Below are 70127 nucleotides of genomic sequence, written 5' to 3' on the forward strand. Positions count from 1 at the left end.
TTATTTCTTGGAAGAACAAAAACAAACTATCATTTCTCAATCTTCCACAGAAGCTGAGTATCATATTATGGCATTTACCACCAGTAAGATAGTTTGGTGATGTTGGTTACTTGTTGATATGGGTGTTTCTCTTTCTTGTCTTATTCCTATGTATTGTAACTACAAAAGTGCTATTCAAATTGCTCAAACTTGAAATGTGCACAATTTCAGCATGTAAAAATTTTAATTTTTAATAAAATTAAGAGAAATTAGTATAAATGATTAAATACAACTTTTTATGAAAAATATATTTTATTTTATATTAATTAAAACTTAAAAATTTTAATAAAGTAAAATGTTAGAACAACAATCAAGTTTTTATCTTATATAATTAGAAATATTAAATAATTTAACCAAAAGAAAAGTTAAAACTATGATCAATTTAGATCCATGAGCAAAAAACTAAAACTATTGTCATTGACTCTGATTTGCATATAAAAATTTAAAATTTTTTAAAATATAAATAATATAACAATGTAATAAAATTTATAAAATAAATAAATATTTTATTTAGACAAATATGGAAAATCTTATGTTGTTAACTTTTAAATTTGTTCATTATGTATTTATTTTTATATTAAATTTGTTCTCATTAATTATTCATTATGCATTATTATTTTGTCTTTAAAATATTCATAAATAATTAAAATCAATAAATATTGAAAGATGAAATAGTGAAAAAAATTTAAAATTAAAAAGATTTTATAAAATCAACACATTAAAAAACAAAAAACAAAAAGGTGGAGGTATTACTAAAGGAATAAAAAAATAAAAAAAAAATAAAAATCATATGACATGGTTGATTATCACATATCAATAGTTGATTATCAAAGAGTTATGTGTAAATGAGAAAAGGAAAACATTTGAGGAGGAGAGGAGCTTTAGATAGTAATTTTGAGTGCACGTTGCTAGGTTGCTAGGATTATTTCTTTCAAAATATATGTACATTAAAAGTCAAAATTTAAGCTTCAAAGGAAAATAAAAATAAAAATAGTGGCGCATGATTATATAATCCCCACGTAATTTCATTGCTAGTTTGCTTCTTTTTTTTTTTTTTTTTTTTTTTTTTTTTTTTTTTTTTTTTTTTTATCTTTCCTTTTCTTTTCACGTTTATATTTTGTTACATTAGTGGAAGCTTTGATGATCTTTAATTAACAACATAAAGATAAAAAAATCATGAATGAGAGATAATCATTTCAATATACAATAAAATAACATTACAAATGACAAAATAAAAACATTATAGAGGATAAAATCAGATACAATTATTGGGTTTTCGAAACATCTTATGTTTTTCCACTCTTTGTATCCCTACTCTACCATAAGTCATCTCGTTCCATCGAATACCTCTCGTATAATCTTTATAAGCTCATATTTTATCTCATAACTTTTTTCTTTCATAACCTAGAATATTTTCAACAATTTTTTTTATTTTATAAGGAAGTCTAACATTATAATAATATATCAACATAAAAATATTCTATATAATATTTTTCATAAAAAAAAAATAATTTATACTAATTAGGAATTTGGGATATTTCCTAACATATACGGTGATTTTCTTTTTGAGAAAATGATGGTTTTGTGAGAATTTGTGTTAGAAGTTTATCCAAAAAATAATCCTTAAAAAAAAAAAAAGAATATTTCACATCTAAATTGTTTTTCAAAATATTTATTAAAACAATCTTTCAACTTTATTTCATTATTTTTTTTATAATAAAACCATAATCGGTAAACATCGTTTCAATGTTGGAGCTACAATCGAAATCATCAATTATGATTTTGTTATAAAAAAAAATAATAATAATACGTAGATGTTGATACAAAAGAACGCAAGATTAGGTGTTTTTTTTTTTTTCCAAAAAAGCTTAGTTTGCCATCAAACTCTGTGTGAGGACCGAAACCTTTTTGTCCGTATCGAGGAAGTTAAAAGCGAAAGTATTCATGAGACGGATGAGTAGGATGTCGGATACAAACGGATGAAAAAGAGTGAAAGAAAAGGTGGGATTGAAACCGATGTTTGATGATTTCATATGGTCTACTTTTGGACTTTCCAACTTTTTGAAACTTTTATGATTGAAAATTGAAATCGGAACATCAAAGTGTCGTTGTTTCCTATTTTTATAGCAAAGATGGGCGCCCCTCTGTCCTCTTGCATGTTCGTTCCAATAAAACCGCTCTATTCGTCGGTGTCAGATTGGTATATAGTTTCTAAGAGAAAAATCCAAAATCCTAAGAACAAGTCTATGTGATTGAAGTATGTCCTTTGGTGTCAGTTTATCTCGTCGATCTGACCTGAGACCAAAGACTTTATTTCAAAAGTTCTGTAGCTGTATGTTCACGTCAGTTTATCTCCTCGATCTGACTTGAGAACACAATTCCTATTAAAAATTCCCTCTTGTGGTGGTCCACAAAAGACATTATTTTAAAAGTTCTGTAGCTGTATGTTGACGTCAGTTTATCTCCTCTATCTGACCCAAGTCCATGCTCTTAAAGGGTTATGCTAGGGTACCGAAAAGTGCTTTTCGGTACCATACCCACTTTTTTGGGCTAATAAGATTAAGAAACATGGCATGTAAAAATAATAAAAAATTATACACAACCAATTCTTCAGGTCACCCAACCGGTTGCCATGGGAATTAATCCCATGCAACACACATTTTTACATCCATTACAATAACCAATTATAAATTCCTGTTTAATGTAATTATTTTGTTTGGGGAATTTTTTTTTATGAAACAGAAAAATAAAGAGAAATTTGAAAAAATAAATAGCAGTTTTTTTTTTTTTTTTTTTTTTGTAATATAAAGTGATTAAACCCAAGATAAAAATTAAATTTTAAATGAACAAAAAAAATTTCAAACTAATTTGGTGATATAATTTATAAATTAAGGAAAAGTAAATATAATTTATTTTAACATCAAATAATTTGTTGACAAAATTTGAGGAATATTTGAAGTGTGAAAAGCAATATAATTTGTTTACGAAGTGAAAAAAAAAAAAGAAAAAATATAACTAAATTAGATAAAATATAAATATTAAATTTATATTAAATTAGTTGTGTACTAATTATTAATTGATAATATATGACTAAATTATTTCTTAGCGTTTAAATTGAATTACAAAAAAAAATTAGTTGAAATATTGAAAATACGAAAAATGTATAATTACTAACCATATGGAAATCCAAACCCCTCACAATATTTTTTCATAAATTTCCATTTTGAATTTTGAAGAATCCATTTCACACCCTCATACAAGCGGAGAATGGTGCGGGTTTCTCACAGTCTTCGTACCCTGTCTAATTTTTTAATATTTTTGGATTTTGATTTTTCTGGGACTCAATCAAACACCGCCTAAGTGGAATCAACCTATTTAAACAATATCCAAACTATATGAAGTCCAAATTTTTTTTTAAACCTCAAAGAAGTAGAGATTTGGGAGGGTACGAAGAATGTGATGATTCCTCACATTCTTCGTACCTTGTCTAATTTTTTAGTATTTTTGCATTTGGATTTTTCCGGTACTCATTCGAACACCTCCTAAGTGCAATCAACCAATTTAAACAATATCCAAGCCATATGAAGTCCATAAAAATTTTTAAAACTTCAAAGAAGTGGAGATTTGGGAGGGTACGAAGAATGTGATGATTCCTCACATTCTTCATACCTTTTCTAATTTTGTAGTATTTTTGGCTTTTAATTTTTCCGGGACTTATTCGAACACCGCCTAAGTGGAATCAACCTATTTAAATAATATCCAAGCCATATGAAGTCCAAAGAAAATTTTAAAACTTCAAAGAAGTGGAGATTTGGGACAGTACGAAGAATGTGAGAATTCCTCACATTCTTCGTACCTTGTCTAATTTTTTAGTATTTTTGGCTTTTAATTTTTTCGAGACACATTCGAACACCACCTAAGTGGAATCAACCTATTTAGACAATATCCAAGGCATATGAAGTCCAAAAAAATTTTTACAACTTCAAAGAAGTGGAGATTTGGGAGGGTACGAAGAATGTGAGGATTCCTCACATTCTTCGTACCTTTTCTAATTTTTTAGTATTTTTGGCTTTTAATTTTTCCGGGACTCATTCGAACACCGCCTAAGTGGAATCAACCTATTTAAACAATATCCAAGCCATATGAAGTCCAAAAGTTTTTTTAAAACTTCTAAGCAGTGGAGATTTGGGAGGGTACGAAGAATGTGAGGATTCCTCACATTCTTCGTACCTTTTCTAATTTTTTTAGTATTTTTGGCTTTTAATTTTTTTGGGACTCATTCGAACACCGCCTAAGTGGAATCAACCTATTTACACAATAATCCAAGGCATATGAAGTCCAAAAAATTTTTTAAAACTTCAAAGAAGTGGAGATTTGCGAGGGTACGAAGAATGTGAGGATTCCTCACATTCTTCGTACCTTGTCTAATTTTTTAGTATTTTTGGCTTTTAATTTTTCCGGGACTCATTTGAACACTGCCTAAGTGGAATCAACCTATTTACACAATATCCAAGCCATATGAAGTCCAAAAGTTTTTTTTAAACTTCTAAGAAGTGGAGGTTTGGGAGGGTACGAAGAATGTGAGGATTCCTCACATTCTTCGTACCTTTTTTAATTTTTTAGTATTTTTGGCTTTTAATTTTTTCGGGACTCATTCGAACACCGCCTAAGTGGAATCAACCTATTTAGACTATAATCCAAGGCATATGAAGTCCAAAAAAATTTTTAAAACTTCAAAGAAGTGGAGATTTGCGAGGGTACGAAGAATGTGAGGATTCCTCACATTCTTCGTACCTTGTCTAATTTTTTAGTATTTTTGGCTTTTAATTTTTTCGGAACTTATTCGAACACCGCCTAAGTGGAATCAACCTATTTAAACAATATCCAAGCCATATGAAGTCCAAAACAATTTTTAAAACTTCAAAGAAGTGGAGATTTGGGAGGGTAAGAAGAATGTGAGGATTCCTCACATTCTTTGTACCTTGTCTAATTTTTTTGTATTTTTGGCTTTTAATTTTTCCGGGACTCATTCAAACACCGCTTAAGTGGAATCAACCTATTTAAACAATATCCAAGCCATATGAAATCCAAAAAAATTTTACAACTTCAAAGAAGTGGAGATTTGGGAGGGTACGAAGAATGTGAGGATTCCTCACATTCTTCGTACCTTGTCTAATTTTTTAGTATTTTTGGCTTTTAATTTTTCCGGGACTCATTCGAACACCGCCTAAGTGGAATCTACGTATTTAAACAATATCCAAGCCATATGAAGTCCAAAAGTTTTTTAAAAACTTCTAAGAAGTGGAGATTTGGGAAGGTACGAAGAATGTGAGGATTCCTCACATTCTTCGTATATTTTCTAATTTTTTAGTATTTTTGGCTTTTAATTTTTCCGGGACTCATTCGAACCCCACCTAAGTGGAATCAACCTATTTACACAATATCCAAGCCATATGAAGTCCAAAAGTTTTTTAAAAACTTCTAAGTGGAGATTTGGGAGGGTACGAAGAATGTGAGGATTCCTCACGTTCTTCGTACTTTTTCTAATTTTTTAGTATTTTTGGCTTTTAATTTTTTTGGGACTCATTCGAACACCACCTAAGTGGAATCAACCTATTTAGACAATAATCCAAGGCATATGAAGTCCAAAAAATTTTTTAAAACTTCAAAGAAGTGGAGATTTGCGAGGGTACGAAGAATGTGAGGATTCCTCACATTGTTCGTACCTTGTCTAATTTTTTAGTATTTTTGGCTTTTAATTTTTTCGGGACTCATTCGAACACCGCCTAAGTGGAATCAACCTATTTACACAATATTCAAGCCATATGAAGTCCAAAAAAATTTTTAGAACTTCAAAGAAGTGGAGATTTGCGAGGGTACGAAGAATGTGAGGATTCCTCACATTCTTCGTACCTTGTCTGATTTTTTAGTATTTTTGGATTTTAATTTTTTCGGGACTCATTCGAACACCACCTAAGTGGAATCAACCTATTTAGACAATATCCAAGGCATATGAAGTCCAAAAAAATTTTGAATTCTTCAAAGAAGTGGAGATTTGGGAGGGTACGAAGAATGTGAGGATTCCTCACATTCTTCGTACCTTTTCTAATTTTTTAGTATTTTTGGCTTTTAATTTTTCCGAAACTTATTCGAACACCGCCTAAGTGGAATCAACATATTTAAACAATATCCAAGCCATATGAAGTCCAAATTTTTTTTTAAAACTTCAAAGAAGTGGAGATTTGGGAGGGTACGAAGAATGTGAGGATTCCTCACATTCTTCGTACCTTGTCTAATTTTTTAGTATTTTTGGCTTTTAATTTTTTCGGGACTCATTCGAACACCGCTTAGGTGGAATCAACCTATTTAAACAATATCCAAGCAATATGAAGTCCAAATGTTTTGTTAAAACTTCTAAGTGGAGATTTGGGAGGGTACGAAGAGTGTGGGGATTCCTCACATTCTTCGTACCTTGTCTAATTTTTTAGTTTTTTTGGCTTTTAATTTTTTCGGGACTCATTCGAACACCGCCTAAGTTGAATCAACCTATTTAGACAATATCCAAGGCATATGAAGTCCAAAATTTTTTTTAAAACTCCAAAGAAGTGGAGAATTGGGAGGGTGCGAAGAATGTGAGAATTCCTCACATTCTTCATACCCTTATGAAATTTTTAGTATTTTTGGATTTGGATTTTTTCGTATATCATTTGACCACCTCCCAAGTGTAACAAACCTATTTAAACAACATCCAAGTCATATGATGTCCCAAAAAATTTTAAAAAGTTCAGAACAATCTATGCATGAATCCAACATTTTACCACCATACTTCATTAACTAATAAGAGGTCGACCGTTACAGTGCTACCGATTTCCTATAGTCTCAGCCGGTAGCCACTGCCAATTCTTATGTTGAAGCACCAAAAGGGGCAATGTGTACTGTTTTTGAACTTCCGTGTTAGGAGGACACAAATTCAACCTTAAGGCCTTCAATTCGACCTTTATTATTAACGCACCTTCTCATAAAATATATAACCGCTTGCACGCAACTAAAGGTTGGTTTATATGGATGTTTGTTTACCACAATGATGTCCCTTCAAAGAAAGAGCAATTACATGTAGCAAAATACCAAATGGCCTATCAATACACGAATCTATGGAGGAATCCAAACAAATTACAACTTATACAAGGAAATATGAACCGGTCGACCGGTTATCTTCTACCGGTTGCCTACTTCTCTCAACCGGTAGCCACTGCCCCTTTGACAATGCAGCAACCAAAAGGGGCAGTGGCTATTGGTTGAGATAAGTATGCAACCGGTATAAGATAACCGGTCGACCGGTTCATATACTTCATTTTGTTTTCATTTAGGTATGTGATATGGCGATGAGATCAAGACAAATGACTTCTCTTTGTTACTATTCCCAACATAGATCAAAACATAGACTTACCCACAGACAAGGTCACATCAAACACCAAATGGATCTTGTGATCCTTAAAAAACCCAACCTTATCATGTATAGATCTCAAAAGAGTTGCATAATCACGAACCAAGGCCTTAACAACCAAGGTCTCCACGTTAACTTTTGCTTATGCCTCGCACCCTAATATGACTCTTCATACTAAACTAGCTTCGGCAAGCTCAACATCTATAGAAAACTACTTCACTATAGATAATTCATAAAAAACAAACAACTTAACCTTTGAAGTTTGGTCCTTCAAATAGAGGACCAAGACAAGAAACAAACACTCAAATAATCATCATTTCTAGTTACCCTTCTCCTTAAAAATAACATCCACTCTTCAAACTCTTTATCTAATAATAAGCGAAGGTTAAAGGGCAATGAAGTGGACACAAACAGACTATCCCAAAGTACTACCCTCCAACCATCCAACCTTGAGCCCTTCCCAAATAAAAAGGTAGTATTGTTCACCCACTATGACTAAACTACCTAATCCCTAAGGAACTAGTCACAAGTCTACTTTCCCTTTTGAAGGCCTATAAAAAGGGTAAAATCCTTAGACGATTATGAAGACTAATTAAACCTAATGTCACACAACTTGCCCACAAATATTTTGGAAAACATTGTAACTTTGATTGAAACCAACTTACATAAAGAGTGATGCTTGAGAAAATAAAATGCCCAAGATATTGTTCAATTAGGAATTTGGGAAAATAATAAAATGAAGTACCTCTTCTAATTCAATGTTCATGTGTTGCTAAGGTTACCATATTCATTTAGAATCATAAATGATAAAGTTAGAGATGACAACTCACAAATGCAGAACCTCTCAAATACATATATGAACACTCCTTTAGAAGCATCAAAGAGAGATAGTTAAAATAGGGCAAATCATAACTAGAGTACCTCTGAAATACACACACATTGAGGAAAGGAGGCAAAAAGTGCATATTCTACATAGAGCAGCCAATATAGGGTTACTGACATCAAGATAACATTATGTATATTCTGCCATGGAGAATCAGGGTACAAAGGGATTACAAACTGTTCGTAGAAGTATACTCCTTGGAGATATATTAGAAAGAAGGGAAATGAAATGCATTTGATGCAATTTTTAGTTAAATAACACATTTCAACATGGACATAAAGAACATGAATAAAAGAATAAATGACCATTCGCATAGATCATAATAATTGCACCATCGTAAAAAGAAATTGCTTATCTTTACAGTAATGACAAGAGAAAACCAGATAAATTGAACAGCCTGATGTTATACTCTACAAGCTTTTGATATAAACAAGTAAACTACTCTCTCATTTTAAAATTCAACCCACTGAAAGGGATACTATGCAAAGCTCTACTTACATCAGCTAACTGCTCCTATAGGTGTTTAACCATATTCCATTCCTTCTACGAATACTCTTATTCCCCTTTTTGTCAGCATAGTCAATAAGAAAACTCATGGCCTCTGAGTGAAATATACTTCTTGACCCATAATTTCAACCGCTTCATATGGTGGTCGACCGGTACGCGAATATCTTTCACATTTCATTTATGTTATTGAATTGGTCATTCATACACTCAAATTGTATTACCCAATAATGACATAGATTGGCCAATTATTCGTAAGGAATGAAGCTGCGAGTTTTGAATATAAGAAGAAACAAAATTAAAGAAAAAAAATACATTTTTCTTACCACCAATGCGTTGGCTTTTCATATGTCCTAGCATAACCTTATTCATCAGTCATGAGATGATATCAACCCACCTTATAATGTATAACACACTATTACTTTCACCCATGCGCATTACTTAGCCTAGCGGATATAGGGCAATTGGAAAAAATAATGACACATAGGGGTGACGACGAGACCAAAGATTAAGCGGGTTTTTCGAACTTTATAGGGCAATATATTTTATATATTTTATCATTACAAATAAAAAATCACAAAAAAAAATTATTACAAAACACCTTTCAAATATATTAGTGTGACTACAAACATGTATGATGAAGCATCGATGGGTCTGAACCATTGTGTTTCAAGCAATTTAATACTCATCTTGTACGATCTCATCTTCTCATAATAATTAGCACAACTATAATATGCAATATGAATGTTTTCATTAAAATATTTTTGTGTACATATTCTCTTGCATCGATTTAACATACCCTATTGGAATGAATCAATCACCTTCTAGGTAAACACCATGTAGTTGCTTTGAAATTATTTATAACGGTCTATTTTATATAGATATTATCTATATTATATCCAAAATAGATAACATTTAAATTGTATCATGGTGGTCAAGCAATTTGACCAAAAGTGAGGCAAAAAATATTGAATGGTGATGTCGGTGACTTTAAGATGTGATGAGCATTGGAAGTAACTAATGAATTATATAACCTTATGCTACCACCATATGCATCAGTTTTTGTACCTTTGTTGGTTTTCGTTAGTTTCTTTCAATCCCACAAAGTCGTTCCAAAATTGACTTGTTTAAAAAATGTTGAACTTATGTTGAATCCTCATTTAAGGGGTTATTGAAATTTGATCTTTTTTCTTCAATAGGCCATCAAGTATTTTTTGGATAATCGGAATTAGGAAGTGCAATTTAGGCAAGTTGTCATGACTTAAGCCAACCTTAATTTGGATAAGGTTCGACAATTATTTATAATCTTTGGGAACAATTTTTTTTTTTCCAAACTTAATTAAGGTGAAATACAAATAAAAATTCGAACAACCCAAGCCTAATCCAACTCCAATTTAATATTTTTATAATATTTATAGTTTAAATTATTTTATTTAATAAATTTATTTAATTTAATTTTGTAGATGTTACAATAATAATATCAAATTATAATTTTTTTCCCTTTTTTACAAAGATAATACCGTTGACCAGGCGGTCGACCGGTCGATCGGTTCGTCGGGGCTGAGAATTTAAAACGGCCCCCGCGCGCTTCATTTCTCCCATTTTCGTCTCCAAAGCTTGCCACCCCTTCATATCCTTGCTTCCCGAAGAGTTTTTGGCTAGATTTCGGACGGTTTGCAGGCTGAGGACTTGATTTTGGGACGGATTTGGGCTAGGGTTTTGGTTTGAAACCCAGGGTTTCACCTCTTGAGGGCGTTTCCTCTGTGCACCGCGCGTGTGAGGGCTGTTCAACTTCATCTCTAGGCGTCTAGCATTTCGGGTTTGTGGTTGCATCTTCCTCTCTGCTTTCACTCCCTGTTTGGACTCCTTCTTCACCTCTTTCACTTCATTGATGGCACCACGGAGAGAGACGATCACTTCTAGGGCTTAGAGCAAGCGCCCTGTTGAGCCATCTCAGCCCGAGCAGACGGAGGCTCGCCGAAAGGCGAGGTTTGACATGGCACTCTTCAGTTTGAATGAGGACTATCAGCGCTACAAGCAAAAATTTGCTCAGAGGAAAGTCGTCCTAAGGAAAAGTGTCAATTTCTCCCAACTTCAGCACTTTGGCTTTGAAGGGTTGTTCGGACGGATGGGATGGCTGCCCGTAGTGACGATCTCTAAGCCCGTCTTCCCGACTCTGGTGCAGGCTTTCTATTCTCGGGCGACCTACGAGGTTAGAGGACCCGTATTATCCACTATGAGAGGCGTTGAGATCCGTTTGAGTCCCGAGAGCATCTGCCGCATTCTCGACATCCCTTCGGTTGGACTCCGTGTTTATGAGGCCAAGGCGTGGCCCACTGTGCCAGGATTTGAGCCTAGAGAGGTTGTTCAGAGGTTGTGCGGACTTGCCAATCCTCAGGGGATGGGCAAACCATCGGCTCATAGCTTGACAATGACTAGCCGAGTCCTTCACCATATGATTTGTTCGATTCTCTTGCCACGTGGAGGATATCGAGACGAGGTCTCCTACCTTGAGGCTTTCATTGTTGACTCGATCCTCACCGGGAGACGGATTCATGTTGGCTACCTTATGATGATGCACATGATCTCCTGTGTTGAGAGCTCGACACGTGTACTCCCCTACGGCCACTTCCTTACTCGTGCTTTCAAGGATGCCGGGGTCGACTTGAGTAGAGAGACAGATTTTGAGGCCCCCACCACTTATGACACATATGATGAGCAGCCTCTAGGGCGCATGAAGTTCGAGAAGGCACCCGATGGCTCCTGGGTTAGGAAAGCCGAGCGACAGGCCTGGGGACATGATTAGATGCACCCCGGAACAGAGGAGGAGGCCGAGATCAGAGAGATGGAGGATGGGTTGGACCCTCAGAGGGACTTTGAGCAGAGAGGGCCCGAGGTTGACATTCCACCTCCACATCAGTCAGAGGGCATTCATGTTGAGGCTACCTTCTCCGAGCCTATGATGACTGAGTCGTCCTTCACAGCAGGCCCTTCATCTCAGCCATCATTCATTGAGTTACCATCTCAGGCACCTCATGTTCCTGATCATGCGCCTTGGATGGATCTCTCCGTGCAGATCAGCTCTCTTGGGACTCGTATGGAGGAGCTTGCCCTAGTCCATGACTCCCGCTTCTACTCTATAGAGGAGCATCTCGATCAGTATCAAGCCGGCTTCACATCTCAGTTTGAGAATCTCGTACAGAGGATTGAGCGTCTTGAGAGCCGCCAGGAGAGTCAGCACGAGGAGATGATGGCTTACCTCCGTTCTATGTTTCCCCCACCACCTCCTCAGCCTTGAGTTTGTTTGGGATCCCCTTTCGTTTCTTTTTTATGTTGCCAAAGGGGGAGATATGTTAGGATAGGGACCTTAGGAGACTTTTTCATTTTCATGCATATCATACTTATGCTTTCATGTATTCTTGCTCTTGCTTGTATATGATATGACACTCTTATTGATTTACATTGTCTTCTCGCCTTAAATTTCCTAAATTTTGTGTTGATTATCCCATGGTTGGTTTGAAGGGGAGATTTCTCTGTCTCCTAGATGACCAAGGTTTGTCATCATAAAAAAGGGGGAGATTGTTAGCCCAAGGGTTCTCCTAATCGGGTTTTGATGATAACAAACCATGGTTAAGTAACTAATTGGTTTAATGTTTAAGAATCTCATGTATTAACTCCAAAATTCATCAAAGGACTAAATGGATACAAGATCGAGACGCTTGGAAGACTTGAGATCATAGGAAATGAATGTAAGATGATAGCATGAGTGCACTTAGGATGTTCATACCTTTTCATGCATCTTAGAAAACTCGGTTTATTCTTTAAAACCCGAGTTTTATCAAATATACCTTAGGCAAATTGATTCAAAATTGGCATATTAACTCACATAAAGATCTTGCCTAAGTATTGGAAAAGAAAGAAATAAAAAATGATAGGTTTTCGGGGCCAAAAGGCTCAACTGGTCGAGGCTAAGGCCAACCGGTCAACCGGTTGAGGAACCGGTCGACTGGATGATGTTGTCCGGTCGAGGACCGGTCGAGGAAGGTTAAAAACCTTCTCTCTCTCCCAGTAGCCTTTTCTTCCCGATCGATGTGATTCCTTAATCGGTCGAGGTCCAGTCGAGTACTGATCGAGGTCCGGTCGAGGCAACAGTAACCTGTCATGCATTAAATGCTCTTACAGCTAGTGAACCGGTCGACCCCTAGCTCGACCAGACGAGGTTGCATTTTCCTGGTTTTGACTCCCGAGCTTAGAAACCTATAAATTGAGAGCTCCTCTTCATTTATGACTAAGAGAACAATTGCATTCAAAGCCTACCTACCTGTTCTTGATCAAAAAGCTCTCATTTCTTTCTTAGTACATCAAACCATCACTTGCATATTCTTAGTGCACTCTTGTAATTCATCCTAGCTTTCTCTTGTACTTGAGCCATCCTTAAGGTAGGTTGAGAGTTTCATCTTTGTGTAAATTGAGTGTGAAAGCCTTCAAGTGGTTCAAATCTTGAAGAGATTGTGTAAAAGCCCATTGGAGCCGGAATCCAAGTGTAAGAAGATTGAAACGACATTATTTCTTGTCTGACTTGTTGGGTTCCAAGGGAAGGCAATTTTGTCCTTGCCATGTAGTAAGTGTTGACCTCACTGATTCACAATCATTTGTTTGCCATGGCCAAATTGAAAAATACCAAAGAAATTTTACACATCAATCAAATTGCGATGGTTCTCTGACACATAAATAAAAGGGGGGCAATAAGAGATACATAAAGCATGCACAGTGTTTTCTAATTTTTTTTAAGAAAAATATAAATAAAGAATGAAGTTGATGACCATAGTTGCTACAAATGCCTGTTAGGAAATTTGGTATTCTAAGGAGTGTTCGGTTTCACTGTGACCAATCAGGAAAGAGTTCAGTTCTAGTAAATATTTTGAAACTTTTCACCTGTAGTGGTATTTGTGATGGTGTAGTCAAGGCGGTGGCGTTGATAGATCGAAGTAACAGTGATCATGGAATTAAGGCCTGAATTTACATTAAACGTTGTTCAATCTTAAAGATCGATTTGAGTTCATAGAACCTACAGGCATCAGGATGAGACTCAATTCCTGGTTGTGATTTGACAAATATCAATATGCTCAATTTCTTGATCAGGGATATACTTCCATTGTGAGTCTAGGTGTAGAGCAGCTTCTTGTTATTTCTTTGATGATTCCCTCAATGCCTTGGGCACAACTTCCATTGAAAAAGATAGAGAAAACAAGGAAAAAATAAAAATATCCCTCCGTCTCACTATCATACAATATGTAAACTCTTCACCTGTTGGAGTAGATTAGCATTCTCCACTGAAATGACCAAAACTATCCATCCTACCATGTAAGATAGTTTCTAGGTATGGTTGGTTTGCTTGGGGACTTTAATGAATCACCTTAGTTTATGTTACTAATATCTTCTCACTGTAGAAAAAGGAGAAAAATCCATCTCCTTTCTTCGCTCTTTCTATACATAAATTATGTAAGTTATCCACCCACACAAGGGACCAAGACTATTCCTATGTTTAAGTCAGCTTCAGAGAGGGGAAAGAGAAAAGGGATGATGGAGGACATGATCTTACCATTTTGCTGGTATGCACTCTTGAAAAGTATATTACACTGTTTATTGTGCTGGTACTTCTAGATTATTTCCACATATTGGAGATTGAGGAATCTTGAAAGTATAGACATCACAAAAATTTTGCTTTCCTGGTAAAATTTTGGAGAGAATTGAGGTGGATCCTGTGCTTAGTGCGGGCATTAATTCTTTCTTTTTTTTTTATTAGGGCAAATGTCCTATGAGCCCTTCCTTGCAATTGCACATGTTCTTGCATAGTGCTTTCTCTGTCTGATCTGTTTATGCATAGTGCTTTCTTGCATAGTGGGTTCTATAAAATCTCTGAGGGATCCAGTGTCTGGGCAATTCATTATCCAGAAGGCAATCGAAGGTGGCACCAATGAGATGTCTGGAGAAGGATAACATGAGGTAAGATAACTGAAATAGAACTCGATTAGTCGATCATTCAGAAAGCGTAGACCACTAAGGATGTCCAAATCTGATCGCCTAAGTACAACATCATTGTAGCTGAGAATCATATCATCCGCCCAAGATTTTCCCATGTTGCAAATGTCAACAGCTATTCCTGGATCTTATCAAAAGAAGAAAACAGATATTCCTGCAAAATCAAATTTCAAACCAAATTACATCACTTTCACCTTGGACAGAGTTCTGGATTCTGAAAAGTAATATAAAGAACTTGGATTATTCATTTGAGTGTAGAACTTCATATGGCATCCAAGCTGTCAAATATATCATTAAAACATCTCAGTTTTATTCAAATTTTCAGGGGGGAAAAAGGATGACCTTAATGTTTACACAATGCATCATTTCAATAATTAAAGGTAGTTAAACTAGCAAGGATTTATCAATAATGTTAGAAAACACAAGGATATTTGTTTCTTGCATCTTGAACATATTTCATGGTGCCTCTCATCATTACTCAGTGACTTCAAATTAGTGCCAATGCTTGGTACAATTTAATCTTGTAACATATTATGGTCAAATTTGTTCAACTCCTGATCAAATTTGCACCACCAGGAAAAGAGAATGCATGTGTTGGTCTACATAATCCTTGTAATATCTTATAAGTTTTCAAAGCATAATTCTTCAAAGCTTGAGTTTATCAATTTTGCTCCTAGTTTCTAGGTTAGTTGGTACACACAAGTTGCAGTACCTTCTTGCAACTTCTTGAAGCTTGGAAGGCTTTGCAATTCAATTTACTTATGTGCACAGTAAATTGACTTATGAACACAGTTTAGAAGAGACTGGCCTTTTTCCTCCAACTTAAATGCAATCTAAATTAGTGAAGGGACAATGAAAAACTGAAAGGATTCCCGTACATGGGGGGAGCATGGCCTGTTTTTATCTATTAAAGGCGTTAATTCAAACAGAAATCCAGAGGGAAAAGCATGTAACTTAAAAATCATTATGTGATTTCATCGGAAACAAGTGGTGTCCAACAAAAGCTCAACTAATAATTACTACAATGTCAATGCCCAAATGGCCCAACCTATGTGGGGAAAGGAAGTGCTTGCATTTAGGAGGTTAAAGGCTTAGAGTGTGTCTCCAATAGTATAACCTAAGAATGGTTTTAATAAGGAAAAAGAGGGTCAAAACTCAGTACAATAATTTATGCAAGTAGGCAAGCATATCTCAACCTATTATATTAATGATGAACCGGTCGACCGGTTATATGCAACCGGTTGACCTGTGCACTCGACCGGTAGACACTAGTCATTTCTTGATGCACCACCCAAAATGGCCAGTGACTACCGGTTGCAAAACAACTTGCTACTGGTTGATGCAGTTTCTCGACCGGTTGAAACTGCCAAAATTTTTTCCAAACGCAAAATGGGCAGTTGCTACTGGAAGCAAACCAAACTGCTACCGGTTGATGCATTGCCTCAACCAGTTGAAACTGCCCAAGTTTTATGAAAAAAAAAATATAGTAGGCTGACCATATTCATAGACATTATAGTAGCTTAGACCAAAGGAGGAGAATACATACGTTTTACGAGGAACCAATACTCAATATAACCTTCCTAAAGCATGATTCTTCTATGCTTTTGATGGTAATAGTCATAACCTTCCTTTTGTCATCCGAAACCAGGGATTACAGAATCAATATTTAAAACACAAAAATATTCATGGCACCCAAATGGGAACCTAAATTATGTGATGTCCACCAACAATTTTAAATCTACATAAGAAGGTTTAAAGAAATGAAAATAACCTATATATCAAGAGCTATAAACAAAATCAGCTAGATATAATATATACATATAGAAGAAAATACATCATCCATATACCATCATCAGCATTGAGCGAATACATTTACGCCATTTATGTGAATGGCTGATCACTACATCCATAAGTAATATGAGAAGTCATAATTACAAAAGGTCATTTATATTAGCCAAATGTCCAAAAACAGAATGAAAGTTTAATAACTATAAAACTAGTACAAAATGTAGAAGGGGTCATATATGGTCTAGTCCATGAAGCGGGAAGTGGGATCGCAAGAATACCATCATCTCATCATGCTGGCCTCGTATAACTTGCATACCCTATTTGACTTCCTCATGTAAACCATCAATGCAATTCTCTAGAGATGTCAAACGTCGGTCATTGGTTAATACAATCTCCTCCAAGCGGGTACCAAGAGAGCTAATCTGGGCATTGAGGTTATCTGATGCCTCAGAGTCGTCCGGTCCAATTAGTGAACGATGATTTGCATCCGCCCTAGCTCTTACACCACCTGTTGACGGTATTCGTGTGACATTTGCTTTTTCAGAAGTTCTTTCCTCTACATCCTGATCTTCATATTCTTCATCCTCGGAGGACCCATTGTCTGAAGACACATCAACCTCTGAGAGGGGAACGAAAGACTTTCTTGCCCATGAACCATCTGTCTTCCGAACAAAATGCATGGGCCGAAGTGAAGCCCGATCATATGTATCAAATGATTTGAGTTTTTTCCCGTCTGTCTCATTGCGCAAATTGACATTGAAGTATTTGACAATCTTTGTGATAAACATGCCATAGGGGAGAACTGAATCTTCGCTGATTGAACATGCTTTCATATGTTGGAAAATTATGTAACCAATATTAATCTTTCTTTCTATGAGAATGCTGTCAACCAAAAAAGCCTCCAAGAAAGATACATCATCTCGGTGCCCTCCTTTAGGGATGAAAATGTACGATATCATGTGTTGTAGGATACGACTCAACACAGTCAACAAATGGGAAGTTGGTCTACTAGATCTTGGGTAACCATATAGCCTCTGTATAGCTTCTGCAAGTTTGAAACCTTCCACCCTTGGCCACTTCTTAGCTTCATACAAACAAACCCCTTCATTTGGAATCTCTAAAATCTGACAAAGTTCATCAACATCAAAAATGATTTGTACACCATTAATCGTGGTAGTAATGGGTCCTTCATCTTCGAATGTCATATTAGAGTAGAAACATTTGACAACCTTGGGATAAAGGAACTCTTTGACGGAGACAATAGGAAGCCAACCCATTCTCGCAAAAAGCACATCGAAATGGAAATAACTGAGCTTTGCAAAATCAATGTTCCTACCCGGGATTACGGTCCGATTCGTAAAGTGAAGATGAAATCGTTGGGCTAGTTGTGGGGTTGTGAACGAAGATCGATCAAAGGTGGCATTTTTTCGAATCTCAAAACTTTCTTCAACGACCAGTCGTTTCCCTTTGTTACTGGGGTGTAGTGCTTCCTCGGTTTGCTTCTGTTTGCTGCCGCTGCTCCGTTGTGGGTTGGATCTCTTGCCTTTGGTCCCAGCCATTTGTGCTTTCTCCCCTGTCTTCCCTTTGCTGCCAGTGGAGGTGGGTTTGGCCGGAGCTCGTTTTGGAGCCATGGCCGCTTGGTTTGGGGTAGAGGTATTTCGTGAAAATGGACGAGAAGGAAGTAGAACACGGAGGGGTTCAGGGATGGAAGATCGGTTGGCACATGGGTATTTTGTGAAGATGAAGAAGAAGGAGGACGAATGGGAATGGTTGAGGGATGGTCGACCTTCCTATTTAGTGTAATCAACTTGTAGTTTATTGTTTGATAGGAAATGAACCTGTAGCTTATCAATTCCTACATTTTAAATAAGTTATCATTTTAGATATATTAAAATTTAATTTGCAACCATATTGATTTTAAAGTTTCCAAATCGAATTAATTTAATATATAATTGATTGTATAGAAAAATTTTTGGATATACCTTAATTAAAGTACAAGAGGTTTTTTTATAACAAATTTATATTAAGGAGAATATAATATGAGAACTTACTTGTAGTAATATAGAATAATTAACTAACCTTTCTCATAACTAGGATATAGTATGATGATTTTATTAAAATATAGTTAGGTTAATACATTAAAATGTAGAATAACAACCATATACTACGATAGCAAATTTTCAATTATTTATGGTTCTAAGACAAACATTTTCAATAACTATGATATAGCATGATAAGTTAAATAAATTAATGGAACTGAATTTATTAAAAATTTGTCATAAGTATGATATCGTAACATAACTCATTTAAGTAACTAAGTGTAATTAAGTAACGTATCTCATAACTAGGATATAGTATGAGGATTTTATTCAAATATAGTCTAGTTAATATAGTCAAATTTAGCATAACAACCATATACTACGATATGGGCATTTAAATTAATTTATCGTTGTATGACAAACATTTCGAATAAGTACGATATAGCATGGTAAGTTAATTAAATTAATGTAACTGAATTTATTAAAATTTGTCATAAGTATGATATCGTAACAGACCTCAATTAAGTAATTAAGTTTAATTAACTAACCTTTCTCATATATAGGATATAGTATGATGCCTTAATTACATATACAGCACGTGAATTGATGATACTCTATACTAAGTATGAAATGGTATGAAAACATAAAGACAATAAATTTATGAAAGAACATTAAGATATGTAAATATTATCAATCAAAGCCAAATCTCCACTTTATATTTTGTTAAGTTAAACATATATCAATTGAAATGGGTGTAATAATCCACATTAGGCTGACTTTTCCTCTTGCCTATAAATGTTGTATTTAATGTCACCTAAAAAATGATGCAAAAAAGGCAACCTTCAACCACCAAATGTACCATTATGGTGGTTGGTTTTGCTACATGTGGCAACATATTAAAATATGCAATAACTTCATGCAACAACCACATATAAATGTTAGTATATATTTGGGAGGCAACATACTCTAAGCAGTCTAGAGAGTGAATGTGGTCTTCTATAAAGTAGAGCATAGCTTACAAAAAACACATCCGGAAGACAATTCTTCAGGTGAAGCCGCAGCTCACTTGCACTTTCCATTTTGAAGGTATGATCATGAACTTCATAAAGATTTGCTATACAAAAGCCATAAAATTTTGTATAAAACTGAATTGCCTCTACTTTCAAAGTGATGGGGAAATTATTTCCAAACCCTAATAACAGGTAATGTAATAATATGTAATGATTTAAAAAAGTGTGGATTGTGATTGTCTAACTTACTTTGTTACTATTTTGCATGAAATGACTTTTTAAATGGTGAATTCATAGGGAAATACACACGTGTGCAGTGTATACCGGTGGAAGAATTTCTCAACCGATTGAATTATTTCTCAACCGGTTTGAATGTTTCCTCAGCCGGTAGACACTGGAAAGTGGGAAATTTTTTAAAATAAACACCAATAGGTCGACCCAATTGAAATCGGTCGAATTGCTTATGCCAACTTCCATAAACAAACTTGAGAATGGATGACGTATCTGATTTTGGTTTATCTTCAATCTAATTTACTAGTGCATACTCATTTGACTTTTTTTAATGCATTTATATATAGATTAAATAATTTTAAAATACGTAAGTTTGTATTTAATTTTAAGCCATATATTGTTTGCTTTAATATTTTTCATAAAACAACTAAATATTCCAAAATAATTTGTCTTTTCTTAGTACTTTTTAGGAACCATACATAACCTAATATATTTTAAAACAACAATTTTTTTTTTTATTTTCTAGATACTTGTTGGGACAAACCTAGCCTAATGTATTTTAAAAGTACGACAAAGAAGGGAAAACAGAACGTCAAATCCCGTAGACCACATTATTTGATCATTTCAATTATGTTGAAGAATTGTACTTAAGCAAAACAAAAATTTAAATGTACTACAAAAGAGAATTAAGGAAATATGAAACTTGTTTTTATAAATATAATATAACAATAAGGAATATGAGATTTGTTGGTTTATGGAGCGTTAGGACCACTTGTTTGGTTTCTTGTATGTTCCAATGGTTGGACCACTTCCTCCTTGAATGTTCCAAATTGTTTGATCCCCGCAATAATTAATATGTTTGTTTTTTATTTAGAGGATATATTTAAGAAAATAAAGTATTGTGAAAAATATTAGAATATTTTTCTACATTTTTAAAATATACTATATGACTTTATTATAGTAATTATGGTATGCATTGTACATATTGTTAATAATATCAACTTCATTTTATACATATAGAGAGAAATTGAATGTGTAACAAAGAATCATATTTAACTAATAATGAATTTGAAGTAGTATATAAAAATAAAATATTTAGAATCCATTAATTTATAAGTTTTCATTTGCATAACCTATTTATTATATTTACCCTATTTTCTCGGAAGCCTTAATTTTTTTAAGAGATTGGGTAAAACAAACACATAAGAAATATGCTTTGGTAACTAAATTTTCAGGTGAGATTAAATAAAATAATGGATATGTTATAGCTATTGATTAATGTTGATTCTTGGGCCTGGGCTTATATGTGGCATATTGTCAAATGAAAACATTGAAAAGGTAAATGCGTTAGACCCATATTTTTAAATATCCTATGTGGACTTTATCGTAAATAATATATCAATCAATATGACAGTGATAGGATAATTTGTTAAGGTATTATGGAGACACTTTTTTACATAATTTATGAAATGTAGGTGATGCAATCGGTGATGGAGAAAACAATCAAGTAGGAGTTTGAAGTCAAAGCGGAGGACGTTGTCAATGACGATGCATATACAGGTGGAACTTACAAGCTGGGTGGAAACGGTTGGGAAGAGAAAGTGTTGAAGGGTATTTCAGTTGAAGAAGTATGCAAAATGCAATTCGCTTGCATATACGAGGCTGAAACATTTTACAACATGTTAGCAAAACTAACCGGATTTAGTATTCGAAAAGATGATTTGAAGCGAGACAAGAATGGAGATATAATATCTCGAAAGTGGGTGTGTTCCAAAGAAGGAGATCGAGCGACAAAGTTTTTTGAGAATGACAACCGATAGCGTGAGCCACGATCGTTGACTAGAGTTGGATGTGAAGCTGCATTTCGTATAGGCTTGAATAGAAAATATGGAAAGTGGATTGTAAAGGAATTTATAGGAGAACATAATCATAATTTGGTCGATCCTATTAGCAGACAATTCCTTCGCTCTCATCGAACAGTAAGTAATCCAAATAAGGCACAAGTTGATGTTTTGCGTCAAGTAGGTGTTAAAACCACACAAATTATAAACTATATGGTCAAACAATCAGGGGGACATGAGCACGTCGGTTTCACACAAAAAGATATATACAATCACGTTGATGCAATGCGTAGAAGTGAAATTAAAGACGGTGATGCAGAAGCGGCATTGGCTTATTTGTGTGGAAAGGTAGAAATGGATTCTTCATTTTTTTATAAATTCAACATTGATGAAGAAAGTCGACTAGCAAATTTGTTTTGGGCTGATTCAACTGCTCGAATGGATTATGCGTGTTTTGGAGATGTCCTAGCATTTGACACAACCTATAGGACAAATGCCTATAAAAAGCCTCTAGTAGTGTTGGTCGGTGTTAATCATCACCACCAAACTATTGTATTTGGTTGTGCGTTATTGATAGATGAAAGTGTTGGGACATATGAATGGTGTTGGAGACATTTCTTGATGCAATGATGAATAAGAAACCCATATATGCTGTAACCGATGGGGATAAAGCTATGCGTAAGGCAATTAAAAAAGTATTTCTCGATACGTGTCATCGATTGTGTTCATGGCATTTGCAATGAAATGCATTCACGAATGTGCATATTAAGGACTTCTCAAGCATATTTGCAAGGTGCATGTTCATGAGTGGGAATGAAGAAGAATTTGAAAAGGTTTGGCATGAAATGGTTGCAAATTTGGGACTTAATGAGAATCGTTGGGTGACCGAGATATATGGGAAACGTAAAAGATGGGCAGAGGCGTATTTACGTGGAAATTTCTTTGGAGGGATGAGAACCACACAAAGGTGTGAGAGTATGAATGCATATCTAAATAGATTCTTAAAAATTTGCTTGCGACTGTATGAGTTTGTACAACAATTTGATAGAGCCATACTGAGAATACGGCAAAACGAGGCAAAGGCAGAGTTCGAGTCGAACAATTCTTCACCCGTGCTTTCAACCAAACTATCCATACTTGAAAATCATGCTGCGACGGTATACACAAAAGAATCTTTCCTTAAATTTCGTGAGGAGATGAAAAATGCAGAGTTATTCTTTGTGGTAGGTCTTGTAAGTGATCATTCAATGCCAACATACACATTATCTAAGTTTAGACACCCGAACTTAAATTGGGAAGTACAATTTTGCCCGGATATTGTAACATTAAAATGCTCATGCATGATGTTTGAGTCAATTGGCATCCCATGTTGCCACATGGTGGTTGTTATGAAGGTGGAGCATTTGGAAGAGATTCCTCAGTCATGTATTATGAAGAGGTGGACAAAGTTAGCAAAGGTGTATACAAGATCAGTACCAATGAATGAGACGGATAACGACATGGATCGGTTTGTACGATATGGTTCATTGAGTTCGATGTGCAACAAGCTCTCCTACTTTGCGTCAGATACGTCATCTTCATTTATAGAAGCCAAAAATGAAATACAAAATTTGACGGCGAGAATGGAGGAACTCTATAACTATAATTTGAAAGAGAAGAAAATAGCAGCAGATGGAGCGACAGGTACTAACCAAGTTCGTGATCCAAATATTGTGAAGACTAAAGGGAATCCAGGCAAAGTGGCAATGAATGTTCAAAAGGGAAGATGATGCAGTCGTTGTAAAAGAGTGGGTCACACAATTCGAAAGTGTCCAGAAGCTACAATCCCTCAAAATGCTCAGCCGGGTTATATGGTATGTCATATTCAATAAAAAATTGCCCCTAAGATTAATTTTTGTAGTTGTACTTACATAAATAACTAACATAATTGTTTTGATGACATTATGAGTACGTAGAAGGAAACTAATTTGTCTTCCTAATGTGACATTCAAATGGAAATGATGCCTTCAACAAATTCATCAGTTGACATTTTTGCAACCGTACATGTATGTACAATAGGCTTGTTATATAATTTTCAAACATTGATAACATCTAATTCAATAATAATTGACAACACTTAATTATTGAAAAATGCAGGGAATGTTAGGGGAGCATTTGTCGAATGACCGATTTGACATGTACATAGATTGTGGTGAACTTAGTAATGTAAGATCGGGAATAAAGAAACACTTTTGACATGAATTTGAGCTATGCATTATTTAATGATTAGGTTTAATTAATTGGAATGGAATTGGACAGCTGAAAAAAATAATGGAATGTGCATGTGCAGATAGCAGGATTTCAGCAACATGAACAAAATATGACAACACCATGTCAAGGTGGGATCCAAACAAATATCCAAATGAAAAGGATATGCAACCTTTTTTTTATTCCTTAACGGAGTAAGGGATGGTAGGTATTAAATCAGTATTTATATTAGTTGACGTTATCACTTCCACTAATGTGTACTTTTAATTTAACTATTTACTGAAAAGTTTGAATTTTGATCAAGAGTCAAGTTGATTGACAGAATGCAATATCCTCTACATTTATAATTTAATTGATAACAAGTGATAAAATGATTGGTAAATAGAGAAACCGATTCATTTATATCATGTCGAAAAAAACGGTTAATTATGCGGATTTAATTAAATTCAATTGTCGTTAAAGTTTGACAATTAGGTGGTTATGAGTTAACTATAGGAAAGTAATCAATATGATGTAATTCATATGAAATAGGTAAAGTTAATGATTTTACTCAAAATGGGTAAATCGTAGTTAGGTAATTTGTAATGGCAGTTTCCATCAATTTCAAACCTTTTAATTGAACTTAATGGTACCTTGTCAAATGTTTACGTAGTGAAAAGTTATTGGTACAACTCATACCCTTTTTGTGGACGGTAGTCATACTCCTAAATTGCACAATAGCATTCCAGGAGGCAACCGGTTGAGGTTTGGCCTCAACCGGTTGAGAAAATTTCTCAACTGGTTGCCACTGGTTAAAAAAATCCTCAACCGGTTGAGAAAATTCCTCAACCGATTGCCACTGGTTAAAAATAACCTCCACCGGTAGAAGAAATTCCTCAACCGGTTGATACCATTCCTCAACTAGTTGCCACTGGTTAAAAAAACCATCAACCGGTTGAGAAATTCCTCACCCGGTTGTTACAATTCCTCAACCGGTAGCCACTGGTGAAAAATACCCTCAACCGGTTGATACAGGCAGTCGACCAGTTGCCACTGGTTAAAAATACCCTCAACCGGTTGAGCAAATTCCTCAACCGGTTGATACCATTCTTCAATCGGTTCCCACTGGTCAAATCATTCGTCAACCGGTTGTTACAATTCCTCAACCGATAGCCATTGGTGAAAAATACCCTCAACCGGTTGAGAAAATTCCTCAACCAATTGATAAAATTCCTCAACCGGTTGCCACTGGTTACAAAAAAACGTCAACCGGTTGAGAAAATTCCTCAACCGGTTGATACAGGCGGTCAACCGGTTGCCACTGGTTAAAAATACCCTTAACCGATTGATACCATTCTTCAACCGATTCCCACTAGTCAAATCATTCGTCAACCGGTTGAGACAATTTCTTCATTGATCAACTGCTTTCCACAACTCAAAAAATTGCTCACTTGCTTTAGAAAATTCTTCAATCACTCAATTGAACGCCGACATTGGGTGATTCTGCATCCAAAATTGTTTGAGCTGGTTGGGACAAATCCTCAACGAGTTCACACTGCATCCATAGGGTCATTATCCATATGAGGAATGTTCTCAACCGATTGGCATAATGCGTATGCCTATGAAAAGTGAACTTAGCTAAATCGTTGGACTGGTTCTTACCAGCTGAACGCCATTCGTCAACCGGTCTACTAATGTACTAACTATATATTTTTAGCATAGATAAATGAATATTTACAAATCTAATTAGGTTAAAGATCGTACAAAATCACACATGTCGAACATGAATGATACCAATATATTACAATTTCATTTTGACTACCATATTGAAAGAAGAGTATTTGGATATTCAAATAAAATGGACTTAATCATTAATAATGTATGGTCATCGAATCTCACAACTTCCTAATAAACATGACGATATGTGGAGATGGAAATGATAAATATTAGAAAAATAACAAATATCATAATAATAATTTTTTCATTGCTCGTGTCGACGTCTTTGTACAAACAATAGCCACAATGGTTTGTTTTTCTCTATTTCCCTCGTGTAAAACTAAATCACATGCTATTTCTCGACGTATTTTAACAGAATTACAAAAGTCGGAGCTCATCATCGAATCACCATTTTTGAATCTCTGCATATGTCTAATGACATGCACTCCACAGTCCCACCTAAGAAAGAGAAAAGAAAAGCAAAACAACTTATTGAATGGTTGTCTAATTATACCTCAGAAAAAGAATATTAATGTGAGTTATGTATTCATACTAACCCATTATCTTGGGTCGGAATCGAAGGAGCCCAATCAATGGAGAATTGGAAGACATCTTTCCCTATGTCATACAGTTTGAAGAACGTTTGACAAAATTCAACCTAATTTATTTTGAAAGTGGTTAATAAATATAGAAGAGAAAAAAAAAACCAAATAAAAAGGAAAACAAAAAGCAGAAAGCATACCACTATTTTGACACTCTTAAACCGGAACTCGTCCTGACTCTTCGATCGTAATGAATCCAAAATTTGGATATCAAAGTGTTTGAAGTCAATGACGCACAGATACCAATGACCAGGGCAATCGTCATGCATTGGAATAAATAGCTGTAAAGGTAGGAAAACAATATATATGAGTTGGGCCACAAAAAATATAGTATATTTGTGGACCCCGCATTTCGGCTCAATGCATTTCCCACTCGATGGCGAGCTCGACTCTTATTTGAAAAAGTGATTTTTATTGATTATTTGAAAATGACTTGGAGTCGCCACTTATTTTTGTTTTATTTTTAAAGGGTAAACAAAATAAGAAAGAAAAACCCTAAGTGTGACTCCTTATTTTGGAAAAGGTGATCTACGAAAAACGGGATCAGGTTCGGGAGTCAGGTTACTTATCAGGAAAGTACGGTAAAGACCATAGCACCCCTCTAAGTCCCTAAAGTTGGGTCCCTACTAATGAGATGAAGCAATCGTGGCAACCAATAGCAAAATCAATGAATATCATCATGATTACACACCGAGAATCAAAACATGCATGAGAGTTGGACAAAGTGAGAGAAAATGCGTACCTGAGCAGCAAACAGCAACGCGCTATCATGAAAATGAGATTAGTACAAAACAATGATCACAAGATATAGCATACATGTCACTAAACTGAATACAAAATCATCAATAGCACATGTGTCATTTCACTCAATTTTATTTTAAAGAAAATTTATTTGATGTTGGGCCCCCACCATAGCCCAATTTATTTTAGTATGAATTAATTTCGTAAATCCCATTAATTGGAATTACAAAATTAAATCCTTGCTTATTTCAAAATCTTTTGAGAATAGAGAAAATGTGAAAGTTGCTCGCCATGAAGAAAAAGGGCGGCAAATTTTATTAAAAGAATGAGGTATTTAGAACTTAAAAAAAAAATGTCTAAGGATGAAAAATTTGAGAAGTTAAAAAAATATTTGAAAATTTTAAAAATTTGAAAAACTATTTGAAAATTGGGATTTGAGGGATTATTTTAAAATTCAAAGATGAAATAAAGGTAGAAAGACATGTGGCTTAAAAGGTGGCCATGTACCATGCAAGAGTGGGTCCCCCAAGGATGTATCAAGCACTGTGCCCTCACTGATCACTTGAAAGCTGTCCAACCATACAATCCGAAGCGCTGCCAGCTTCTGCAGCTACACAGCAGCTCTATGATGTAACCGGACTCCATGCAGAATGCTACTCAACATAGCTGATTCAGGCATGATCAAGGTGGAGTTCTTTGCGCCTGCCAATGCAGCACTAAGGGTCTCAGCTTCAGTTGCTGTAGCTTAAACCAAATACTCAACACTTTTGCCCACTATTGCTTGATTTTGGCACGATAACTTGCTTCTCCTTCCTCAATTGATATGATTTCATTGAAGTTTTTGGTATTGGGAATGCCGAGGCAATGCATACCATGCTGATGGTGCCATTCCTTAAAATACCGTCCAAAAGCCCTACGCTCCCAGTAACTGTGATTCCCACATAAATCACACTTGAATTCCTGTCTAAGTGTGGCTCAATAATTGTCAGGAGCTTAAAGATGGAAGATGCTTTTCTCCGCAAATTTGGGGATGGGGATCTTTAAAATTTCAACAAGGTGAGCAGTGACGGCAGAGCCTATGACAACCTTCCCTGCAATTGATTTTGATGCAGCTGTCACATCCAGTTTAATGATGCCAGAAGAAATTCCATTTCTCCTACCCGTTGTCCGCCTTTGCTTGGCCCTTCAAAACATAGTTGACACCTGCATAAAGACCCAAAATCCCGTCTCTCTCAAGGATTCCCAACAGCACCTGCCAGGATCTTCCCTTTGCACCAGCTTGCATTCTCTGTGTAATCAACTCCTTGGACACCGAATTCCATCCAGCAATGCTCCCCATATGCTATTTTCCGTGAAGAACTACTTCCCTTCAACCAATTCTACATTAATTTCTAAATCCCCAATTAACTACCTTCTAAACAATGCTTCAACTCCTCTACATCCCGCTGTTCTGCCATGAAACAACTGTATCTGCAAGCCTAGCTTTCACAACTCTCCATCGGAACGCTGCTCCAACTCATCTACATCGTCATCATGATGATCGAGCTCTTCCTCTGGTGAGGGGTTCGATTTCTTCGGATTTGGCTAGTAACAGCTGCAGCTGTGACTGCATTGAAGCTGGAGCACTCAGGATATTCTTTCACAAGGATGGGAACTCTGTCTTCTTTCAACAACGGTTTATGATCCGGTGAGGCTTTGTAACTTGAATTTAATTGCAATATTTCACCAATAGCTTCTAGTCTTTCAAGTTCCAACAGTTCTGACTCACTGTTATTCTGATGGCTGGGAAACTTCGGATCAGGAACCTAGGCAGCCTTATCCATGGACTCATGCTATATTCAGTCGGATGAGGATTTCCTCCATATCCAGTCTCAGGATTTCCATAACTTCCGCCATAAATCTGATTCTCGACAGCAGCAGCGGCATGTATTCACAAATAACCCATCATTTATGCGCAATAGCTTTAAGACATCCATACATTCCTTTAACTGATGACTGGAACCATCTCTGTTATGCTGATTAGAATCCATGACATTTCGATACACTGAAGCTTCCCTTGCTTTCTCACTTCTCTTATGAAATATTCCATGCTTCTTAGTTTCTTGGGAATACCCCAAGTAGTCCACAAAATCCATGGCAACTAGCTCCCTGGTGACCTTTAGAATAGGTAGATCCGGCAATACAGCGGCAGTAGTATTCCATTCACCAAGCCGAGGATTTGAAGGTTCTAAATGATGGATCGAAACAGTTCACCACATGGGAATGTTAACTTCGACACCTTGGCATTTTCTGGATTGCTATTAGGACCGGTCCCGAGGGGGCAAAGGTACCAGGTCAGCAACGTTCTTCAATACCGAATGCGTACGCGAAGGGTCTTAGTCTTTCCTTGTGAGACCACATGGTTGCTTCATTAAATCCCTGCCAACAGTAACTTCTCATTGTCCTGACCGGATGTTCATGTTCACCAATGGAATCAGTGCATATGGGGCCTCAACTGACTGGTGTATTACTTACAAAGCTTATGTCAACCTATCACTTCGTCACACGAAAACACCCATGACTGCACTTTGATACTTTTCAGACCAAACCGTCTCTAAAACAAATAAACGTTGGTCATCTGGCAGCATGCCATGTTCAGCCTTAACCTCCTTACAGTACATCTTCGTGCCTTTACTGACCCACCAATGAACCAAGACATATGACATATTTCACCATACATCATTTTACCCAATGCACGTGCATGCAATCCGCCAGGACACCCAATCGGCTGTGATAGTGAATGTTATTGAAGTGGAGCTCATGTGGGCATTGTGGGCATGAACAGGAATGATTTTATGGGTATGAGAGAGTGCCAAGGAAGGGAAAAATGGGTGACAGGTATGAGATGTGGTTTAGTGAGAGAAAAGGTGATGGATGAAGGGCGGAATGGGTTAATGGGTATGGGTAAATTGAGTTGAAAGAAAGTTAGGATGTATGTGGTGGTGAGAACAATGTGGAAATCTAGAGAGAGAGATAGGTTTTTTTTTTAAGCTGTAGTCAAATGAGTACATGCAGGGGAGATTTGTGACGTGGGTACGGCAGATAATGGAGTTAGAAAATGGGTATGATTGTATAGGTGAATATAAAAATGAAATTAGAGAATTAAGTGGTGAGGTTTAGTGAGAAACGGGTGTAGGAAACTAGAGAGAGAAAAGGTGATGGGATGAGAATGGGTGTATGCATGGTGAGAGAAATGAGGTATGGGTAGGGTGGAGTGTGAAAAGTATGTGGTGTAGAGAGAAGGACATGGTGGATGCATTTTGTTGGTTATTACCGTGCCCAGAAATGCTTTGCTGTGAAGGTGAGGCTAACATGATTTGTTGTCTATGGTTGCTAGTATTGTTACCAACCAAAGCAATAGCAACACCAGGAAGATCCATAGGTGAAGTGACTCCCGTCGGTCTAAACCGGGTCAATATAATGCAGGCTCGCTCAGTAGATGGAGTTAGAGACTCCAAACGATTAATATCAGAAATCAAATACGATTCAAATTTCCAGTCATTGCAATATTCCATCCATTGATTCCCTTCGACCATCGAAACAACCAGAGCCATCTCACCAGCATCAATAACAAATACAGGCAGCTCTCTAGAAAACCATCTTCCAGCAAACGCTCACTATTACCATCTCATAAGCTAAACACAACAGATTTTCCTGGCATTCCAGCTACTGCACATCTTGGGCATGGCCATGAATCCTCATAAATGCCTTCAGGATCAAATCCCACAGAGAACTCATGATATCATATGGTCGCATGAATCACATGCCATTGATGTATCAAGATTGGAATCTTCTGTAATTGTTGCAGATTCACTACCCATTACGGCTTCATGTCCAAGAAAATCCCAACGCTGAGAACAGAGAGAAAAGTAGTAAAATAGAACAATGACGGAAGAAAATAAGATGAAGCATTAAGAAGCACATTTCATCTCTTAGTCAATGGGCTCGCAGGTGGGTGAATTAAAAGGTCTTTTTCTTTAAAATGCCACATGGGAGGTAAAACAAAGTTAAACAAATTTCCAGTCATAAACAGAAGCAAAAGAGGCACAGTCGACCATGAAGAACAGAGCATAACTCATCCCAAGATCAATAACAATGTATCTCAATAACAATATATGAAGAGGAAAAGAAAGAAACAAGAACATAGTGGAAAACTTGCCCCCGGGGAAAACCTGGAGGCCCTTTTCTATGGTTCTAGGTAACCTTTTCAACCCGAGAACCGCCTCCTCTGTGATTTGTTGCTCCTCAGCTCCAGAAATATGCTCTGTTTCTTCTCTCTTAGCTTCCCTCACTCCCCCCTAAAACTCTCTCTGATGCCTTTTCTCTGTTCTTTTCCCCAACAGCCCCTAAGATGTCTCTCTAAAACCTCTCTTATCATTTTTCTCACAGTCTCAAGCTCTCTCTCCCCGAAATCCCAGCTCTCTGTTCTCCCTGAAAAACCTTCCTCTCCCCATCTTCCTCTCCCTCCAAAAAACCAAACAAAAGCTCCTCCCTCTCCTTCAAAATATCTCTCACGACAGCCTCCAAAAAAACCTCACCCCTGCTGCCTCCCTTCAGATCTCCCTCTAATCCTTCTCTACCACTCTCCCTCTCACAAGGATCCTCTCAGCCAACAGATTTCCCCTCCAAAGTCTCCTCTGGAACTTTCTCCTGCAGCTCTCTCACCCTCTCAAAACCAAACCAGAAAGCTCTTCCTTCCAAAGCTCTCTCTGGTAGCCTCCTCAAAAAAAAAAAAAAAACGAATACCTCTCCTCTCAGCCAAACAAAAAGCTCTGTCTCTAAAAGCTCTCTGCCCCCCTTCCTCAAGCAACCTCTCTGCCCATATCCCTTTTTTTCCTCCCAGATTTGCCCCTCTAACCACCTGCAGAAACAACCACCCCCCCCCCCCCCCCCCAAAAGCAACACCACTCTGCAGCATCCCTTTCTCTCTCATCCGCTCCTGCTAACAGCCTGCAGGAACCTTCTAGAATACCCCTCCACGTGTCATCCTTCCATTGGCACTTCAAAAAGCAAGGTTGATTCACCTATGGCCACTGAGGGTGCGACACGTGGCTCGCTGGGGTAGTGACACATGGCTAAAAGATCTGCAGAAAAGTGAGGAAAATGAGGTCCCCAAAATGGGGGTCTACAATATTATAGGTGAAAACAATATCTACTCTAAATTTCATATATGCAATTAAACATTACAAATAATTACTAGCCTTCTCGCAATCATCCAATTCGCTAATGTACTTACTCACGATGGATGTTTTCCTATCGAAAAAATGATGAGGACTCCCGCACAAAATCATTTGCTAATAAGAAAACATAATACGAACATTAGTATATTGTACTTAATATGTAAGTAAACAACAAGAGAAATATGAGCTTACTGAAAATGTCGTGGGAAGATACCATCTTATACTTCGTATGCCTATGAATTGTCTTTCCAAATAATTTAGCTTTGAGGCTTCTAGATTTATTACCTGTTGTTGAACAATAACTTCAATAAATTTATTTAACTAATATAGCACGCATTTGATATAAATGAAGTAGGTACTTACAACATCCATCAAATTTTGTCTAGGACGTAAGCACTCAAAATCTCCACGAACTCCATGTTCACGACCAAAGTCGACAAGAAGCTCACTAAAATAATAATATGTTCAAACAAACTTGAATAAATTGGAAGCATATGAAGGCTAAAATTGTAACAACACATCTATGAATGTTCTAGACACGACAAACCTTTTTGACAATGCTTTATTGAAAACATAATCAACGACAAGAGATTGAAGTACATTGAATGATTGAGTATCCACCACGTCTTCACGAATGGACATGGGGATTGACTAAATCGAAAACAAGACATAATTATTAACTATATATGTTAAGTATCAAAAATAAGAACAATGATATTAAACTATTTGTATTATACCTCTGATGCTTCACGTTTTACCATCTTCCTTAAATTGTGTACAAACGGGGAGACCTTAAATTTACTTGGTTTCCTCTCCCTTGATGTACGTGTTTTCATGACATGATTATGATAACCACATAGTGCTCATAATGGTTCCTAATATGGAAAATGCCATTAATATACATCTATTTACTATGTAATGGTTAAGTAGTTGTAAAGAAAACAATTTTTTCTTTTATATGATACATACCTTTCCATAATCTCTTCTACTCCTTTTGATTGGAAGTGGTAAAATATTTTGATTTTCGTCTGGAATGATATGCACTTCAATTGATGTAGCACATGCATCTTCATTCTTTTCATTCAAGTCCTCAGTGCATAACTTCTCATTTGACAAAGTGTGAAGATAATGTTCATTCACATTCATATTGTTCGTATCTTCCAAACTTCTCTCGCATGAGAGAATGTCATTCTTCGTTCCTTCCTCGTGCATTCTCAAAGGTTTTCCGCTTGACCTAAGGAAGAGACCTTTCATTGTAGTATAATTCTCCTCAAATTTAGCCAAAATTTGATCACAACTACTACTACTTGCACCATAAGCCATATCAATTAGATGTGTCTTTAATTGTTGAAAGGTTTTATCCATCTCCATTAAGTTCCCACCATCAACCTAGTGATATATACGAACGTGATTAATAACATCATAATACAAAGGTTCAATGCTAATATAGATAGTCACGATGAATATTGTAAAACACTTACTCGTTTAATAACATCTTTGTTTAGATTGATTACAAATTTCTCATCGTCCTCATTCTCACTCGCCATTGTCGTTGCATTTCCATCAACGCAATCCCTTATCTCATTTTCTATCACCCATATTTTGAGCTACAATATATTCATCAAAATATAATACATATCAGATTTTAAATCACTAAAAACTTAAATCAATAGTAAACGACTTTCAAAACTATAACTTACATTCTCATTTGCATATCCACCAAGTTTTTTCAATCTTAGTTTCCTGTCCAATACTTCATCATCTCCCCAAGCAGTAATCCGAGGAGAAAGTCGAGTATATAGCGGTAGAAATTTCTCTTCAAACGATATATGCTCGTGGTAGAATAACTACGAGTATATTTGACATAGATATATAGTTAGTTCATAAATTATATTAAAACAAAATCGTATTTCACTATGATGTAAATTAATTACAAGGACATTACCATTAAAAACAATAAGCAACCGCAAACCCCACTTTGTTGTTTCTTCTTAAACTCTTCAATCCCATGCACAAGATACGACAACACAAATTCTGCCCAATTCATCTTCTTTATTGAATTGATGTCTTCCACAAGATGTAAGACAGAACGATTCACAAAAAGCTTCATTGTTCGGCACAATAATGCACCCAACACAAATAATACAAAACGAACTTTAAAATCATTTCCACCCTCTTTATCCTCCCTAATTTGATTTTCTAACATCACTAATGGCAATCGCCCTTTTTTATCACAATATTTTTTACATAAATCATTCTTATGGCTAACATCTTTGTTTATGCCAATCTTGAACCCTCTTGCCCTCAATCCCATAATAAATTCAACATCAATGGGGGATAATTTGATACAAGTATTATACAACTTTAACATATAAGTGTTCGGATTAAAACTATTTATCAACCAAAGACATAACCCATGATCAATTTTCCTACATCGAAGTTGCAAGAGGCTACCAAATCCTATTTCTTCTATGGCTGCCTTTTGCTTTGGTTCTAATTTTTCAATCACTCTAATCACTCGCTCGGGGGAGCATCGAGTCTGAAGATATAACTGAAAAGATACACAAACATCAAACATGTTTACATTAATATAATTTCCAACAAATACATAAGTAAAGAAATTAAATATTCATTACAAAAAAAAAATTACCTTTGGAACCACACCCTTTTGAAGTGAATATTGTTTTGAACTTTCTTTGGACTTTGCCATGAAATTTTCTTTTTCTACTTTTGAAAGTGCATTCCACTTGCCCAATTTTTTCCTCAACTACATTAATTGGTCACATAATTTAAATTCTAATTTTAAAATGTAATTATATTAGACATAGCAATATTACTCCTTACATCATCATTTATCTTCACTCCTTTATCCTTCTCTTTCATCATGGCTAATTGATCGTTACTACAAAACAATTTCAAACAAATTTAACTATAACAACCACAAAAATTACATTAAAAAACATATTATTTTACATATTTCTATTTTCCCTTACTAGTAATGTATCCAAGCGCCAATAGGCCTCTTTGGATTTCTAACAACTTCAAGACCATCGCGTTCGCTCCTAAAAATTAAATCAAATCAAATCATTTAAGTCAATTTTTATAATATGATTTCGGATATAATAAATCAAACATACTTTCACCACCACATTATCTCAACATAAGTTTTTTTTCACATTTCAATAAATTTTATATTTATATCTTACTACAATCAATCAAATGCCAATTAAAATACAAATACCATTACAACTACAACATCCTCCCTAAATCTCTTTACATTTAAAATGATGACAAAATTAACATATACATTTTTTTCAATGTTCAATAATGGATCTAACCACACTCTTTTTCTATAATGTAATCAATCCATAAATCTAACAAAAAACATGAAATATAATGGATACAATATTGTAAAACACATAATTACTACTCACATTTTTTTTCCCTTTATATAGAACTCGCCAAATAATTAGGATACAAGCGTCTTTTGAGTAACAAACAATTGTGTCCTTCTCAGCTTTCTTTTCCTTAGTGCTACACGTCCTCTTCTTCTTCTTCCAGTTACGTCTTCAATTCAGGTTTTTAAACCATTAAATTTAGAACCTGAAAACACCCCCTTACACCTCTTAAACAAAATATAAAATATGAAGAAAATACAAGGGTTATGAAGATTCCACTAAAATTCTCCGTGTGAAAGAACCGAAATTCTCCGTGTGACAAAATGCAGGGGTAGGGGGAAGAGAAAGCAAAAATTCAGAAAATTTACATAAAATCTTCGAGAAGAAGAATCTAGCAGAAAAAATAGCTGACCTGGACATCGGGAGAAATGAAGTCTAAGACTCGGATCTTGGCACCGACCTTGCCCACAATCCTGAGCTCGCGGTCCTTGAGGGAGACTTCTTTGATGAGGTCAAAGACGTCGGCTTGGAGGAGGTTGGCCCAGTTCACGGCAATGGTGGCCTGAGCTCGCGGTCCTTGAGGGAGACTTCTTTGATGAGGTCAAAGACGTCGGCTTAGAGGAGGTTGGCCCGGTTCACGGCGATGGTGGTCTCCACCCACCTGTGAAGACGTCTTTGATCCCGGTTGACAGCGAAAGTGGTCTCCACCTAGCTGTGGAGACGTCTTTGATAAGGTCTGCGATGTCGGCCTCGAAGAGGTTGGCCCGGTTGAAGCCGACCGTGATCTTCACCCAGCTGTGGAGAATCAGTGGAGAGAAAAACGGGAAAATGGAGAGAAAACAAAGATGAGAGCAAATTAGGGGAAGGGGAAAACGGGAAATGGGTGAGAGAATAGAATAAAGTCGGCTATGGAGGATGAGTGAAGATGAGAGCACAGGATAAGGGTGGGGAAGAGCCACACAGCCAGCTATGGAGGGGAAGAGAGCAAATTAAGGGGGGGGGGGGGGGGGGGGGGGGAACGGGAAAATGAGGAGAGGAGGAGGTACCCGGTTTGAAATTTTTTTTTTTTTTCCTTTTCATTTGGATGGCTGAGATTTAATCATTTTCATCCAATGGCTAAAAAAAAATGGAGGCATGGTACCGAAGGAGGTATTGTAGAATTTTCCTTAAATCAATCACTTCATTTGCAATCAAAGCAGCATCCAACATTTATCTAACCCCCCATAAAAGCATTCTTACTATTTTATACCACCTTACCAACCATCCTTTTCAATCAATTAGCTAGGACTTTTGCTACAAGTTTATAAAAACTCCCCAGCAGGCTGATTGGAAAAAGCATAGTATATATGTCTAGCATAAAAGGAAAATTTACCAAAATTCAAACCTCTATGGTTATTTTTGCATAACCATTCTTATCCCTATGTGATCCATTGGATCTTGGAACAAAAGCCCTTTAATCTTAGACAAAATAAGTCTCAAATTCACCATAATTGATTAAAGTGGTTTCATGTTTGTTTTGATACATGTAGAGAGAGCATAACAAAAGGATTTTCTATGAGGAAAAGCTGACACAGATCAAAGGTTGAAGAAGATCTTCATTAAATTTCTTTTGCAGTGGTCTAAAGAATTACACATGGTTGGATTTCTCAAATAACCTTAATTATGGATAATTAGGTCTTTATGGTGGTTGTCTTATCTAGAAGTTTTTTGTTTTTCTTCTTGAAGCCTTTTGTAAACCACCCATGTAAATAGGGTACACCCCTTTTTGTTAGTCGCTGCTTAATAGTCTTTATTATTAGTCTATTAAAAAAACAATTGACTTAGGGCCTGTTTGTTTAGTGTTTTCAAGAACTGTTTTCTGTTCTTGAAAACAAAAAACACCAAAAACTCGTTTGGTTGAGAGAGTCGTTTTTGTTTTTGTTGTTCCCCGTGTTCTCAAAATGGCACTGTTTAGAAAACAACAAAATGTTGTTTTCCCTGTTTTTTTACTGTTTACAGAACAAAATTAAACAACAAAAAAACCATCTGTTCTCCGTGTTTTTTTTTTCTTCCCGTTCTCATCTCTTCTCCAGCACAGTCACGTCGCCTCTTCTTGATTTTTCCCGTTTCTCAGTTTTGATTCAGGGTTCGTGAAATTTAAATCCAATGGCACAATAGCAAAGAGACCCCTAAAACGGATCCAGAAAACACAGGGAGCAAAAGAAAAGCAATTTTTTTGGTTTTCCTTGGGGGTTTTGCATGGATTTTCTCGGAAATCAAACGAGGATGAATTTTCCCGAAAATTGAATGGGGCATGGATTTTCTTGGGAATCAAACGGAGGTTGAAAAAAAATAATAGTAACATGATTAGATTAGTACCTGCAAGGATTGAGAGTGGCAGAGTGAGAGAAGGGCTTTTTTAGGGATTTTCCCGGCTGTAGGGCAACTTCAAAAAAGGGCTTTTTGATGCTCGAGTGAGAGAAGTGGGTGGCATTTTGCATTTTAGATTTAGTAGAGATAAAAAAAAATTAACAAATCACGAGAACAATTTTATCTCAACTTAATAGAATATGCTATAATTTTTAATAAAGTTAAAGATTAAATAAAAAAAATATTAATAAAAATGATTTTATTATGTTTGATTTATTTTAAAAAAATATCAAATATATTTTTATTTTTAAATTAATAAAATAAATAATTTTTTTAATTTAAATGAACTATATATCTAAAAATTATTTATAAATTTATAATATAAAATTACTTGAAGAAAATGTTTTATTAATTAGAAAAGAAAAAAAAAACATCTTTCAAACATGTTTTTTGTTTTATTTGTTCTAAATTTTTTTTTTATTAACTCAACCAAACATGTTTTTTTTGTTTTTGAGAACAAAAACTGTTTTTCAAAATTCAGTTCCCAAACACAATTTTTTAAAAAAAAACACAAAAAACGGTTCTCAAAAACTGTTTTTCAGAACAGTTTTTAGAAACAGCAACCAAACAGGCCCTTAAGTTCTATTCTTCTAACCTTTTTTTATGAGTAAAGCAAGAGAAAATTATAAATAAGAAAAATCAATAGAATAACCCAAAGCACACAAGAAGTATACAACAAACTATTCTTTTAATTTGCAAAGTAGGGAAGCAAGAATATGGAAATTTTTGCTCTTAAAATCATTGAGTAAAGGTTTTCTTTCTTCTTTTTTTTTAAAAAATAAAATAAAATAAAATCCTCCTTTATTTAACAAACATATACATTGCTTTCATTTGTTTTATTTTTATTTAATAGATCATCCATGGTTGTGTACAATGTATGAGCTTCAACCAGCCATAAGACTTTCTGGATGCTGCTTGCAGCTGTGGCTTTTCTGGAAGTGTGGCTGAACAACTCTATTTTCCTTTAATCCTTTTTGTAAGGGAAGGGTAAAAGTCAAAGGGCAATCTTAGCACATTGGAGAAATCTTTGGTTAATAGTGTTAATAAGAAAAGCTAACTCAGAAAATGGCATCATCGGCCAAGTTAGTTAGAGGATTGATCATGTTAGTTGACCAAAACCTTAAGGACTAGAGAAGGTGTCAACATAATTATCATAAGTCGTTCAGATCTAAATATAATTTCCTAACCCAAATGTATGAACTGTACTGTTGCATATGACATAGAAAAACACATTGTCACCATTAGAGGATGGTTAAGAAGCATCGTACTCTGCTTCAAAGAGCATGAGAGGGATGTTGGCTTCACCAGTGGCTGGGAGATGTGTCACCATCAGAAAGTTTTATAAAATACTCTATTTCTTTTTTTTTTTTTTACAATAGAAAAAAAAAAAGGACTTAACTTGCTCTCCCAAATTCCAAGGATTCTCCCTGAATAAGTGGTTTCCGAACATGTGAGTTTCTCATATGGGATCACTGCAGTTTCCCCAACTCTCTCTCACTTCTTACTCCACTCTACTTCTACCTCAAATGTGGACGCCTCACCATCTAATATGGTTGGCTAGCTCCAACTAAGAACCCCACACAGATAAATATTAAACGTAAACGAAGAAATATATAACTAATTCCAAGATAATAAATATTGAACAACAAATTAATGACGAATTCAACTTAACAAAATATGACATTTTAATGTGTAGATCCGTCAAAGAAGCCCACAAAAATAGGTCCACCAAAATCATATACAGGCGTGACTATATATTTCTATGGACATAGACAAGTCCATACAGCATGTTCAGATTTCAACTTTCTAATTTCATCATTTTCCCAGCCCTCCTTGACCACAAAAGGAAAAGACACGCTCAAAGAAGAAAACAGATTTCTTTTTTCTTAAAAAAGATGAAAATTTAAAATGGCATTAGATACCCAGCTCTATAAAGTCAAAACTTTTATACAGAAATGAAAAAATAAAATAAATTTCATTTCATATTTGAAAATAATTTTAGGAAAATGTTGTGATTGAATTTTTTTTCTTTAGAAATTGTAAAATTAATAAATTGCAGTAATATAAAAATATTCTTATATTAACACGTGCTGTCAGATTGTGAGCATATATAGTTTCTGGGATTCACTAAACAAATAAAACAACCATTATTGGATCCCCGCAATCAATCTGAGATAACTTGATTCTCATTTTCATCCAATCTGCATGCTTACTTAAATCCACAGAAACTTAAGCTTCACCTGAGACCAACTCGGCTCAATAAAACCCGTTGTTGGAGGAGGTTAATCAGAGGTTCCAGCGCATCTACTCCAATTCAGAAGAATATCATATCACCTGAGAAACGAAAAAGCCAATTCAATTCATAGAAAGATAAAATAATAATAACAACAAGAAGAACACTACGACATTTTGAATTATGAAACCTAGAAACAGCAATAAAAATCACTCAATCTTTGAAAGATAAATAAATAGAAAATCATATTCTAGTATGGAGTGGGAAAATGCGAGTCCCCACAGAATGACCTGGCAGAGGAAGCAATCCATGAGAGAAAACCCTAGGAACCTAACGGCATTGGACGTGATACCGCGTTTAAAACTGCCGAAACTATACGGAAACATGAAATGTCGATTCTACCCTGCCGCAGCATAGTTCAGGTGGTCGTGATATCTGGAAGCGTATTTTACCATTTTGGCGCGTGAGATCATCTGCGATTTTAGAAGTATATTTTCAAAATCATTTTTGATTAATGTGGAAATTCTATTAAAATTTAGGAGGGTGAAGCTAGGTAAATAGTAAATATGAAATGAATATTTATACTATAAATTTAAGATTAATATATATTTGATTCAATCCTTAGAAATCGTTAATTTCATTCACCTCTTTCAAAGTTTTATTAAATACATCTGTTTCCTGTAAGTTTAAAATTTCATTATACATCTTATTTTAAGTGAGAGGAGAGATGAGCGAAAATTAAAAAAAATATATATATATTTGATAAAATTTTAAACCCATAAAAACTAATGTATTTAATTGAAATCTTAAAAAAAAAAATTAATGGAATTGTATCTTATGATTTCTGTTTTTAGTAAAAAAAAAATACTATAATATTGAGAATGCTCAATTTGCAATGATTGTAATTCATCGGATGGTGTACAATATTTTCAATAAATGGTTTAACAAAAAGAAGGCATTGTGTAAGTCCAATATCTGATCATTAATGTAGAATACTAATCTTTAAATGAAAATCAAACAAGTCTATAAACAGCTTTTTGCATTAAAAATTTTTAGGATTTGATACCCCTTAAAGGTAAAACTTGAAACAATCTTAAATTTCTAAGAAAAACTTGAGGAATTCAATTTTTTTATGAAATTGATATTCAAATGTGTTACAAAATGTCACAAATCGGGGCTTGCTTGATACCCAATTTAGTATACATTTAAATTTTACACACGTTAAAGTATATCCCATAACATGTTACATTAATCACTGCAATGAAGTTCAAAATTCATTTTCCTTACAAGATTTTCCGATTGATTGCGTTCTTTAATATATATATATATAGGAGAAATCATTATTATTTTGGAGATAAAAACGAAATCAAGAATGTTGGTGCATTTGTTTAATTGATAACTTTATTCTATATTTTACCAATCAAATGTCATTTACTTTCTTGGGTCTTAGCTTTTTTAACAATTTAAGATTCTATTTTTGTTGAGGCAATTCTTACTTGTTCATCAGCTCCTGAAATATGTGACATTCTTGATCCTTTTTTTACTAGTATGCTCGGACTAAAACCATAAATGGGTTATCTCCTCTCAGATGATCTTTTCTACATGTAGAACTAGTGTGAACAGTCTAAACTTCAACCCTTATTTCTTCTAATTATGTTATTGATTCGAATAGATTCAAACTCGTCGAATTTAAGATGAGTATGCATGTTTGCTATTACAACCTCTTGGAATGATAATTACATAATTCGGGTTAAATATAACGTATGACAAAGAAGTTCGAAAGGCATACAAAATGAGAGGGGAATGCTATGATTATTCAAATTGACAAGTGACCATTCAAATATTCTTTTGTACTTTTTTGTTTTCAAACTTCGTTTTGTGTTATTTTTTAAGTAAAAACTTATGTTTTGGAATGCTTTAAATATTGGGAAGTCTCCTAATTGATTGATAAGGTTTTCATCACCCCCAAGCATAAAGACCAAAGACTAGAGGGTCTCTAACAAATTACTCTGAAGCCCTCCGTCTCTAATTAAACATTACGGGTAACGAGGATTAATACAAGAATTTGAAAACGCTTCTTCCATCTCGCCGCTGCCGCCTGCCGCCTGCTGCACCTGCCCCTACTGCGCCTGAATTATTTATAGAGGATTTTGAATTTTGGTGGTTGAGAGGATCACCAATAATAATGTCATGGTCAATGTCAACTGACAGAAGCCATGAAACAGGCTGTCCTCGGATGCTCTGGGTCGTGGAACGAGGGGCTTGAAAAAGAAGCGTTCTTCTTTCTTGACAAAGCTGGAAGAGGGGGGTTTTTCGAGACGCGTTCCATTTCGGTACGATGCAACGTTAAAGGTAAGTTTCCCTTTGTATACCTGCCGCTGCCGCCTGGTGCGCCTATTGCGTGCTGTGCTCAAAACCTCATCATTTTGTGTTTCCCCCATATTCTTCATTGTCCGACCACGTACCTGTACACTCGTGTTAACCACACTCTACATCCCAAATCACCCATTGGGAAGTGCAACCACGCGCCATAGATGAGGATGAGGCCACTGTGTCTAACACAACTGGCCGTCTCTTGCTTTTCTTGCTTCTGGTTTCACAAATGGCTCTGTGTTTTTTCTGATATAAGTAGGTGTGACCTTGTGACCTGAAACAATAGGGTTTCCCTTCTAGCTCATATACTCACCTATTCTCTGGTTTGTGGAGTGTTTTTTTTTGTTGTTGATCTGATGAGTTCACCACCAAGAGAGTTGCCTGAATTCTGCAACGTGTATCTCCCAGAGTACAGCTCGGACAGACTGGTAATCAGCTCTCTTTGATGCCCTTGTTGTATAGAAGATATTCCACATTTTCTAGGTCTCGGTTCTCTGTTTGCCCTTTTCTTTGTTGGGCTCTTGAAAGGTTAATGCATGGTTTGTAGCTTTGAATGTTTAAAAACATGGTGGCTTTACCCTTGTGAGGTTGACTGATTGTAGGATTTGTAAATTTTCCAATTTGTTTGCTTATTTGACTGGCATTTTGGACTTTGATGATGGCATGTGTTTTTGAGCTTTGATAGGTTTAATTAGGGTAATTTTAATTTCATAAGCCATTTTGTATAGGGAAATGTAGTATTATGTAAAAAAGAAAAAAGAATAAAAAGGCAGATCATGCATTATTCATAGGATGAGTGTAACATAATGTGATGTTGTGTTAGGTTATATATGTAAAAATAACTTTTTTGTTTTATGTTTTGAGTGGTTGTCATGCTTCCACGTGGAGAGATTTACTCAGGTTAAATCTCTTTGCATCTGGTTTAAATTCTGGTGACTGTACAACAAAGAATTGAAGAACCGAGAATACAAAGTGAAAGAAAAAGGGTCCTCTGTTTTTTGTGTGGACTGTCATAACTCCTCTGTTCCCAGCTCTATTCTCAAGTGTTATTCTTCCATTTTTTCTTTCTATAGCCTTTCTCTGTTTCAGGCTGAAACTGCAGCCAACATAATTGGTATCAGAGCAACCCATTTCACGAATCCACCTCTCAATCTAATCTTCGATCCACCTTGCTGTTTCCAATCTGATCTAATCCACTTCTTCTTTTCAAGCCCTTTTATCTCTTAAAACATGCCTCTTGTGTATGGAATTTTAAGAAATTTCCTCTGTTTTGGAAAGAGAGGATACTAGGGTTTCTTTTAATCTGAAGACCAAAATCCGAACCTACAATGCAGCTGAATTGGTGATGTTGCTGTGCAATCAGATTCTGTAGCTAGAAACCCTCAATCTTGAAGCAGACGGACCAAGGACTTGAAGGGTAGATCAATGGCCAGCACAAGTGTTACAAGTATGAGTTCTCAACCTTCTTCTATTCCATTATTTGAAGGAGAAAATTATGACTTTTGGTGCGTAAAAATGAAAACTTTATTTATGTCTCAAGATGTTTGGGATTTGGTTGAAAATGGTTTTGATGAACCTGACAAAGTGATTACACTAACTCCGGTTGAAAAAGATCAGTTGAAAGAATTGAAAAAAATGGATGCAAAAGCTCTCTTATTTATTCAACAAGGTGTTGGTAATAACATCTTTCCAAGAATTATGAGAGCCTCAAAAGCTAAAGAAGCATGGGACATCCTTCAACAGGAGTTCCAAGGAGACAAAAGAACCCGGTCAGTAAAGCTTCAAGCTTTAAGAAGAGAGCTGGAAAATATGAAAATGAAGGAGAATGAAACTCTAAATGAGTTTTCTTCCAAATTTATGGAGTTAGTAAATCAGATGAAGTCATATGGTGAAGAAATTAGTGATAAAAGAATTGTTGAGAAACTGTTGATCAGTCTACCTAACAAATTTGACCCAATTGTGGCTGTGATTGAAGAAACAAAAGATCTCTCACTACTCAGTGTACAAGAGCTGTTTGGGTCTTTAAAAACTTATGAACAGAGATTGTTGAGGCATTCTGAAAAATCAGTAGAAAGTGCATTCCAATCAAAAATAAGCCTTAACTCCAGAAATGTTGAAAGGAAACCTATAAGCAATGAAAATAGAAGTGATTCATCTAGAGGTGGCAGAACTGGACGAGGAAGAGCAAGAGGAAGAGATGGAAGAGGTAGAGGAAGATTCAGCTATGGAAGAAAGTTCACTAACGAGGAAGGCTCATCATTCTCAAAGTGTAATATTTGTAAAAGAAGCAGTCATGTTGAAAAAGATTGTTGGTTCAAAGGGAAGCCTCAATGCTTCAATTGTAAAAAATTTGGGCATGTCCAAAAAGATTGCAGATTTAAGAACAATCAACAAGCAAGCTGTGCTGAGGAGAAAGAGGCTGATGAAAACATGTTTTATGCTTGTCAAAGTGCTGCGGAGCAAAAGAATAATGTGTGGTTCCTTGACAGTGGCTGTACAAACCACATGACTAGTAACAAAAATATTTTCCTTGACATGGATACAACCATCAACTCACAAGTCAAAATGGGTAATGGTGATTTAGTGAATGTTAAAGGGAAAGGCACAATTGGCATCCAAACTAAAGTGGGAACCAAGTACATTAGAGATGTTCTTCTTGTACCAGCCTTGGAGCAAAATTTGTTGAGTGTGGGACAGCTAGTAGAGCATGGGTATAAACTTCACTTTGAAGATAATGAGTGCACCATTTATGATAAGGAGCGGAGAAGAAATTTAGTGAAGAAGATAAAGATGGAGAAAAATAGAAGCTTTCCAATTGTCTTCAAATATGCTGAAAATGTGGCTTTGAGAATGGAAGATGTTGAAGAAGCTTGGTTGTGGCATAGAAGATTTGGGCATTTGAACTTCAATAGCTTGAAGATGCTTTGTCAAAGGAAGATGGTACAAGGATTGCCAAACACCATTGAAGAAAAGAATGAAGTATGTGACGGTTGTGCTCTTGGGAAGCATCATAGACAATCATTTCCAAAGGGAGTCGCTTGGAGAGCAAAGAAGGTGTTGGAGTTAGTTCACACTGATATATGTGGACCCATGTCTACACCTTCTCAAGGCAACAACAAGTACTTTGTATTGTTTATTGATGATTTTACAAGAATGACTTGGGTGTTCTTCATGAAGCAAAAATCAGAAGTGTTCTCTATCTTTAAAAAATTCAAGAGTTTTGTTGAAAAGCAAAGTGGTTGCTACATAAAGACCTTGAGAAGTGACAGAGGAATGGAATATACTTCAAGCCAATTTGGTAATTTTTGTGAAGATGAAGGGGTTGAGAGACAGCTTACTATTGCATATACTCCTCAACAAAATGGGGTAGTTGAAAGGAAGAATCAAACGGTTATGGAAATGGCCAGAGCTATGTTATATGAGAAGGGTTTGCCTAAAATTTTTTGGGCTGAAGCAGTTAACACTGCTGTGTATCTTTTGAATAGATGCCCAACAAAAGCATTATTGAACAAAACTCCGATTGAAGCATGGAGTGGAAGAAAACCATCTGTTAGACACTTCAAAGTGTTTGGGTGTTTATGTTATTCACAAGTTCCAAAGGAAAGAAGGAGCAAGCTGGATGAAACAAGTGAAAAGTGCATCTTCATGGGTTATAGTTCACAGTCAAAGGGTTATAGGCTGTATAATTTGAAAACCAACAAGCTGATCATAAGTAGAGATGTTATTTTTGATGAAAAAGCTACTTGGAATTGGGAAGAAGGTAAAATTTTGAAGAAAACAATTCTTGTTGATGAACTTCAAACAAAAGCACCAATTGAAACTGGAAATGGCAGCACTTCAACTTCATCACCTCAAGAATCCCCAAGATCAGTTCCATTATCTCCCTCAATCGAGTCTCCAACTTCAAGCTCGTCATCACCATCCTCAACTCCAAGAAAAATGAGAAGTTTGACTGATGTTTATGAGAGATGCAATTTGTGCATTGTTGAACCTCAAAGTTTCGAAGAGGCAATAAAAGATGAAGATTGGAGGAAAGCAATGGAAAAAGAAATTGATGTCATTGAGAAAAATGAAACATGGCAGCTGGTTGAAAAGCCAAAAGACAAAGAAATCATTGGGGTGAAATGGATTTTTAGGGTGAAATACCATTCTGATGGTAGAGTTCAAAGGCTTAAAGCTAGATTGGTTGCAAAAGGCTATTCACAATAGCCGGGTGTTGATTTCCATGAGACCTTTGCTCCAGTTGCTCGCCTTGATACTATTAGAACTATTATTGCAGTGGCTGCTCAAAAAGGTTGGTTGTTGTACCAACTTGACATAAAATCTGCATTTTTGAATGGAAAGCTGGAAGAAGAGATCTATGTTGAACAACCTCAAGGCTTTGTTGTTGATGGAGAAGAAAACAAAGTTTACAAGTTAAAGAAAGCCTTATATGGTTTGAAACAAGCTCCCCGTGCCTGGTACACTCAAATTGACAACTACTTCATTGAAAATGGTTTCATTAGAAGCAAAAGTGAGCCTACCCTCTATGTGAAGAGCAAAGATAATTCCCAAATCCTTATTGTTGCTCTTTATGTTGATGATTTGATTTTTACTGGAAATGATGAGAAGATGGTTGAAAAATTTAGAAATGAAATGATGAAAAAATATGAAATGAGTGATATGGGATTGTTGCATTATTTTTTGGGAATTGAAGTCTATCAAGAAGAAGATGGTGTGTTTATTTGTCAAAAGAGGTATGTTGAACATATCCTCAAAAAGTTTGGCATGGCTGGTTGTAATCCTGTATCTACTCCTTTAGTTGTGAATGAAAAGTTGAGGAAAGAAGATGGAGGGAAGATGGTTGATGAAACTCACTTTAGAAGTCTTGTTGGAAATCTGTTGTATCTCACTGCAACTAGACCTGACATCATGTTTGCAGCAAGCTTGCTGTCAAGATTCATGCATTATCCTAGTCATTTACATCTTGGAGCAGCAAAAAGAGTCATGAGATATTTGCAAGGCACGGTTGAACTTGGAATAAAATATTTCAGGAACATTGAAGTGAAGCTAATTGGCCATTGTGATAGTGATTGGGGTGGCTGTATTGATGACATGAAAAGCACATCAGGCTATGCATTCTCCCTTGGTTCAGGTGCTATATCTTGGGTCTCAAAAAAGCAAGGCTCAGTGGCTCAATCATCTACTGAAGCAGAGTATATTTCAGCTTCACTGGCAACTTCTCAAGCCATATGGTTGAGAAGAATTTTAGAAGACATCAAGGAGAAGCAAAATGAAGCAACATATCTACTTTGTGACAACAAATCTGCTATAGCCATTGCAAAAAACTATGTTTTTCATAGTAGGACTAGGCATATTGCAGTGAAGTATCATTTTATTAAAGAAGCTATTTCAGATGGTGAGGTTCAATTGATGTACTGTAAATCAGAGGAACAGGTTGCTGATATCTTCACTAAAGCATTGCCTTTGGAGAAGCTTGTTCACTTCCGAAAGCTTTTGGGAGTAGAGAAACATCACATTAGGGGGGAGAATGTAACATAATGTGATGTTGTGTTAGGTTATATATGTAAAAATAACTTTTTTGTTTTATGTTTTGAGTGGTTGTCATGCTTCCACGTGGAGAGATTTACTCAGGTTAAATCTCCTTGCATCTGGTTTAAATTCTGGTGACTGTACAACAAAGAATTGAAGAACCGAGAATACAAAGTGAAAGAAAAAGGGTCCTCTGTTTTTTGTGTGGACTGTCATAACTCCTCTGTTCCCAGCTCTATTCTCAAGTGTTACTCTTCCATTGTTTCTTTCTATAGCCTTTCTCTGTTTCAGGCTGAAACTGCAGCCAACAATGAGATTGTCTAGTGGAGTTATGAATACCATGTTGTTGTGGGGCTTTCAGGAGATGACTGCGTAGTCTTCATAGATATCGGATTGAATAATGGAACAAACAAGAAAGAAAGAAAGAAAGAAAGAGAAGTCAAGAGAAAGAATGGATAATCAGGGTTGGATATGCCTCTGGTGACGATTTGTCAACACCAAGTAATTTACCAATTCATGTACGTTGGAGTTCGACATTTTGCCTTGAGGATACATGGTCCTTAGTGTCTAGTTCTTTGTCCTGACTATGGAGACTTCTCTCCTAAGAATACCCAACCAATCGGTTTGAGGTTTTGAGCTCCTCAATGAAAGCTACTTTTATGTCAAGGTGATTTGGTTGAGAGTTCAAGTGACATTTGACAATTTTCGGAATGCAAGAGGTGACAAATGTGGTAACCAAAATACCCACTTGAAAAATCAATAAGTGAAATCATTTAGGCTATGTTTGGTTCCCGAAAATGTCAAGGAAAGGAAAAAAAAATACAAAGGAAAATGATTTTCTTTAGTTTGGATGACATGGAAAATATGATGGAAAAAAATACGAAGGAAAATATTAAAGAAAATATTGTAATATTTTCTCTGTTATTTTCCTTAAAAATAATGAGGAAAATATAAGAGAAAAAGAGAAAAAGAGCAGGGAAAATGGGAGGAAAATTTTGTCGGGCTCTTGTTCGAGGCTTCATCTCTAACTTCTTCATTAGTGGCTATGGCTTCTCACCGTCATCACCATTATCGCAAACAACAACCCAGAGAATCTCATGAACCACATCATCTTCAAGGGGTAAACCTTCGCTCCGAGCACCTTCTTCTCCGATTTAAACTCAAACAATGGGTTTGTAACCAAAGAAGCCAAAGAAGAGAAAATAAATCCTAGGGTGCCTCTGCGGTTGACTAGGGTCTTTAGGGAAAGAAAATGAAAAATTGATTGAATCAAGCGTCCCTTTTCTCTGTATCTAAGGCCAGATGCCGTGGGAACGAGCTACATTTGAGGAAAGAGGAAGCAGAGAGAGCAGAATCCATGTAAGGAAAACCCTCCAAAATGACGTCGCGGCCGTCGTGGGGGTCGACGAGCGTTAATCTGCGCCAACGGTGCAATCTAATCCTCTCTCTTTCCCTTGTCTTTCTATTTCTATCACTTTCTAGGAGAAGGTGAAAGAGCAGAGAGGCACAAGTAGAGAGAGGGGCTTTCCTTTCTAGCTTCTTCCACCATAGAAATCCACGGCCAAACATCATCATCATAATAATAAAAATAAATAAATGATGATGAATAATAATAGAAATAATAGTAATTTCCATTTAGGAATATGGATATTTTTTGGAATACGAATTTTTTATATGGCCATAGCATTGTAGAGGGAAACCACTAGTTATGATTATCCTGTATTGAAATGACCTTTGCACTCATGCCCCACCCCTTCACACAGTCCATCGTCCATACTCCCGAGTACATCTTTCTCTCACTTGTACTCTTTCGCACGTCACCCCTTCCTTCATTTTTGGGATATTGTATATTATTATCTAGCTTTTTAATGAAGGTGAGTGGTGTAGATTTTGCTTACCCATTTTGCCATTGGATTAGTGTAGTTTGTGATAAGGACATAATAGATGTATATTCCTTTAGCAAGGTGTATAGAGGTCTTATAGAAAGTGTATCAATACAATGTTAATTTGCAGTACGAGAGCATAAATGCATTGTTAATTTACTGGAAATTTAGTTGCTTGCTTGTGATTTTTAGGATTATTGAATTTGGTTTATCAAAGCATTGATTTTCATATAAATTCCTGTGAGTAAGGAGCAATGTTTTGAGTTAGGATGTAAGTTAGTTATATGTTTTTGCAAGAGTTTTGTAAAACTGATTTTTAGAAAATAAGAGCACAAAATTTATTTTATTATTCAACAAATTGATAACCATTTAAGACAAATTATTGATTGTGTTTTCCTTTCATTTTTTCTTGACTTTTTTTCGTGGTTAACCAAATAAAAGAAAATGAATTCTTTTTTTTTTTCCCTTGAATTTTCCATGGATAACCAAACAAGTGAAAAAAATTTATATTCCTTTCCTTAGCTTTTTTTTTCCTTCCATTTTTCCTCCCAATTTTCTTTCTTTCGCATTTTCCGGGAACCAAACATAACCTTAATGTACAACAACAGTATACATCTTTGAACCCACAAGAAATGATGAAAATAAAGAGAATAGAAATAAAGGGATCCCATATAATATTGGTAAACATAATCTATTATTAATTGTTATTATGATTGACTATTTTCCGCTGATTTGCCTACTTTATTGATAAGCTCATCCCAACAGCTTTTTTAGGGCACTTTAATGGCGTTGTGCCTGAAAAGGCCATCCTCAGAGGATTTTCTGGGAGAGTTTGGCTCATGGAGGTAGGCTTAATTGGAAAGGATGTGTACTTTCTGAACGGTTGGCAGCGATTTCGGACAGATAATTCCCTAGAGGAGGGGGTCTTTTTGGTTTTCCGTTATGATGGCAGTCATATATTTGATTTTAAATTGTTTGGGAGAAATCAATGTGAAAAGATAGAGACTGACAACGATCAACTTCAAGCTCAGATGCAAGAAACAGAGCCCTTTCAACAGTTAGGTTGGTTTTCCATTTCTCTTTCTTTTAAAAATAAGGTGGATCTCCCTTTTATCTATTTTATCCACAGCTGCTACATTAATGATCCTATTACTACAGTTAGGTTGCATTTTCTGAGCCTGCCAAGGATAAAAGAAAGCTTGGAGTGGCTTGTTGGAACTACCCACATAATGCTAAAGAGTTTTACCATGGGATATTGACGTAAAAGTGGTTTTCGGGTCTCCTATTTATTTCTAGTTTGCACTATTTTAAGGATCCTAACCATAAGTTTGCATGAAATATCAAACTATTAGAACTACAGTTCCTTTGTAGTCATTTCAGGGAATGCTATTCATGAAACTTTGTAATTTCATGACCTTTGTCTGTCATAAACTTTAAAGGGGGTCTCTCCTTATTATTGATTTTTAATTTCATCAGGTTTTTCTTCATAGTTAAGACTCTATGCTGCCTACGGTCATGTATCAAATATTGATTGAAGTATCCAGGGTCAAGGTTCATTAAAATCTCAACTGGAATTCCAATATCAATTGGGAAAAATCATGGAATAAGAAGCAAAACTTGGAGATTTTTAGGCGAACCCTTGGAAAGTGTCAACAGATACAATGATTTAGCGGTAAAATATTGGAAAGAAAAAATATATATGATAAGTATGTGGTTTGCATGTTGAAAATATGTGTACTGCTGAGATATAAAGAACACAAGAAAATGTAATATCATTTAAGTTTAATGATTTAATTATGTGAACATTATAAAATCTTTAGACAGGATTGATTTATATGTTAGGAGTGCAATACATGGATCCAGCACCATAACTTCCCCGGTTCAAAAGCTTTGAGTCTAGATACCTTCTTGAATTGTCTCCTCGACACCACCTTTTAGCTTCACCACAAATTCTAAAGAGGTGGTGTAAGGTTGGTGAACCTTCTAGCTTAAAGATGTAATCATCCAGGCATGTCAAAATTCTTAGGTTTAGTTTCATTAAATGAGAATTGGAACTTCTTGATTCTTACCATGACTTGTAGTGAAAATTGTTGATGGCCAACAACCAATTGCTCTTATACGACAAGTTGACAGAACAAAATATTGCGTGATGTACAACATTGCTTTCTGAGGTACTCTTTTTAAATAAATCTACCACTTCCTCCCACAAATCCCCTATGTTGTTCGAGATTTGGGATGTCTAGCGTTCTTGGACCTCCCTTGTTGTTAAAAGGCCCATAGAAGTGTTGATTTTGGCTTGCCCTATACTCTGAAAGAGAAGTTGTTACTATTGACTGTTGATGTTCATTTTCCCCTTCAGATAAATGCTGGTGATTTAATAACTGGTCTGTGTTGAACATGCGTACTTATCTTTGTTGCAGTGACATCTAGTTCTATCATTCCATGGGTTTGTCCTCAGCCAGGAAAGGAAGTTGACCAAGAAGTGGGAAAAAAATCCCCTTTCGCCTTACCCAAAAGAAAAAGGAAAGCAGCTAAATTGCCTGTAACAACCATATATAGGCCACGCACTCGACAGTCTACGAAATGGTTTACCCGATTCAATGCTGATGATACAAGCATCATTGACTTGTGTTCCCTGAGCAAAGAATCAGAAACAAGTGATCCAACAAACCAGGATTTTGGAAGTACCAATGATTTTAAGTGTGATAAAGTTTCTAGCCACCAAGTTCCCATTTCTCCTGGAGGTATTCTTCTTGCTTACTGCAACTCCCCTGTTTCCTGTGGTGCACGCTGTACAGAACTCACTCAAGGATCAGAAGACAATATGATTCCTGAAGATTTTGATAACTTTGTCGATTCTCTGGATGATATGCTGGCTGAGCCTCTACCTGAAGCACTATTATCCCCATCTGCAACTGATAATTATCAAGCTTCTGAAGATGAAATTGCTAAGGCTCGAATAAAACTTTCTTCCTTGCTTGCTATGGATTTCCATCTTTTGGTTTCCTCCAAAGACCTTAAAGAACTTGCATTGCTGTCATCCAAGCTTCAAAAGGATCCTAGCCTTGATGCTGATCAACTTTCTAAACTAAAGCTCATTGAAGAAATTCCAGTTACTGGTAAGGTTTTTTTGGAGGCCATGCAAATCAAAGAGGAAGTTAACAAATTCTTTGCAGACCTGACTTCCAGCATGGACAAGGCTACTTCACTAAGGAATGAATACAATGCATCAAAGGAGGATATTGCCATGCTACAGGTTGATATAAATTCCAGCTTATCAACCTTAGAAGAAATTGATGATCAAATTGCTAAACTTCAATCCAGACGAGCTGAGCTGAGTACTGCCCTCAAGATTAAAAATAAGGAAGTAGCTAAGTTGATCTCTACTCAGAGAATGGTAGCTGATTCTCTTCCCAAAGTTGTGCATGAGGTTCAGCTTGCAAACTCTAAAAAGCTAGAATGGGAGCAGAAGAAGAAAAATGCTTTGAAGCGAGAGGCCGAAATCCTTGCGAAATTTGCTCCTCTAAGAGGGTTATCTTTGAAGAATGTTGGAATGAAGGAAAATTCTGGGGAAGAAATAGATCCATACTTGGACCAATTTGTTTTATGATGTAGTTTATTCTCCCCCGGTAGTAGACTCTATTCTTGTAGTAGGTACTATGACATGATTTGAAGCAATTATCATTCATGCACTGCTTGCTAATTAAGAGGCTTGTCTGCTATTGTTGAATTTCATTTTTGGAATGCTTGCCTTTTGTTAGAGACCCTCTAGTCTTTGGTCTTTATGCTTGGGGTGATGAAAACCTTATCAATCAATTACGAGACTTCCCAATATTTAAAGCATTCCAAAACATAAGTTTTTACTTAAAAAATAACACAAAACGAAGTTTGAAAACAAAAAAGTACAAAAGAATATTTGAATGGTCACTTGTCAATTTGAATAATCACAGCATTCCCCTTTCATTTTGTATGCCTTTCGAACTTCTTTGTCATACGTTATATTTAACCCGAATTATGTAATTATCATTCCAACCCTTATTTCTTCCAATTATGTTATTGATTCGAATAGATTCAAACTCGTCGAATTTAAGATGAGTATGCATGTTTGCTATTACAACCTCTTGGAATGATAATTACATAATTCGGGTTAAAGAGGTTGTAATAGCAAACATGCATACTCATCTTAAATTCGACGAGTTTGAATCTATTCGAATCAATAACATAATTGGAAGAAATAAGGGTTGGAATGATAATTACATAATTCGGGTTAAATATAACGTATGACAAAGAAGTTCGAAAGGCATACAAATGAGAGGGGAATGCTGTGATTATTCAAATTGACAAGTGACCATTCAAATATTCTTTTGTACTTTTTTGTTTTCAAACTTCGTTTTGTGTTATTTTTTAAGTAAAAACTTATGTTTTGGAATGCTTTAAATATTGGGAAGTCTCGTAATTGATTGATAAGGTTTTCATCACCCCCAAGCATAAAGACCAAAGACTAGAGGGTCTCTAACAAAAGGCAAGCATTCCAAAAATGAAATTCAACAATAGCAGACAAGCCTCTTAATTAGCAAGCAGTGCATGAATGATAATTGCTTCAAATCATGTCATAGTACCTACTACAAGAATAGAGTCTACTACCGGGGGAGAATAAACTACATCATAAAACAAATTGGTCCAAGTATGGATCTATTTCTTCCCCAGAATTTTCCTTCATTCCAACATTCTTCAAAGATAACCCTCTTAGAGGAGCAAATTTCGCAAGGATTTCGGCCTCTCGCTTCAAAGCATTTTTCTTCTTCTGCTCCCATTCTAGCTTTTTAGAGTTTGCAAGCTGAACCTCATGCACAACTTTGGGAAGAGAATCAGCTACCATTCTCTGAGTAGAGATCAACTTAGCTACTTCCTTATTTTTAATCTTGAGGGCAGTACTCAGCTCAGCTCGTCTGGATTGAAGTTTAGCAATTTGATCATCAATTTCTTCTAAGGTTGATAAGCTGGAATTTATATCAACCTGTAGCATGGCAATATCCTCCTTTGATGCATTGTATTCATTCCTTAGTGAAGTAGCCTTGTCCATGCTGGAAGTCAGGTCTGCAAAGAATTTGTTAACTTCCTCTTTGATTTGCATGGCCTCCAAAAAAACCTTACCAGTAACTGGAATTTCTTCAATGAGCTTTAGTTTAGAAAGTTGATCAGCATCAAGGCTAGGATCCTTTTGAAGCTTGGATGACAGCAATGCAAGTTCTTTAAGGTCTTTGGAGGAAACCAAAAGATGGAAATCCATAGCAAGCAAGGAAGAAAGTTTTATTCGAGCCTCAGCAATTTCATCTTCAGAAGCTTGATAATTATCAGTTGCAGATGGGGATAATAGTGCTTCAGGTAGAGGCTGAGCCAGCATATCATCCAGAGAATCGACAAAGTTATCAAAATCTTCAGGAATCATATTGTCTTCTGATCCTTGAGTGAGTTCTGTACAGGGTGCACCACAGGAAACAGGGGAGTTGCAGTAAGCAAGAAGAATACCTCCAGGAGAAATGGGAACTTGGTGGCTAGAAACTTGATCACACTTAAAATCATTGGTACTTCCAAAATCCTGGTTTGTTGGATCACTTGTTTCTGATTCTTTGCTCAGGGAACACAAGTCAATGATGCCTATATCATCAGCATTGAATCGGGTAAACCATTTCGTAGACTGTTGAGTGTGTGGCCTATATATGGTTGTTATAGGCAATTTAGCTGCTTTCCTTTTTCTTCTGGGTAAGGCGAAAGGGGATTTTTTTCCCACTTCTTGGTCAACTTCCTTTCCTGGCTGAGGACAAACCCATGGAATGATAGAACTAGGTGTCACTGCAACAAAGATAAGTACGCATGTTCAACACAGACCAGTTATTAAATCACCAGCATTTATCTGAAGGGGAAAATGAACATCAACAGTCAATAGTAACAACTTCTCTTTCAGAGTATAGGGCAAGCCAAAATCAACACTTCTATGGGCCTTTTAACAACAAGGGAGGTCCAAGAACGCTAGACATCCCAAATCTCGAACAACATAGGGGATTTGTGGGAGGAAGTGGTAGATTTATTTAAAAAGAGTACCTCAGAAAGCAATGTTGTACATCACGCAATATTTTGTTCTGTCAACTTGTCGTATAAGAGCAATTGGTTGTTGGCCATCAACAATTTTCACTACAAGTCATGGTAAGAATCAAGAAGTTCCAATTCTCATTTAATGAAACTAAACCTAAGAATTTTGACATGCCTGGATGATTACATCTTTAAGCTAGAAGGTTCACCAACCTTACACCACCTCTTTAGAATTTGTGGTGAAGCTAAAAGGTGGTGTCGAGGAGACAATTCAAGAAGGTATATAGACTCAAAGATTTTGAACCGGGGAAGTTATGGTGCTGAATCCATGTATTGCACTCCTAACATATAAATCAATCCTGTCTAAAGATTTTATAATGTTCACATAATTAAATCATTAAACTTAAATGATATTACATTTGCTTGTGTTCTTTATATCTCAGCAGTACACATATTTTCAACATGCAAACCACATACTTATCATATATATTTTTTTCTTTCCAATATTTTACCGCTAAATCATTGTATCTGTTGACACTTTCCAAGGGTTCGCCTAAAAATCTCCAAGTTTTGCTTCTTATTCCATGATTTTTCCCAATTGATATTGGAATTCCAGTTGAGATTTTAATGAACCTTGACCCTGGATACTTCAATCAATATTTGATACATGACCGTAGGCAGCATAGAGTCTTAACTATGAAGAAAAACCTGAAGAAATTAAAAATCAATAATAAGGAGAGACCCCCTTTAAAGTTTATGACAGACAAAGGTCATGAAATTACAAAGTTTCATGAATAGCATTCCCTGAAATGACTACAAAGGAACTGTAGTTCTAATAGTTTGATATTTCATGCAAACTTATGGTTAGGATCCTTAAAATAGTGCAAACTAGAAATAAATAGGAGACCCGAAAACCACTTTTACGTCAATATCCCATGGTAAAACTCTTTAGCATTATGTGGGTAGTTCCAACAAGCCACTCCAAGCTTTCTTTTATCCTTGGCAGGCTCAGAAAATGCAACCTAACTGTAGTAATAGGATCATTAATGTAGCAGCTGTGGATAAAATAGATAAAAGGGAGATCCACCTTATTTTTTAAAAGAAAGAGAAATGGAAAACCAACCTAACTGTTGAAAGGGCTCTGTTTCTTGCATCTGAGCTTGAAGTTGATTGTTGTCAGTCTTTATCTTTTCACATTGATTTCTCCCAAACAATTTAAAATCAAATATATGACTGCCATCATAACGGAAAACCAAAAAGACCCCTCCTCTAGGGAATTATCTGTCCGAAATCGCTGCCAACCGTTCAGAAAGTACACATCCTTTCCAATTAAGCCTACCTCCATGAGCCAAACTCTCCCAGAAAATCCTCTGAGGATGGCCTTTTCAGGCACAACGCCATTAAAGTGCCCTAAAAAAGCTGTTGGGATGAGCTGATCAATAAAGTAGGCAAGTCAACGGAAAATAGTCAATCATAATAACAATTAATAATAGATTATGTTTACCAATATTATATGGGATCCCTTTATTTCTATTCTCTTTATTTTCATCATTTCTTGTGGGTTCAAAGATGTATACTGTTGTTGTACATTAAGGTTATGTTTGGTTCCCGGAAAATGCGAAAGAAAGAAAATTGGGAGGAAAAATGGAAGGAAAAAAAAAGCTAAGGAAAGGAATATAAATTTTTTTCACTTGTTTGGTTATCCATGGAAAATTCAAGGGAAAAAAAAAAAGAATTCATTTTCTTTTATTTGGTTAACCACGAAAAAAAGTCAAGAAAAAATGAAAGGAAAACACAATCAATAATTTGTCTTAAATGGTTATCAATTTGTTGAATAATAAAATAAATTTTGTGCTCTTATTTTCTAAAAATCAGTTTTACAAAACTCTTGCAAAAACATATAACTAACTTACATCCTAACTCAAAACATTGCTCCTTACTCACAGGAATTTATATGAAAATCAATGCTTTGATAAACCAAATTCAATAATCCTAAAAATCACAAGCAAGCAACTAAATTTCCAGTAAATTAACAATGCATTTATGCTCTCGTACTGCAAATTAACATTGTATTGATACACTTTCTATAAGACCTCTATACACCTTGCTAAAGGAATATACATCTATTATGTCCTTATCACAAACTACACTAATCCAATGGCAAAATGGGTAAGCAAAATCTACACCACTCACCTTCATTAAAAAGCTAGATAATAATATACAATATCCCAAAAATGAAGGAAGGGGGTGACGTGCGAAAGAGTACAAGTGAGAGAAAGATGTACTCGGGAGTATGGACGATGGACTGTGTGAAGGGGTGGGGCAGGGGTGCAAAGGTCATTTCAATACAGGATAATCATAACTGGTGGTTTCCCTCTACAATGCTATGGCCATATAAAAAATTCGTATTCCAAAAAATATCCATATTCCTAAATGGAAATTACTATTATTTCTATTATTATTCATCATCATTTATTTATTTTTATTATTATGATGATGATGTTTGGCTGTGGATTTCTATGGTGGAAGAAGCTAGAAAGGAAAGCCCCTCTCTCTACTTGTGCCTCTCTGCTCTTTCACCTTCTCCTAGAAAGTGATAGAAATAGAAAGACAAGGGAAAGAGAGAGGATTAGACTGCACCGTTGGCGCAGATTAACGCTCGTCGACCCCCACGACGACCGCGACGTCATTTTGGAGGGTTTTCCTTACATGGATTCTGCTCTCTCTGCTTCCTCTTTCCTCAAATGTAGCTCGTTCCCACGGCATCTGGCCTTAGATACAGAGAAAAGGGACGCTTGATTCAATCAATTTTTCATTTTCTTTCCCTAAAGACCCTAGTCAACCGCAGAGGCACCCTAGGATTTATTTTCTCTTCTTTGGCTTCTTTGGTTACAAACCCATTGTTTGAGTTTAAATCGGAGAAGAAGGTGCTCGGAGCAAAGGTTTACCCCTTGAAGATGATGTGGTTCATGAGATTCTCTGGGTTGTTGTTTGCGATAATGGTGATGACGGTGAGAAGCCATAGCCACTAATGAAGAAGTTAGAGATGAAGCCTCGAACAAGAGCCCGACAAAATTTTCCTCCCATTTTCCCTGCTCTTTTTCTCTTTTTCTCTTATATTTTCCTCATTATTTTTTAAGGAAAATAACAGAGAAAATATTACAATATTTTCTTTAATATTTTCCTTCGTATTTTTTTCCATCATATTTTCCATGTCATCCAAACTAAAGAAAATCATTTTCCTTTGTATTTTTTTTTCCTTTCCTTGACATTTTCGGGAACCAAACATAGCCTAAATGATTTCACTTATTGATTTTTCAAGTGGGTATTTTGGTTACCACATTTGTCACCTCTTGCATTCCGAAAATTGTCAAATGTCACTTGAACACTCAACCAAATCACCTTGACATAAAAGTAGCTTTCATTGAGGAGCTCAAAACCTCAAACCGATTGGTTGGGTATTCTTAGGAGAGAAGTCTCCATAGTCAGGACAAAGAACTAGACACTAAGGACCATGTATCCTCAAGGCAAAATGTCGAACTCCAACGTACATGAATTGGTAAATTACTTGGTGTTGACAAATCGTCACCAGAGGCATATCCAACCCTGATTATCCATTCTTTTCTCTTGACTTTTCTTTCTTTCTTTCTTTCTTTCTTGTTTGTTCCATTATTCAATCCGATATCTATGAAGACTACGCAGTCATCTCCTGAAAGCCCCACAACAACATGGTATTCATAACTCCACTAGACAATCTCATCCTATGAATAATGCATGATCTGCCTTTTTATTCTTTTTTCTTTTTTACATAATACTACATTTCCCTATACAAAATGGCTTATGAAATTAAAATTACCCTAATTAAACCTATCAAAGCTCAAAAACACATGCCATCATCAAAGTCCAAAATGCCAGTCAAATAAGCAAACAAATTGGAAAATTTACAAATCCTACAATCAGTCAACCTCACAAGGGTAAAGCCACCATGTTTTTAAACATTCAAAGCTACAAACCATGCATTAACCTTTCAAGAGCCCAACAAAGAAAAGGGCAAACAGAGAACCGAGACCTAGAAAATGTGGAATATCTTCTATACAACAAGGGCATCAAAGAGAGCTGATTACCAGTCTGTCCGAGCTGTACTCTGGGAGATACACGTTGCAGAATTCAGGCAACTCTCTTGGTGGTGAACTCATCAGATCAACAACAAAAAAAAACACTCCACAAACCAGAGAATAGGTGAGTATATGAGCTAGAAGGGAAACCCTATTGTTTCAGGTCACAAGGTCACACCTACTTATATCAGAAAAAACACAGAGCCATTTGTGAAACCAGAAGCAAGAAAAGCAAGAGACGGCCAGTTGTGTTAGACACAGTGGCCTCATCCTCATCTGTGGCGCGTGGTTGCACTTCCCAATGGGTGATTTGGGATGTAGAGTGTGGTTAACACGAGTGTACAGGTACATGGTCGGACAATGAAGAATATGGGGGAAACACAAAATGATGAGGTTTTGAGCACAGCACGCAACAGGCGCACCACGCATTAGGCGCACCAGGCGGCAGCGGCAGGTATACAAAGGGAAACTTACCTTTAACGTTGCATCGTACCGAAATGGAACGCGTCTCGTAAAACCCCCCTCTTCCAGCTTTGTCAAGAAAGAAGAACGCTTCTTTTTCAAGCCCCTCGTTCCACGACCCAGAGCATCCGAGGACAGCCTGTTTCATGGCTTCTGTCAGTTGACATTGACCATGACATTATTATTGGTGATCCTCTCAACCACCAAAATTCAAAATCCTCTATAAATAATTCAGGCGCAGCAGGGGCAGGTGCAGCAGGGGCAGGTGCAGCAGGCGGCAGGCGGCAGCGGCGAGATGGAAGAAGCGTTTTCAAATTCTTGTATTAATCCTCGTTACCCGTAATGTTTAATTAGAGACGGAGGGCTTCAGAGTAATTTCGGCGCTGCTGGACTGGATTTCGAAATTGAATGTGACGACACGAGATAATGAGAGGCTTTTTGGAGTTTAAAATATCGAGATGGATTTGACGGATGAGATCTTTTGGGAGAGGCGCAGATGAGTGGTTGAGATCGAGAGTTTGGTTTTTGGTTTTTGATAAAAGAGAGGGGTTGTTCTATGGTACCCATTTGAGTTACCTACCCACGTTACACCCCAATAAAAATATGACATGTGTAAAATATATATCATTAAAAATTTATAAAAACTTATCAAATCGGTAAAAATGACTTGTTGGTGAGAAATAATCACATGCATGTCGTATATATCTAAATATTACAACTTTTTTATAATTTATTATTAAATATAAAATATAATTTGTTATTTAATGCATTACCTAACTCTATCTAAAAAAAGAAAATCTTATCTACTACTCTTATACTCTCATTATTCATATATAAAAAAAAGGATAGTAATTTAATATGAAAATTAAATAATTTCAACTACCAAATTACAAAATAAATAAGATGTATTTTGATTAATCAAATTTCAAGATCAAGTTTAAAACTTTTTAAGAGAGAAAATTTAAAATTTGTATTATATGAAGAAGATGAAGGATTTCAAGTGATTACAACTGTCAAATGTAATATTTAATATTTTTTTATCCAAATATAATTGTTATAGGAAGAAATGTGATGTTAAATAACGATTTTAGAATTTTTTATGAGTTTATTATAAAATTTTGTTATCAAATTGTTATTAATATTTTTATATAATTTTTTTTGTTCATAGATTAAATTTGAAGATGAAGCTTTATATGTCTTGAAGGATGTCAAGTGATTACAAGTGTTAAAAGATAATATTTGATTTTTTTTTTCCCTTTACATATAACTATTGTAGGTAGAAATGTCATGTTAAATAACATTTAAATATGTAATGATTTATAATATCTAGATCTCTAAATTTTTTTCTAAGTTATTTTTAATCAAATTGAGAGCATTTAGTAATTTGTTATGAAATTGTCATCAATATTTTGTAAGAGAGGGTACGAACTTTGTAAGAAAGGGCACGAACTTTCTAAGAGATGGTACGAACTTTCTAAGAGTGAGTATGAACTTTCTAAGAGATGGTACGAACTTTTTAAGACAAGGTACGAACTTTCTAAGATAGGGTACGGATTTTGTAAGAGAGGGTACGAACTTTATAAAAGAGTGTACGAACTTTCTAATGGAGGGTACAAACTTTCTAAGGGAGAGTACAAATGTGGTGTAAATTATAAAATTTATTTTGGAAAAAATGGATTTTAATTTACCAATTTAAAAAATATAAAAAAAGAACCTCAATTTTTATAAATTACTTTTATCTTCATTTGTTTATAAACATATGTCATTTTTCATAAGTCGGATAATTGTTTCTTAAAATACTCTTTTACTTGATAATATTAAATAAAATTATAAAAAATATAATATATCATTTTAATTTGATAAAAGTATCTTACAAATAAATATATTATAATATTTTTTTATTATATACTATGATTTGCAAATCATTTTGAAAAAAATTCTCCAAAATCAGTGATAAATAAAATCTTTCTTATTTTCTAATTAATAATCATTTTATGTCCAATATTATATAAATCCACCCACCTATAAAATTTCTGTTAATTGACATCAACAATCAAATAAGAAATTTTAAATACAATTAAAACTAAAATACTTAAAAATTAAATATAATTAAAACCAAAAATTTTTAAAAAATATTAACTCTTATTGTATTTTTAATTTTTTCTCGAATCTATATTTTTTACTTGTGTAATTTAGTAAAGTGAAAGTTAAAATTTTATTTTTATATTTTTAGCTTTAAAGTTCTTTTAATTATATTTTAAAATTTTAAAATTTCTTATTTTATTGATCTCAATTCTCACGGTAAAAATAAAAATAAAAATAGTCAAATGGTGTTATTAACCTCACATGTAAAAGATCATTTTAGGAAATAATTATTTTTATTATGAATTGCATGTATTTTAAAATATTTTAAAATGTTAATGAAGAGCAGAAAAGCACCAGAGCACAGATAACCATGAAAATCCTAGCCATTTTTTCTTGTACACAAATTTAATGTATTTTTTACGGTGACCAGACTCTCCAAATTCCTACAAGAACCAAAACCCATCCACAGTTAGATCCAAACCTGTCAACACAAACCCATCAAATAAAATCAACCAGCAACACCCAGTATGAGTTGAGAAACCCCTAAATTTCCCCCAATTTTGAAATTCCATTTCCAAAGTCTGATCAAAATCCTATTTTTTCCCCCTTCCCACTACACTAGAAAGAGTTTTTCTTTTTCAGAAACCTAACCCACCAAATCTCAAGAATAAAAAAAAAAAAAAAAAATAGAAAAAGAACAAACACAATCAGCATCATGAATAGTAAACCAAATGGAAAAATAGATCTTGATGTACTCGTTCCAACAAAAAGTAAGTCAAAATAAGAAAGTTCATTGCCATCAAAGAGAGAACATTTAATAATACAGTAAATCAGTGACAAAGATGAGAAGGAAAACGAGACTGAAATGTGAAGACTATGAAACCATGAATTGCAAGCAAAAATCAGTTGAAAGGTGACTCATTTCCTGGTCTGGGAACTTCCCCACAAACCCAACTTGTTAAAACCTCCACACCACCAGCAAAACCAGATCAAACTCCCATCTCTGCAAGCATCCCATATTTTTCTCCACAATGTGTTTACTTCCCTCACTTTTCCACACCAAAGGTTTCCCAAGAAAACCTAGCCCGCAAAACCCCTAAAACAGCAAGAAAATGCAGCTATAAAGAATACAGATCCAGATCAACTCAGCCAAAACCCACACTCAAGGAAGAAAGAGAAAATACCCATCAACAAAAACGAACAAGCAAACAAACAAAAAATTCACCAAAACCCCTCAACATTATCCAAGAACAACACACAAAACCATAGGGAAGAGGTCATACTAGTTTCAGAGAAGAACAACACTCTTATTACAAGTTTACCGGCAACCTGTAACTTTTTTTTTTTTTTTTTTTTTCTTTTTTAAATACATAAGCCAGTTGAACGGTCCGGATTGAACCACCTTCATCCAATGGCCAAAATTGTTTTTTCGGTAGGTACCGAAGTGGTACCGTGGAATTTTCCGCTCATAAAACATACAAAGTTGCCTCTACAACCCGTGGCGGACCCATTGTCTCCAATGATTGAATTTCGAACTCAAACTGACATAAAGGCAAATTTATACAAGAGAGTTGCCTTCAGTTGATGATCCGTTTGAGGAGATAGACGGAAGGCATGTCATTGAGTACACATGCCTTTATGTCAGTTTGAGTTTGAAATTTTATCACTGGAGACAATGGGTCCGCTGCGAGTTGTAGAGGCAACTTTCTTTGTTTTAAGAGCATGGACTTGGGTCAGATTGAGGAGATAAACTGACGTCAACTGACATGCAGCTACAAAACTTTAGAAATAAAGTCTCTGAGGACCAAGAAAAAATGAAAAAAAATAAAAAATAGATTTTAAGTCAATAAATTATTATATAAAGATTAAATGATTTTAAAATATATAAATTTTTAACTAATTTTAATTATATTTAATATTTTTTATATTTTTTATAATGAAACTAAATAGAAGAAAATCATTTTTCTTAGTATTTTTTTTTTATAGAAACCAAACATAACTTTCATTTTTTGTGTAGGAGAAAAAAGATGAAAAATAAATTTTAAATGTAAGAAAAATACTTTAAGTTTAAATTTATATAAATTTTTAACTAATTTTAATTATATTTAAATTTCTTTTTATATTTTTTATAATAAAACCAAACAGAATAAAATAATTTTCCTTAGTATTTTTTTTCTTCTTAGTACTTTTTGAAAACCAAACATAGCCTTCATTTTTTATATAGGAGGAAAAAGATGAAAAATAAATTTTAAATGTAAGAAAAATACTTTAAGTTTAAATTTATTTCTTTTCATGGTTATACTTTTCTTTCCTTCCAATTTTCTCTCTATATATTTTTTTTTAAATTTTCCCTTAGACTTTACAAGATTTAAAAGAAGCCTTATATTCTATTTATATCACAAGTGCTGAAGGAAAGAAACAAATAATAATAAGAAATCCAAAATCTTTTGTTTAGTTTATCATGAAATATATGATAAAAAGTCAAATACAATAAAAATTATTTTAAAATTTATGTATTTTCCAATTCTTTATTCTTTATACATAGAAAAAAAATTGAAAAAATTATTAGTTTTTGGTGTGAACCAACCAATGAATTATATCTTCATCAAGGTGGGAAACTTCAATCTTTGTTTGAGGTTGAAACCCAATTACATTGTTCAAATGTTATGAGGTTTTCTTCCATCTTTCCAGGGAAATTGATGATGTGGCACCACAGTAGAGGAGAGGTCAACAAAAGAAGAAGACCATAAACTCACTCTCTATAGAAGAGAGTGGCCTTGAGTTGATCAGTTTGAGGAGATAAACTGATCAAGCAGCGTCTCACTGAGGAGATATGCCTTTATTTCAGTTTGAGTTTGAACTTTTCTCACTGGAGACAATGGGATCCGCCAAGAGTTCTTTGTTCTAAGAGCATGGATTTAGGTCAGATTGAGGAGATAAGCTGACGCCAACCGACATGGTTTTGAACATGCAGCTATAGACGTTTGACATAAAATCTTTGGTGGACCACCAGAAGAGGGAGTTTTTAATAAAGGATTTGTTCTCATGTCAAATTGAGGAAATAAACTGACACCAACGGATAGTTTTATCACTTAGAATTGGTCTTAAGATTAGGAAGAAGATGAAAGTGAGGTCAAATGTCAATCAAAACAATCTCCCTGTGGAATTATATTATTGTCGTCTAAGGCAGCTGAAATAGTCTGCCCTAGAATTTATTACAAAGCATTGGGGGAAGATAGGATTATAGATGTGTCAATCAGTTGATTTTAACCTAATTTGTGATCAAACTTAGAGAGATTTTCTCAATGGGAGTAAATTGTTAGAGTAAGAAGATTGGAGTATGGAGTTGATCGATGCAGTAGAGGATGAGAGGATGAGAGGATTTATTATTATCATATGAGAACAGTGCTCAATACTCAGAAATCAACCGACAAAACCCTCAGCATAATACAAGACACACAACTTTATTATAAGGTGCATGGATTCATCACCAAGGAGAAGATGATGCTTAATTTAGCTGCAAACATACATATATATATATATATGACACTCAAAGACACGTAATATATATACTTTGGACTAGACTCATTATCCATAATTTGGCGATATCTTCAGCTGGTGCGTTCAGTAAATCAAAGAAGCATACTCGGTCAGAGTGATCACTAGTCTCCTCATCCGTGAGAAGGTATCGCTCAAGGTCACCTATAATCGCAAGCATCTTCTTCAAATGGTTGTTCCAACGGTTCTTGATAGCATTAGCGGTTCGCCTTGGAAGATGATTTTTTGCCATGAATGCCCACCTGAAACACAACACAGGAACTCCTACCTCAAAACTCAAACTGATCACCACACTGTCATATCATATCATATGATAATCGAAAAATATGAGGATGATTCTCATTACTTATTCCTATGCTCCGGATTTCACTGGATGCGGATGATGATGTCATCTTCCTCTTCGGAGAAGTTCTCTTTGTTGACACCAGGCTTCAGATGGTTATTCCACCTCTCCCAACAACTCTTATCAGTCCTGTCCAGCCCTGCCAGCTGTGCGGTACCTGGCCAAGATGGATTGGGGTATTTGTGCTTAAATTCTCTGAGCTTTTTGTCTTCTTCTAAGGTCCATGGCCGTCTCTGCTCCTGTGGTCTTGCCATCATGGATTTCACTGCAAAGATGGAAGAAATTAATCCAATAAAGCTTCCATGAAATATACTACAAGAAAACAAATAAATCAATAAATATTACAATGACTGCTTAAAAGCAAGCTATGAAGAGAACATTGAGACCTTGAAGAAACAATGTGATTGTTATCCAATGCTTGACTGAGCTTCATAGTGGTATGGGGAGGAAATTTATAGACGAAAGTTGTCGTTGGGTGATCAGTTTGAGAAGAGATAAACTGATCAGTTTGAGTTTTGAACATGCATGCCTTTAGGTCAGTTTGAGTTTTAAAATTTCTCATTGGAGAACGGATTTAGGTCTGATTGAAGAGATAAACTGATGACAACGGACATGGTTTTGAACACGAAATCTTTGGTGGACCACCACAAGAGGGAAAAGTTTTAATAAGAGATTTGTTCTCAGGTCAGATTGAGGAGGGAAACTGAGCCCAACGGACTTAGTTTAATCACTTGGTATTGTTTATAATACACCCAAGTCATATTTGAGGACAACATAAGTTTTTAATAAATTTATATATCATGCCAATAAGTTGACTGGCAGTCATAAAAAGTTCCTTTTTATCATCCGACATCATCCAAACATTGATTTAAATCCCCACCCTTTCTTTCACTCTCCCTCTTTCTTCTTTCTTATCATTCGACATCCTACTCATCTGCCTCATGATTACTTCCTTTTATTCGATGGAGACAGAAAGGTTTTGGTCTTAACACGAATTCACAAAATCATCTCGATACCTTTTATATAAATAAATATTATAAATTTTTATAATTTCTTTTACTAAATAGGTAGTTTTTTATTATTTTATACATGTTAAAAATTAGAAAATGAAAAAAGAAAATTAAATTATTTTTAATTAAATTATACATGTTAAAAAAATTTTTTTTTTTTTTCATTGGTTGGTTCCCACCAAAAACTAAAACAAGTGGAATGCAACTGTGTGACCATAGATTCGGTGGAACCTAGATGCTTTCTCTACCTCGGTTCTTTAATATCAACTTCAAATATCATAAAATTTTGTGCTATAACTTTAATGTTTTACCAACATTGTTTTTAGGATATCTAACTATTTAATTATAAAAAATTATCAAAATTATTCTTTCTTTTTCCCTTTTTTCTTTTATTTTGTATATGATTATTATTATTATTATTATTACTCACTTTATTATTTATAACGTTAATATTAAAATATTAATATAAATATCATTTTTATTTTTCATAATAACTAATTATTAAATATCACTTTATCATTTTTATAAGAATCCAAATTTCATATTTTAACCAAACACATGATATGATAAAATTATTCCACAAATATGCCTTCAGTTATAATGAAATATTTGAATGCAATGTTTTTGGGAGGGATTTTTATTTATTTTTAGTTGTGAGACAAAAATAAAATTAATAAATTTAAATTTTGTTGTTGGAAAATGATTTTCATTTTTTTTTCTTAAAAAAATGTTGTTCAATTATTTCAATCTTGTTCACAAAAATAATTTTAATTTTATTTATAGAAGATAAATTCAGTTTTAGTTTTTTAAAAAAGAAAAAAAAAATGATTTAAAGTTTTATAAATTGGTATTCTTAATAGGTGGGATAGACAAAGGACTACATTAAGGTCGGTGATTGACTTTGATGTAGAGTTCTAACGATTTTAAAACTCGTCCAAATAGTTAAAAGGGTATACGCATCAAACAATTCTTCTCAATACCTACTAAAAATGGAAATGAGCATCATGCATTGAAAATCAAGAAAGGGTTTCATTGAGAATAGAAGATATCCTTTGGAAATTTTGGGTACGCTAATTCAGAAGTGGACCAAGGGTTCACGATTTTTTGTGAGGCTAAAACTGGTGTAGGAATCGAGCTTGAGCTTGTGTTTGGATCAATATTGTGGGTGAAATGAAAGAGTTGTGTTGCATGTGGCTGATCCCTAGTGCTACATTGTGGGTCAAGAATGTTAAGGAATAAGAGAATCAAGAAAGGAAAGGAATGATGAAAGGAGAAAGGAAAGAAATGGTGAAAAGGCAACATTAGAATTTTCATTTCTTTGTATGTATTTATACCTATATATTTGAGTGGTTTTAGTCTTCAAGATTTGTAACTTATACAAGTGGTTGTTTTAACAAATTGAGATATAGTGTGTTACATAAGGTGGTTTAGCTGTTACTAAACTGAAACTAATTGATTTATTCTAACAAAGAATATTCTCGTTAGCACTTCTCTAAAGCTGCTTTTTCAAATGGTTATACCAGCGGTTCTTGACATCATTATCGGTTCGCCCTAGAAGATGAGCTGCTATACTTTCCCAGCTGCAACACAACACAAACACTCCTCAAACGGATCAAACTATCATATTATATGATAATGGAAAAGTATGAGGATGATTCTTATTACCTATTCCCATAGAGCGATTGGAAGCAGATGATGGCGTCGTCTTTGTCTTGGAAGAAGTTCCCTCTCTGGACATTACCAAATTCCACACCTCAAGTATCATATCATATGATAATGGAAAAGTATGAGGATGATCATTTCACATCTCAAGCCCAAATGCTCAAAGTGGAAACGACACAAACATTTGTATTGTAATTGGAAATTTACCAATTACCAAATTCCTATTCAAAATAGTAGGACAAAATTCTAAAATCTCTAGGTATCAACTTTAAAAAAACTACATCAATCAAAGTGTTATTGTCCAAATAACTCCAAAATCAAAATAATTCAAATGAGAATTAAGTTTTAACATATAAACAATGTTCAAAATAAAGAGAGTATAAACAAATGTCCTAAAAAGACCCTCTCCTAACGGTCACTCCTCGCCCGAACTGAGGTTACCTGAAAGATTATCAATAAAATGGGATGAGCTCAAAACCCAATAAGGAATATTAATACAACTTCATGGATCAAACATTTTTAATCATGCTTACAAATAGGAGATATAACATATACTTATTTTCATAAAAACTTTTGAGTTCAAAATATTAATACATTCAAACTTTTCAACAAAACTTTCTCATATCCATTTCAAAACAATTTTTTATCA

General features: G+C 35.2%; 4 protein-coding genes across 4 annotated transcripts; 2 read left to right on the top strand and 2 right to left on the bottom strand.

Annotated features, from left to right (window-relative positions):
• Positions 1-25991: 25991 nt before the first annotated feature.
• Positions 25992-33233, bottom strand: LOC117934149 (ubiquitin-like-specific protease 1). The gene is made up of 5 exons (XM_034855787.1): positions 33063-33233; positions 32347-32439; positions 26506-26646; positions 26321-26421; positions 25992-26222 (listed from the first exon to the last, which is right to left on the bottom strand). The coding sequence occupies exons 1-5, from the start codon at positions 33159-33161 to the stop codon at positions 26012-26014; spliced, it is 645 nt and encodes a 214-aa protein (XP_034711678.1). The 5' UTR covers positions 33162-33233; the 3' UTR covers positions 25992-26011.
• A 9712-nt stretch (positions 33234-42945) lies between these two features.
• LOC117934125 (B3 domain-containing protein At3g06220-like) lies at positions 42946-51424 on the top strand. The gene is made up of 3 exons (XM_034855756.1): positions 42946-43166; positions 50906-51215; positions 51312-51424. Exons 1-3 carry the CDS (start codon positions 43095-43097, stop codon positions 51410-51412), a joined length of 483 nt encoding a protein of 160 aa, XP_034711647.1. The 5' UTR covers positions 42946-43094; the 3' UTR covers positions 51413-51424.
• Positions 51425-51668: 244 nt separating this feature from the next.
• On the top strand, positions 51669-53763 carry LOC117933925. Its single transcript, XM_034855511.1, has 3 exons — positions 51669-51704; positions 52513-52522; positions 52574-53763. Exons 1-3 carry the CDS (start codon positions 51669-51671, stop codon positions 53761-53763), a joined length of 1236 nt encoding a protein of 411 aa, XP_034711402.1.
• A 1053-nt stretch (positions 53764-54816) lies between these two features.
• LOC117933926 lies at positions 54817-56912 on the bottom strand. Its single transcript, XM_034855512.1, has 3 exons — positions 56877-56912; positions 56058-56067; positions 54817-56006 (listed from the first exon to the last, which is right to left on the bottom strand). Exons 1-3 carry the CDS (start codon positions 56910-56912, stop codon positions 54817-54819), a joined length of 1236 nt encoding a protein of 411 aa, XP_034711403.1.
• Between the last annotated feature and the right edge of the window lie 13215 nt (positions 56913-70127).

This window comes from Vitis riparia, chromosome 16 (assembly GCF_004353265.1).
Source record: "Vitis riparia cultivar Riparia Gloire de Montpellier isolate 1030 chromosome 16, EGFV_Vit.rip_1.0, whole genome shotgun sequence".
In the NCBI taxonomy this organism is placed as follows: domain Eukaryota; kingdom Viridiplantae; phylum Streptophyta; class Magnoliopsida; order Vitales; family Vitaceae; genus Vitis; species Vitis riparia.

Coding starts and splice junctions, on each gene's coding strand:
- LOC117934149 (XM_034855787.1), bottom strand. CDS start 33,161: ATGAAAACACGTACATCAAGGGAGAGGAAACCAAGTAAATTTAAGGTC. Junction 32,440..33,062: donor TAAAACGTGAAGCATCAGAG/GTATAATACAAA, acceptor TTTTCTTATTAG/CAAATGATTTTGTGCGGGAG. Junction 26,223..26,320: donor ATTCCGACCCAAGATAATGG/GTTAGTATGAAT, acceptor TCTCTTTCTTAG/GTGGGACTGTGGAGTGCATG.
- LOC117934125 (XM_034855756.1), top strand. CDS start 43,095: ATGAGTTCACCACCAAGAGAGTTGCCTGAATTCTGCAACGTGTATCTC. Junction 43,167..50,905: donor AGTACAGCTCGGACAGACTG/GTAATCAGCTCT, acceptor TTTATTGATAAG/CTCATCCCAACAGCTTTTTT. Junction 51,216..51,311: donor AGAGCCCTTTCAACAGTTAG/GTTGGTTTTCCA, acceptor CTATTACTACAG/TTAGGTTGCATTTTCTGAGC.
- LOC117933925 (XM_034855511.1), top strand. CDS start 51,669: ATGTATCAAATATTGATTGAAGTATCCAGGGTCAAG.
- LOC117933926 (XM_034855512.1), bottom strand. CDS start 56,912: ATGTATCAAATATTGATTGAAGTATCCAGGGTCAAG.